Raw genomic sequence first — 72089 nt, 5'->3', positions numbered from 1 at the left:
TCAAAATTCTATTTTTAAAAACCAGCCAAAACTTTGGATAAACATAGCATTTGATACCTAGGCTACAGACAAGAAGAATAAAACAGATTTGGAGGTTTTTCCTAAATCCCAGTTACATTTTTAGCCTTTTAGGTCTATTCTGTGTAAGAATTAGCCTGCTTGACACATTTTATAGTTTTAATATTATGCTGATTTTTTTGGTAGGTAAGCCTAACAAACAGATCTAAAATTAGGCTATTAACAAATTGCACAATGCAATGCTGCTGTGATTAGTTATGAGACCATTCAACCAATCATCCTTCAAACAACATTTGTAGCTGTAGTAATCCCTGATGTGGGTGGAGCACAGAAGCACAGCAGGTGAGAGTTGGTGTTCACACAGACACTTTATTTTACTTATTTTCATCAGCTTTTCAGCTTCTCTCACTCACACAATCACACATGCAACACACACGTGTTCTGGTCGGGGGGAGACTCTTCTCTACTCTCCCCCTCCTTTTATATTCCATCCCTGCAACAAACAAACACACACACATTAATTGACACCAGGTGTAATGACTTAGCCACTTACCTTCCCCGACCCCGCCCTCCATTCACAGACTGCTGCTTGGCCACGCCCCCGCTGCCACATACCCCCACCAGAGCCGTCCGGCCTGAAGCTGACTCCCCCCCGATGGGACAGGAAGTCCGTCACCACCATCTGTGCCCCCGGCCTGTGGATCACCTCGAACTTAAATGGCTGGAGAGTGAGATACCAACGGGTGATCTGCACATTGGCATCCTTCATGCAGTGGAGCCACTGGAGGGGTGCGTGGTCCGAACAGAGAGTGAAAGGGCGCCCCAGCAGGTAGTATCGGAGGGCGAGGACCGCCCACTCGATGGCAAGACACTCCTTTTCAATTGTGCTGTACTTGCTTTCGCACATTGACAGCTTTCGGCTGATGTACAGCACCGGGCGCTCCTCGCCGTCCACCTCCTGGGACAAAACAGCCCCCAGCCCCCAGCCCCCTGTCCGATGCATCAGTCTGCAAAATAAAGGGGAGAGAGAAGTCAGGGGAGTGTAAAAGTGGCCTCCCACACAGTGCAGCTTTTACCTAAGAGAAGGCCTGTTGGCACTGCTCCGTCCACTGGACCGGATCTGGAGCCCCCTTTTTAGTGAGGTCGGTTAGCGGGCTGGTGACGTCCAAATAATTAGGTGGAAACCTATGATAATAGCCAGCCAGCCCCAAGAACCGCCTCACCTCCTTTTTGGTCTTAGGGCCTCAGGCAGGCCGCAATCGCTGCAGTCTTGTTAATTTGGGGACACACCTGCCCATGACCCAAGTGGAACCCCAGATACCGTACTTCCACCCGCCCAATCGCACACTTTTTCGGGTTAGCTGTGGGGCCCACCCGCCTCAGCGACTTAAGAACAGCCCTCAGGTGTTCCAAGTGCCACGGCCAATCATGACTGGAGATTATTATATCATCTAGATAGGCGGCCGTGTAGGCAGCATGAGGGTGGAGGACCCTGTCCATAAGCCGCTGGAACATAGCGGGTGCCCCAAACAACCCAAAAGGGAGTGTGACAAATTGGTGTAAACCAAACGGTGTGGAAAAGGCCGTTTTCTCTCGGGATAGAGGAGTCAAGGGGATCTGCCAATATCCCTTTGTTAGATCCAGTGTCAAATAAAAGCGAGCAGCGCCTAACCGATCAAGCAACTCATCAATGCAAGGCATTGGGTACGCGTCAAATTTAGACACCGTGTTGACCTTTCTATAGTCCACACAGAACCAGACCGACCCATCGGTCTTGGGAACCAGGACCACTGGGCTGCTCCAGTCACTGTGGGACTCCTCGATTATGCCCATTTCGAGCATGGTCTTGAGTTCGTCCCGAACCACCTTCTTGTGTTTGGGCAAGCGGTAAGGGCGGCTACGCACTACCACCCCCGGGGGCGTTTCGATGTGGTGTTCTATGAGGTGGGTACGACCTGGAAGGGGCGAGAACACGTCGGAAAATTCCTTCTGCAACTTGGCTACCTCCATGAGTTGGGTCGGCAAGAGGTGGTCTCCACAAGGGACCGGAGTGGTCCGAGATGTTATCTTTTTTACCTCCGGCCCCAGCTCCGCCTTCTCTGGGACTACCGACGCCAACGCCACAGGGACCCCCTCATTCCAGCGTTTTAAAAGGTTGAGGTGGTAGACTTGCAGTGCCCCACCCCTATCTGTTCGCTTCACCTCATAGTCGATGTCCCTGACTCACTGTGTGACCTCGAAGGGTCCTTGCCACTTGGCGACTAATTTAGAACTCAACATGGGCAATAATACGAGTACTTTGTCTCCCGGCGTGAACTCTCTAAGGCGCGTGACCCTGTCATACAGCCGGCTTTGACGTTCTTGTGCCTGCCGCAAATTCTCCTGGGTTAGGTGCGTGAGGGTGTGGAGTTTTGCGCACAGGTCAAGAACATACTGGATTTCATTTTTACTCAGTGAAGGTCCCTCCTCCCAATTTTCCCACAGCACATCCAGAATGCCACATGGCTTACACCCATATAATAATTAAAAGGGAGAAAACCCTGTGGAGGCTTGCGGGACCTCTCGTACTGCGAATAACAGGGGTTCGAGCCACTTATCCCAATTACGCGCATCTTCACTAACGAATTTCCGGATTATGTTTTTGAGTGTCTGGTTAAATCACTCTACTAATCCATCCGTTTGTGGGTGATAGACACTTGTGCGGATAGACTTAATCCCCAGTAACCCATACAGCTCACGCAGTGTGCATGACATAAACGAGGTGCCTTGGTCTGTCAGGATTTCTTTCGGAATCCCGACCCGGGAGATAAAGTGGAAGAGAGCTTCCGCAATACTGCGTACTGAGATATTGCGGAGAGGCACTGCTTCCGGATATCACGTTGCATAGTCCACTAGAACTAAAATAAAGCGATATCCCCATGCTGACCGATCTAATGGCCTGACGAGATCCATCCCAATTCGCTCAAACGGGGTCTCGATTAGAGGAAGAGGGCGCAACGGTGCTTTTGGAATGGCCGCAGGATTTACTAATTGGCATTCACGGCACGCCGCACACCACCGACGGACATCCCCGCGAATCCCTGGCCAATAGAACCGGGCCATTATTCGGGCTAGTGTTTTGTCTTGCCCCAAGTATCCAGCCATGGGATTAAAGTGAGCCGCATGGAACACGAGTTCCCTACGGCTCTTTGGGATTAACAACTGGGTTACTTGTTCTTTAGTTTGAGTGTCCTGTGTCACTCGGTACAATCTCTCTTTAATAATGGCAAAATAGGGGAAGGTCGGTGCCGCGCTTGGCTGAAGAGTTTGACCATCGATTACTCTCACTCGGTCAAACGCATGCTGCAGAGTCTCGTCTCGCGACTGCTCTAACGGGAAATCCCCAAGGGAATCCCCGAGAGAGGGAGGAGGAGCGGGCTGCTCCTCACTCTGACGCGGTGTTGACGTAGAAGGCTCTGTGACAGCTTCTCCGGCCAATGCCACACCGGGATCTTCCTGTGACCTACTAGGGCAGGACCCACTATGTGTTAAATACTCCATTAGTTCTTTAAATCCCGGCCAATCAGTACCCAAAATCAACGAGTGGGTAAGACGAGGATTAACCGCCGCCTTTATTCTATGCGTTTGGCCCCGGAATAGAATATGGACAGACACTAGCGGGTAATGGTGAACATCCCTGTGCACACACAACACCTTCACCGCTTGTGCTCCCCCCAGTGCCTCACCTTGCACCAGGCGTTGGTGAATTGAGGTCTGATTACAACCGGAATCCACCAAAGCGTGATATGTATCCCCTTGAATACTCACCGGTTTGCGATATGTTCCGGCCCGATCGGGGGTGGTTTCTGGCGTGTTGGGGATCTGGATGACAGCACCCACCTCCCTTGTGAAGCTCTGACTCTGGAGATGCTCCGATTCACCGCCGTGCCAGCACACCGGCCCAGGCTTTCCCTCTGCACTGGTGTTATGGGTGTCACTCACCTGAGGGGGAGACAACAGACACAGAAGAGGGAGATGGGAGGACAGCACAGGTGAGACGGGCCGGCTGGGGAGGAGCCAGCCGCCACCTTCATGGCAGGGGAATGGGGTGGAGAGGGGGACAAGAGACAGGAGAGAGAGAGGGAAAAGAGAAGCGATGGGAGATGCCCTGTCTGCCTGCCGTCGGAGCCGCCTCCAGATGGTCCTCCGCCAGCTTGATGGCTCATTCCAGCGACGCCGGGCGGTGTCACTGGACCCATTCCGCCATTCCTTCTGGAAGTTGAGAGATAAACTGCTCCACTGCCACCAGATCGACGATCTCCTCGGCATCACGGTCTTCCGCCCTCAGCCACCCCCGGCAGGCATCCCAGAGTTCCTGGCCGAATGCAAACGGCCGGCCGACCTCCTCCAGTACCAGCGTCCAGAAGCACTGACGATGTTGCTCCGGGGAGCTGCCGAGCCGCTGCAGAATGGCTTTCTTTAGGTCAGCATACACCAGTCAGCTGTCAGCAGGGAGCTGCTGCGCTGCGAGCTGCGCCTCGCCAGTCAGGAGCGGGAGGAGGCGCGCTGCTCCTGCGGCCACCCCCACGCCTCAGCTGCTTGCTCAAAGAGAGTGAGGAATGCTTCCGGATCGTCCTGCGGTCCCATCTTCATGAGGGTGGCGGCAGCGGTGGCCGACGCCCCTGCTGACATGAGCAGGTGCCGGAACGCCTGGCGATCTTCCTGCTGGGTCAGCATCAAGGCTTCGAAGCGCTGCTGCTGCTCCTTCCGGAGGGTGATCCACCTTTCTCCTTACGTTTTCTGCTTGTCATCTTTCTGTTGACAGACACTAACGTTACTCTTCTTTGTTGGCTTTTAGGCCTATGGAATAATGATTGACGGATAAATCATCATCTTAGCGCCACCTGTTGTTAGTTGATAGACTGAAAATTTTGGTTATTGAACAGGGCCGACGGCCGTAGACCGGACAGCCATTCTGGACTTTTCCAGAATGCACAGATTGCCAGTCCACCCCTGTGTCCAGGGTGTACCCCGCCTCTCACCTATAGTCAGCTGGGATAGGCTCCAGCTTGCCTGCAACCCTGTTGGACACGATAAGCAGCTACAGATGATGGATGGATTTCAGATACCAACTTTTTTTTTTTCCTGTAACATTTAACTTTGTGCTGGAAAAAAACGAAAGTTAAAATGGAACTCTAAAACGTTTTTGTAATGTTTTGACTTGATAATGAATGTAGAAGTCACAAAATAGAACTCTATAACAAAAGTTTTATATGAGGGTGCCTCAGACTTTTGGACAGTACTGTGTATTATTTTTATGTCACACTGTGTACCAGTCAGGACTGACATGGAATCGAACGTCCAAACTCTTTTGTCTTTCAATGTTCCTTTATTTCTACATCAGCACATGTGAATGCTTTTCCTTTTTACTCGATAGTTCATGTCCTTTAGACGTTAAGAAATAAAGGCAGATAAAAAGGTTTGCAATATTTCAAATGACAAAAAGTCTGATGATGATGATGAGATTGTTAAAACAAATAAGATTACATCTGTCTTATTTACAGATATATTCATGTTAAATGTGAAATCATCTTATTCTTTTGCCAAATACACTATCCTGTAGCAGGCTTGTAGTACTCAAGTCCGACTCGTGCCCTAATTCTAAGGACTCATGACTTGACTTGGACTTGAGCACTGATGACTCGGCCTTGGACTCGGACTCGGACTCGTGCATTAACTGCATTCGGACTCGTAAACTGGAGACGAGGACTCGGATGGATTTTTTTCTTTATTTTTTGTAACGTGCCATAATAATTTGGCATAAGATTTATATTTATATCTGCATTAATTTTTGTACTAATTTTGTGTAAGAGAGTCACACCTGCATGCCTTGATGTGTGCATCAGATAGACACTCGGGTGCACTCCGGACAGCGTGTGCGCCAAGCAGACTCTCACACATGCCATAAACGACTCACACCTGCACAGGATTAAGGTGCAATCAGCGTGCCTATATAAAAACTGTGAAAACACTTACTTTGCGAAGTATTGAGTTGCATTGCTGACACATTATCAAGCCTTATTTCCTTGTTTGGTTTCCTGATTTCCTGTTTCTCGTCTTTGATTCTGCCGTGTCTACGATAGCCTGTTTGTGCCTCGCTCGACCTATCGCCTGTTTCACTGTTTTACGATTTTGCCTGCCGTTCTGGATTGTTTACCGTCTTCACTTGTATTAATAAACACACCTTCTGCACTTACATCCGTCTCCCAACCATCTCTGACAGAATACTTCACACTCCCTGCTAAAGAGAAGCACATTCACCTGTTCATACGGCATGTTCAGGAACAAACTCATGTTAATGGCGCTAAAACAGCCACCATCAAATGGTGCAGTTGGAGTCTTGTTCTCAGACATGACTCGAATTTTTCTTTAATGACTTGGAATTGACTCGGACTCGAGGTTTAGTGATTCGACTACAGCACTGTGCTGTAGAGATATAAATGCTTGAAATCGTTCATGTTCATGGTCTTGTACATGTTTGTCTCCATCTAGTGACTAAATGCATCACCTCTCCAGAATTATTGGCACCTTTTATGAAAGTGAACAAATTCAGTGGGCAAACTTATTTTTGAAATTTCAGCTTATTTTTGTAGTCGTGGTCTGCAACTGGTCTTAAACGTCTTAAAGCATAAAAGAACTTAAGTATTAATAATTAGTATTTACTATCTATGCACCAAAACAGGAGGTCTAAAAGCATTAGTCCATAAACATCTTCATAAAATAGAAAAGTAAACGCCAATCTAAAAACAGTTTATATATATATATATATATATATATATATATATATATATACACACACACACACACACACAGGCCACTTTAATAGGAACTTGTTGTTGTTGTTGAGTTTAAGATCGCTGTTCTTGGCTGCAGGACTGGAACCCAATGTGCTCTTCTGTTTTCTGTTGCATGCTGAGATGCTTTTCTGCTCACCACGGTTGTAAAGAGTGATTATATGAGTTACTATATCCTTCCTGGCAAAAAGCCAGTTGAACCAATCTGGCCATTTTCTGATCTCTGACCTCTTTTATCAACAAGGCGTTCATTTCCACCCACAGAACTGTCGCTCACTCACTCACCCAGTGTTTTTTTGTTTTTCTCACCATTTTGTTGTTGTGTGAAAACCCCAGGAGATCAGCCGTTTCTGAAATCCTCAAACCAGCAGTCCATCTGGCTCAAACCAACACCCATGCCACAGTGAAAGAAAGTCACACTTCACTGTGAGATCACAATTTTTCCCATTCTGATCTTTGAACATTGTGAACATTAACTGAAGCTCTTGATTTGTATCTGCATGATTTGATGCATCGTGCTGCTGCTGCTGTCGAGGGATCGGCTGATTAGAGAACTGCATCAAATGGAACAGCAAGTGTTCCTATTAAAGTGGCAAGTGTGTGTATGTTAGCATTACAAACCTCTAATCCAGGGGTTTTCAAAGTGTGGGAGAGTCAGCCCCCCCTCAGAGAGCAAATAAACAATAGCGCCCCCCTCCCTTACAATTTTTGTTGTTGCTATACTTAAATGTTCCATTCGTATTTTTTAGAAAAATGGTTGTTGTACACATTTTTATTTTTTTCTTTGACACATTTTAAACATATGAGCTTTTTTAAAACCTCTTTTTTACACATTTTAAACATCTGTGCTTTTTACAACCTCTTTTTTTTTTACACATTTTAAACATCTGTGCTTTTTAAAACCTCTTTTGTAAACATTTTAAACATCTGGGCTTTTTAAAACCTCTTTTTACACATTTTAAACACCTGTGCTTTTTAAAATCTCTTTTTTACACATTTTAAACATCTGTGCTTTTTAAATTTTTTTTTACACATTTTAAACATCTGTGCTTTTTTAAAACCTCTTTTGTACACATTTTAAACATCTGTGCCTTTTAAAACCTCTTTTTTCACATTTTAAACATCTGTGCTTTTTAAAACCTCTTTTTTACACATTTTAAACATCTGTGCTTTTAAAAGCATCTTTTTTTTACACATTTTAAACATCTGTGCTTTTAAAAGCATCTTTTTTTACACATTTTAAACATCTGTGCTTTTAAAAGCATCTTTTTTTTTACACATTTTAAACATCTGTGCTTTTAAAAGCATCTTTTTTACACATTTTAAACATCTGTGCTTTTTAAAGCCTCTTTTTTACACATTTTAAACATCTGTGCTTTTTTAAAACCTCTTTTGTACACATTTTAAACATCTGTGCCTTTTAAAACCTCTTTTTTACACATTTTAAACATCTGTGCTTTTTAAAACCTCTTTTTTACACATTTTAAACATCTGTGCTTTTTTAAAACCTTTTTTTTTTACACATTTTAAACATCTGTGCTTTTTAAAACCTCTTTTTTACACATTTTAAACATCTGTGCTTTTTAAAACCTCTTTTTTACACATTTTAAACATCTGTGCTTTTTTAAAACCTCTTTTTTACACATTTTAAACATCTGTGCTTTTTTAAAACCTTTTTTTTACACATTTTAAACATCTGTGCCTTTTAAAACCTTTTTTTACACATTTTAAACATCTGTGCTTTTTAAAACCTCTTTTTTACACATTTTAAACATCTGTGCTTTTTAAAACCTCTTTTTTACACATTTTAAACATCTGTGCTTTTTAAAACCTCTTTTTTTACACATTTTAAACATCTGTGCTTTTTTAAAACCTCTTTTTTACACATTTTAAACATCTGTGCTTTTTAAAACGATGGTTACGTATGTAACCGCGGTTCTATGAATTTCGGATGACCACCAGAGGCGGTGCTTTAAGCACCCGGATGTCCATCACATGCGCATGCAGTTCGAGTGTATATACCAACAAAGTCGCTTGCGACAGGGGTGACGTATGTCACTGCACTGGTACTTAAGGTGCGTTTACCCCGGAAGCGTTCTCTTGGCAGTCTTCTTGTCAGCCTTCTGAGTGACGGCCAAGCTCTGGCGGTCATCCGAAATTCATAGAACCGCGGTTACATACGTAACCATCGTTCTATTTCATTTCTCCTGACCGCCAAAGGCGGTGCTTTAAGCACCCGGATGACTAATACCAACAGGGTCACGAGGAAGACCTATTTACCCTACGAATGGCTGAAAAGGGTGGCTGTGGCCAGTGGATTGTGCATGGCCACATTAACCCTATAAAACCTTGCAAACGTGCAAGTTGAGACCCATGAGGCAGCGGAGTGGAACTCCACGTAGAGCCGCCCATGATGCAGCCACATTCCGAGTGAAGTGGCCTCGGATGTGGGGAGGGACCGGGAGGCTGCTGCTAATGGCCTCCACGGTCCAGTTCGACAGTCTGTTTGGACAACGCGTGGCCGCGCCTATGTCCAGTGTGACCCACAAACAGTGCATCCGACTGCCGGAACGCAGCAGTCGCTTCAATGTATGCCCTCAGTGCTCGAACTGGGCAAAGAAGGACGTGACCTTGGCCCTGCTCATTCTCCTCAGGCGGTGGTCTGAAGGCTTCCAGGCTGAGGGGCTGATTGGTGTACGAAGAGGAGAAGTTCTTGGGCATAAACGAAGGATTAGGCCACAATGTTACACCCGTGCCATCGGGGCTCCATTGTAAGCACTCCCGGCCGATAGACAGGGTGTGTAGTTCACCCGCTCTCTTAGCCGACGTCATAGCTAAAAGGAATGCTGTCTTTAAAGATAGCCACTTGAGCTCCGTCCCCTGTAGGGGCTCAAATGGAGGTTTACACAGTGCTCTTAAAACCAGAGGCAAGTCCCAAGCTGGTCTTGGACTGTGTTGAGGGGGTCTTATGCGCTGAGCACCTTTAAGAAAGTGGCTCACCCATGTGTGGGATCCCACAGTCAGCCCGTCTACCCTGTTGTGCATTGCAGATATAGCCGCTACATACACCTTGATGGTGGAGGGTGCAAGGCTCTTGTCCAGACGAGACTGTAAAAAGCTGAGAATCACCAGTATCAGGCAACATGCCGGTTCCTGATGGCGTGCTTGGCACCAACTCACAAAGAGCTTCCACCTATTGGCATAGAGCGCATTGGTGGAAGGTGCGCGGGAACACTGGATGGTCCGCACAACGGTCGACTCACATTCTGCTAGCAGTGGGTCAGGCCCTTCAGAGGCCACACCCACAGCTGCAACCGTGCTGGGTTCGGATGCCAAATTTGACCTCCCATCTGTGAGAGGAGGTCCATCCGTGCAGGGAGACACCAAGGCTCCTTGCAGCAACCCATACAGGGTAGGGAACCAGACTCTCCCCGCCAATAGGGGGCTATCAACAGCACCCTGTGACCCTCCTTGAGGATCCTCTCGAGAGTGGGCAGAATTAGTGGGAGTGGTGGGAAAGCATACAGGAGCTGCTGTGGCCACTCGTGTGCCAGTGCGTCTTGGCCTGAGGGGCTTGACATTTCTTTCAGTGTAAACTACAGGGGGCAATGTGTCGTGGCCTGGGAGGCGACAAGGTCCACCTCTGCCCTGCCGTATCGCAGCCAAATACTCTGCACCACTTCCGGGTGCAGCTTCCACTCCCCCGGATTGGGGTTCTGTTGTGACAGAAGATCCGCAGCAGTGTTCCTCACTCCTGGTGAATGCATTGCCCTCAGGCTCACCAGACGAGGGTAAGCCCATGTCAGTAGGTGCCGAGTGAGCTTTCAGGGAAATTAGTGACCTGGTGCCGCCCTGGTGGTTTATATGATAGACCACAGATGTATTGTCGGTCTTTATAAGGACATGCCGACCCGCTAAAACCGGACGGAAATGTTTCAGGGCGAGGAAAACGGCTCGCAGCTCTAACACATTGATGTGTTGTCCCCGCTGTTGTGGGGCCCATACGCCCTGGGCAGTCCTGCACTGCCGCACTGTGCCCCAGCCGATCAGTGATGCATCGGTGGTGACTACTTCTCTGCGAGAGGGTATGGACCCCATGGGGACCCCCCACGTTAGAAAAAAAGCGCTCTCTCCATGGGCGTAGACATGAGGAGCAACTGGCCGTGATTCTGACTGGCCTGTGCCTGTGATGTTGTGGATGTAACCCAAGGCTGTTCATCCAGATTTGTAGAGGCCTGAGTGTGAGGAGGCCCAACGGAACTACCGACGAGGCCGCGGTGAGTATACCTAGTAGTGTCTGGAAAGACCTGAAGGTCAAGGATCATCCCTTCCTGAAGCGATGTAACCGTTGGACAATATCGCTCACCCGTCGCTAAGAAAGGGTTGCCTTCAACAGCTGAGAATCCAGCTGAAGGCCAAGAAAAACAGTCTTCTGGCTGGGTGTGAGGGAGCTCTTGGCATGGTTCACCCTGAGCCCAGGTTTGGTGATGTGAGAAACCAGCACGGCTGGGTCGTTGAGCGCGTCTACCCTTGACTGAGAACAAATCAACCAGTCGTCCAGGTAGGGGGAGGATACGCATTCCCCTGCTCTGAAGTAGGGACAGTGCTACCGCGACGGATCTCATAAAGATTCTGGGAAGTATGCATCCTTCAGATCGATGGTTGTGAACCAATCGATGCTGTTTAAGGCGTCGGATGTGCACAGCATACGGAATTTGAAGACCTTGAGGTGGTCGTTCAAATGTCTCAGATCCAGTATGGGGTGAAGCCCACCCCCTTTTTTTTTGGGGGGGATGATGAAATAGGTGGAATAAAAAACACTGTTTTGTGAAGGTGGATCTAATGGCTCGATGGCACCCTTTTCCAGGAGGGTCAAGACCTCCTGGCGTACTGCCAGAGCTTTCATTTTGACCCCTTGAACTCTCGGCGGTTGGCATCTGAATTGTATGCTGTAACCCTGAGAGAGGGTGGATATAACCCAGGGGTCCGATGTTACCACTTCCCAGTAGGCAAGTTGTTGACTGGTGAAGTGTCCGACCGCCGGAGTGGAGTAGTCAACGTCTGCCTCCACGCCCCCTACGGGGGGGGAGTGGGAATTGTACCCCGACGTGCCTGTGCGGCGGCACCAAAGAGCTGTCCTGGAATCACTGGGAGAGTGCGGAGGGCCCTCCTGCAGGGATCTGAGAGTGGTGACTGAGCCAACCATACCTGACGCCTGGCGAGAGTTAAAGACAACATTAGTCTGCCCAGCTCCCTGGACATGAAAGCAAATGCCTGCAGCGAGGCCTCGCTTAGGCTTTGCAGTGATGGGTCTGCTCCAGAAGACTGAAGAGCCTGAGACTGGGCCAGGATCAGGTGAGATAATGAATTGCCTATGCGTGCAGCCCGTGCTGCAGCGTCATAGCTCTTCCCGATGAAGTCATCGGTCAAACGACACTGTGGCCGTGGACAGCGAGCGTCGGGTCTCAACGCCTCCATGCTGACCAGAGCCTGACTGGACGCATCCTGTATCTCTACAGCTCCTCAATAAAGGGGGCTGAAGGTGGAACAGTGAAAACAGCAGAGGGGGAGTCTAAAAAAGGCACTCTGCATCCGTACTTCAGATGGTGCCGTGTCCAACCCCAGGCACCATTTTTATCGCGGGCTTGACCATAGTGGAAAGCATGTCCTCCTCTTGAAGCTCTGCGGCCGGGGACAGCACTGGAGGCTGTGGCTCAGGAGGAGTAAATGAAGCAGCAGAGGCGAGAGCATCAGCAGGCTGTGCTTCAAGCGGTTGTAGGTTATAGAGCAAAGCCTTAATCTCAGCAAGCTCTGAAGGACCACAATGGAAATAAGTATTTTTACTTTTGTGTTATCCTCCGTAATATTTATATTATGTTTACATGTTATGTATGTTTTTATTGTGAAATAAATTAATACAATACAAAAAGAGCCAAGATGCCCACTTGTTGCGCCAAGGGGTCCACCTTCTGGTACTTGGCCTACAGGGAGTCTCCCGTGACGGCTGCTTAGGGCGCTTCCTAGACTTAGGAGGCAGAGCGTAGTCGCTCGGTGCTGGGGGCAGTCGAGAGCCCAAACTGCTTTCCAGCTGAGCAAGCCTAGCAGTGCGCCAAGCAAACAAAACGAAATATCTGCGGCAGAGTCAGGCGAACATACTCACCCAAACGCGTTCAGGTAATCAGCAATCAAAGCTGAAATAAACAAGCTACAAGGCAAGAAAATACCCATATGCTCGCGGTGAAACTGAAACTTATAATTAGAGGTTGCTGGCTGCCGAAGTCCGAGTGGACTCACTCATAACCGGTTTAGTTGAAAATACTTTACTTACCTTAAAGCTTTGAGACAATCAGCACATAAACATGACTGCTGTTTATTCTACTTACCTAAATATGGATTAGGTGACGGTAAACAAGCAGTGTCGAAGTACCAATACAGAGCCAAGCAACCAAAATGAAATATCCGCGGCGGAGTCAGGAGCGAACACGCTCACCCAGCCGCGTTTAGGTAATCAGCAGTCAGCTGAAGTAAACAAGCTACAGCGCGAATCAGAAGCGCACACAAGCACCAATTAAGTATCATACTTGCAACAAAACGATACTTATTAGATCGCTACAAGGCGAGAGAACACCGCTATGATCGCGGTGAAACTGAAACTTATAGTTAGAAGTTGCTATCTGCCGAAGTCAGAGCGAACTCACTCAGCTAACAGCTGAAGTAAACAAGCTGCAGTGCGAATAAGAAGCGCACACAAGCACCAATTAGTATCATACTTGCAACAAAACGATACTTATTAGATCACTACAAGGCGAGAAAACACCCCTATGATCGCGGTAAAACTGAAATTTATAATTAGAAGTTGCTAGTTGCCGAAGTCAGAGCGAACTTCACTCAGCAATCAGCTGAAGTAAACAAGCTACAGTGCGAATCAGAAGCGCACACAAGCACCAAATAAGTGTCATACTTGCAACGAAACGATACTTATTAGATCGCTACAAGGCGAGAAAACACCCCTATGATCGCGGTAAAACTGAAATTTATAATTAGAAGTTGCTAGCTGCCAAAGTCAGCGAACTTACTCATAAACGGTTTCTTACCTTAAGCAAATGGCAAATCGCAGTCTTAAGAGGGCGAAAAAAACGCAGCTCCAACCCGTTAAGGGTTTGCAAGACTCCAGCGATTGCTCTTAGAAAATAGTACTACTCGAATAATCTGCTCTGCACGAGAAGATGCAAGAGAACGCTTCCGGGGTAAATGCACCTTAAGTACCGGTGCAGTGACATACGTCACGCCTGTCGCAAGCGACTTTGTTGGTATACACACTCGAACTGCATGCGCATGTGATGGACATCCAGGTGCTTAAAGCACCGCCTCTGGCGGTCAGGAGAAATTAAATAGAACCTCTTTTTTTTTTTACACATTTTAAACATCTGTGCTTTTTAAAACCTCTTTTTTACACATTTTAAACATCTGTGCTTTTTTAAAACCTCTTTTTTTTACACATTTTAAACATCTGTGCTTTTTTAACACCTCTTTTTTTTACACATTTTAAACATCTGTGCTTTTTAAAAACATCTCTTTTTTACACATTTTAAACATCTGTGCTTTTTCAAAACATCTTGTTTTACACATTTTAAACATCTCATAGCATCGTTAGCTAGCACCTCTTGGCAGACAACGCACTGTGGCAGTGGAGCATCTTCAGATCCATGAAAATCCAAACTTTAAATTGTGGTCATACTTCCTTCTTTTTTTGCTTGGCCCAGACTCTGTCTCCTCACTCACTGTAGCTTTAGGTACTAAAAATCAATCCATCTTGTCTCTGGCAAAGGCTAGCTGAAGTTCGCTAAATGTCTGCAATAGTAACTTATTCTGGTTTATTTTTCCTCACGTTGCGCCCCCCCCGAAGAACTCTGGCGCCCCCTAGGGGAGGCGTGCCCCACACTTTGAAAAGCCCTGCTCTATGTATGTCCAGCACTTTAGTGATATATCCTATCCTATCAATGCCTTCCACAAATCAGACGCTGAGCTCTTGATACACACACTCTCATCAAGTTTCATGGTTGATATTCAAGAACAAAAAAAGGTTTTGTGCCTTCTGTCCTGTACAGTGAGGGTTACGGTTTTATGTAAAGGCTTGTGTAAATTGCATTTAGTGTCATTATATAGGATGCTTCCATCAGTTTGCAAAAAGTAACAACCGTGGTCTGTTGTGGAAGTCTGATCTTCAAAAGTAGCCAAAAAAATACACTTAGACAAATGATATTACATTAAAGCTTCCCAATGGCTAAAGCACATACTTCTGCTTGGTTTGAGAATACACAGGCCGCTCATAACCCCCACCAACCGACATCTAAAGCTTTTGGCTAGAGAATAGGAGCCTGTGAAAACCCAATCATAGTGATACACAAGATCCTCTAAATATTTGAACTCATAAATTGTTCCTAGGCTCAGCTAATGGCCTGGTGAGAGAAAAAAAAAACTTAATCAGAGTATCATAAATTCAGGCAAAGGAATACAACATCATTGCTCAATGATCTTCGAAAAATATTTGCAGCAGGCTAATGCAACTTTATGGATAACAAAAATACATTCCACGGTTTGACCTGCTGACCCTGGCTGTAACACAGAGCGCCTGGCTCAAACATATCCGTGGCCACAGAAACAGGACTCTAAATCCATTTTGAAGCGCAACAGCAAACTAAACAGCAATCTTAAGGTATAAAACAATCCTTCAGGTCAAGGGAAAGGAGCTTCCGAAAGTGGTCAGGTGGAAAAAAGCTGCAGAGGAAGAGTAAAGAGCGGATTACTACAATCGGTTTGATAATATCCAGGTGAAATGTTAGAACCGCACACACTAATCGTCCCAGGAGAGGTGAGCCACGCAAGATTTCACAACACACTCTCAGGATAATGATAAGGAAGGTAAGAGAAACGGATGACAGCAGTCACATGAAAAGAGTTGCAGGACGACCTGAAAGCAGCAGGAACAACAGTTACACAGAGACAGCAATCATCTCCGCTCCTACACCTCACGCAAAACACAAAGGAAGTACAAAGATGCACATCTAAAAGCACACGCAACAATACATACATCCCAAGACAAACACACAGGGACAATTAAAACAAACACACTCCCAAGACAAGCGCATACACCTACAAGGCAATTAACACACACACAGGGATGGTGCATGTTGACGATATGGGATAACAGAACAGCACTGTGTGTGGAAACTACTTCAACAATTGTCTGTAAACTGTTGTGAAGCGTGGCAACAATATTAAAGGGGCTGGCTCACTTTTCCCAGAAGCCTCTGCACCAAGTCGTGATATTGCACAGTTTTATAAACTATGGGGTGCCAAGTGTCACCGGGCCCATTTCGTCATCACAAAATGCATTTCGTCGGATGAAATGCATTTCGTCCATCACAGAATGCATATCGTCATCACAAAATGCATTTTGTCCGACGAAATGCATTTCGTGATGGACGAAATGCATTTCGTGATGGACGAAATGCATTTTGTGATGACGAAATGCATTCTGTGATTGACGAAATTCATTTCGTGATCTACCATACTGCATTCCGTGGACAAAATGCATTCCGTCCGACGAAATGCATTTTGTGATGGACGAAATGCATTTTGTGATCTACCATACTGCATTCTGCGGATGAAATGCATTTCGTGATGGACGAAATTCATTTCATGATGGACGAAATGCATTTCGTGATGGACGAAATGCATTCTGTGATGGACGAAATGCATTCTGTGATGGACGAAATGCATTTCGTGGGACGAAATGCATTTCGTGATGGACGAAATGCATTTCGTCCAACAAAATGCATTTTGTGATGACGAAATGCATTCTGTGATGGACGAAATGCATTTCGTCCACGAAATGGAACCGGTGACACTTGGCACCCCATAATAAACAACCCACAACAATCCGAAACTACAGATCATAAACTGTAACAAGAAATTGAAGATATTTAGTCAAATTAATTATATTTTAAATTCTCTCGACTGATCCATTCCATTTCTGTTTGGTTATTCCCTTGTAACGGACCGGAACTGGCCTCGTCCATCTCTCAGGCAATGTGAAGGAAATTTAGTGAATGAACATTCCTATTCTCTGTGTTTCTGTGTGTTGAGCTCAAGTGGCCTAGTGTACTGAGAAAAATTGTTTTCCCACAAGCTGTAATCGCCTTTCTGTATCCTTGGCTCAAAGGCTGGTGATAAGCAGGCTGCCTGGTTTCTGTTTCATGTTATGTTATGCCTAACCACACATCCGCTGCGCATCTCAGAGCACACCAGGCGCATGGTCTAACAAAGCTTCAAGGGAAAGCCTCAAGCCAATCACGTGCAGACGCGAGCAGTAAGCGAATGCCTTTAAAGTATAATAGATAACCGCCACTAAGACACAAATCAGGGTGCGCACTCTTGGCATCACCTAGGGTGGTGTCTTCTTCGTTTCCTGTTTTATATTTCTGTTTTATAAGACCTACTATAATAAATAACTGAAAAGACAACTGCTAAGCGTTCTGAAGTGTTTATTAGAAGTTTCCATTACAGTAGCTACGAAGAAAAGAAAACATCAGGCATATTCTATTCACAGCTTCCACATACACCATGTAGATGATGCGCGAGATGGATTTTGAAGGGATCAGTAACAGTGGATTTGAAGAGGTTTTGCTGCACAGAGAGCGAACAGAATAGCAGCGACATGCTTTCAAAACAAAAATAATGAACTGGATTCTGGGAAGGGAGAGTTGGCCCCTTTAAAATTAGAATTAAGCTGCTGTAGTTGGTAGGAATAATCGATTATATTGTAGTGCATTTTATTTTAAATGTGCAGTTCCTACTGTAAAAAATAATAAAGTTCATGATTTTACAAGAGGGCGGTACGGTGGTGTAGTGGTTAGCGCTGTCGCCTCACAGCAAGAAGGTCCGGGTTCGAGCCCCGTGGCCAGCAAGGGCCTTTCTGTGCGAAGTTTGCATGTTCTCCCCGTGTCCGCGTGGGTTTCCTCCGGGTGCTCCGGTTTCCCCCACAGTCCAAAGACATGCAGGTTAGGTTAACTGGTGACTCTAAATTGACTGTAGGTGTGAATGTGAGTGTGAATGGTTGTCTGTGTCTATGTGTCAGCCCTGTGATGACCTGGCGACTTGTCCAGGGTGTACCCCGCCTTTCGCCTGTAGTCAGCTGGGATAGGCTCCAGCTTGCCTGCGACCCTGTAGAACAGGATAAAGCGGCTAGAGATAATGAGATGAGATGAGATTTTACAAGAGACTTTTTCTTTTTTATTTTAAAGTTTCAAATCATTCACGTTTCCCAAAACACTCATTTAAAATCTAGAAATTGTAGTTTGTTTGTTTGTTTGTTTGCATGTGTACCCCATATTATTTACCACATATTGATGATTTTTGGGCGGCACAGTGGTGTAGTGGTTAGCGCTGTCGCCTCACAGCAAGAAGGTCCTGGGTTCGAGCCCCGGGGCCGGCGAGGGCCTTTCTGTGTGGAGTTTGCATGTTCTCCCCGTGTCCGCGTGGGTTTCCTCCGGGTGCTCCGGTTTCCCCCACAGTCCAAAGACATGCAGGTTAGGTTAACTGGTGACTCTAAATTGACCGTAGGTGTGAGTGTGAATGGTTGTCTGTGTCTATGTGTCAGCCCTGTGATGACCTGGTGACTTGTCCAGGGTGTACCCCGCCTTTCGCCCGTAGTCAGCTGGGATAGGCTCCAGCTTGCCTGCGACCCTGTAGAAGGATAAAGCGGCTAGAGATAATGAATGAATGAATGATGATTTTTGTTGTTTGCTGTTTTTGTTGTTGTTTGGTAAAAAAAAAATTATTTCAAGAAAACAAAGAACAATGTGCTGTACTGTAGTCATTAGTAACGAGACGGTCAATGATGGCATAGCGCACTCCGTCCCTGTCTACTCCAGAATGAACGATCTAAAGTGGGCCACCTTGTGCAATAAATGTTGCAAGCTACAGTGGTGCTTGAAAGTTTGTGAACCCTTTAGAATTTTCTATATTTCTGCATAAATATGACCAAAAACATCATCAGATTTTCACACAAGTCCTAAAAGTAGATAAAGTGACCCCAGTTAATCAGGTGTGAGTGGGCACCCTGTTTTACTTAAAGAACAGGGATCTATCAAAGTCTGAGCTTCACAACACGTTTGTGGAAGTGTATCATGGCACGAACAAAGGAGATTTCTGAGGACCTCAGAAAAAGTGTTGTTGATGCTCATCAGACTGGAAAAGGTTACAAAACCATCTCTAAAGAGTTTGGACTCCACCAATCCACAGTCAGACAGATCGTGTACAAATGGAGGAAATTCAAGACCATTGTTACCCTCCCCACTCTTTGTTGGAGTGGTCGACCAACAAAGATCACTCCAAGAGCAAGGCGTGTAATAGTCGGCAAGGTCACAAAGGACCCCAGGGTAACTTCTAAGCAATTGAAGGCATCTCTCACATTGGCTAATGTTAATGTTCAAGAGTCCACCATCAGGAGAACACTGAACAACAATGGTGTGCATGGTAGGGTTGCAAGGAGAAAGCCACTGCTCTCCAAAAAGAACATTGCTGCTCATCTGCAGTTTGCAAAAGATCACGTGGACAAGCCAGAAGGCTATTGGAAAAATGTTTTGTGGACGGATGAGACCAAAATAGAACTTTTTGGTTTAAATGAGAAGCGTTATGTTTGAAGAAAGGAAAACACTGCATTCCAGCAATAAGAACCTTATCCCATCTGTGAAACATGGTGGTGGTAGTATCATAGTTTAGGCCTGTTTTGCTGCATCTGGGCCAGGACGGCTTGCCATCATTGATGGAACAATGAATTCTGAATTATACCAGCAAATTCTAAAGGAAAATGTCAGGACATCTGTCCATGAACTGAATCTCAAGAGAAGGTGGGTCATGCAGCAAGACAACGACCCTAAGCACACAAGTCGTTCTACCAAAGAATGGTTAAAGAAGAATAAAGTTAATGTTTTGGAATGGCCAAGTCAAAGTCCTGACCTTAATCCAATCGAAATGTTGTGGAAGGACCTGAAGTGAGCAGTTCATGTGAGGAAACCCACCAACATCCCAGAGTTGAAGCTGTTCTGTACGGAGGAACGGGCTAAAATTCCTCCAAGCCGGTGTGCAGGACTGATCAACAGTTACCGGAAACGTTTAGTTGCAGTTATTGCTGCACAAGGGGGTCACACCAGATACTGAAAGCAAAGGTTCACATACTTTTGCCACTCACAGATATGTAATACTGGATCATTTTCCTCAATAAATAAATGACCAAGTATCATATTTTTGTCTCATTTGTTTAACTGTGTTCTCTTTATCTACTTTTAGGACTTGTGTGAAAATCTGATGATGTTTTAGGTCATATTTATGCAGAAATATAGAAAATTCTAAAGGGTTCACAAACTTTCAAGCACCACTGTATGTGCAAGTACAAGTAGTTCTCAAATGTGTATATATTTAATATTCATTGAAGAAACTGAGCCAAGCCAAACAAAAGTGTACATGTGGGTATGTGTGAGTGTATAATATATACTGTAACAGTCAGAGGTCAAAGCGGGAAAATATAGTGGACAGAAGAGTTTATTAACTTCAGGAAAAGTGTTTATAGCAATAAACCAAAGGACTGTCAGCAAAAATATAAGGTATAAATGGATGCAGATACAAAAGACACACATATCGTAGTACCGTATCGGTATAAAACCTGGTTTGGTTGCTTCTACCAGGAGGTTAAGACTTTCACCACTCCCAAACTACGGGTGTAACGATTGCACTATTAGGATTGATGCGTCAATTCATTTTTAAGTAAAATGGCCAAGACAGTCATAAATCAATTATCACTGATTACCAGTTCATTTTATCTCATTATCTGTAGCTGCTTTATCCTGTTCTACAGGATCGCGGGTGAGCTGGAGCCTATCCCAGCTGACTACGGGTGAGAGGCAGGGTACACCCTGGACAAGTCGCCAGGTCATCACAGGGCTGACACAGAGACAAACAACCATTTGTACTCACGGTCAATTTAGAGTCACCAGTTAACCTAACCTGCATGTCTTTGGAGGAAACCCACACAAACACAGAAAGGCCTTCGCCACCGGCCACTGGGCTCGAACCCAGAACCTTCTTGCTGTGAGGCGACAGTGCTAACCACTACACCACCGTAATAATAATCATAGCATGCTTTATTTTTATATGTGCAGATTCTACAGCAAAAAGCATGTTAAATGTTGCTGTTGCAAAAGGTTATTTTTGATTTAATGACTTTAAATTTAAAATTAAAATCAAGTTGCTGCAGTTATTAGGTAGTTTAAACTGAATGTAAGGCATTTTTTGCAGGGGGTTAAGCAGTCTATGGTAAAAAGAAACATTACTACGACAAGAAAAGATTCCAAAAGTAGTTTTTAAACAGAAATTAAGTAGTACATTATTAAAAATAATAAATACTCGGGGCTTTAAGTGTTGTTTACTGGGATAGTTTGGCTCTCTTGGAGTGAGAAACACTCGACTTTTAGACGAAACGCTATACTTTATATAGACATAACTTTCAACTGATATGAAGTATATAAATTTTAAAAACACGGTGGTGTTATTTTTATTGTTATTGTCAGTGTTTTCTTGCAGGGAGCAACAGCATTCATTTTTCGTCATTCTTCCTCATTTTTCTTCTTCTACGCCAGGAGCCACACAGCTGCATTGTTCGTTACTGCCACCTGGTGGTCGGGTCACACTGTCGCTGCCTGAGCTGTACCACGCATGCGCAGTCAAAATAGACATCAATGGAGACCTATGAAACTGAGATTTAATCCTCCACGCATGCGCAAACAACAGCACACGTTCATGCACAAACTTTTATCATAAAAATATTTTAATTATACACCAGGCATTATGATTAAAAGTCTGCTAGTATGGTACAGTGTAATAAAGTAGAGTATGTCAGTCACTAATATTTTTTGTTGCATAGGCTAATTAAAAAAGAAATCTACCTTCCAGCATTGGTTTGATAATAATATTTTATTAATTTCTCTGCTGTGTGATGCAAAATACCACAAATATGTACAGATTTTATTATTCAGAGTCTCTAAATTAACCTCCTAGGGCTTAGCGGTCACATACGTGGACAGCACTTTTTAGAAATTCGGAACAAGAATCCACATATGTGGACATACTTTTTCTCTAAAAGTACATCTTATCAAAGATGATGCTTAGTTTTTATTCTAATCAGGTTCTAATAAGCCCAAATAGCAAAGAGAAATAAAAAAAATGCATGTAAAAAAACAGCTTGGGCCTTAGGAGGTTAAATGAATAAGACATTCCAGTTAAATGATAATTTGGTTTGAGTAAAGTATAGGGATTGACACGAAAGTTCCACTTTGAACGTTTGTCTACGTGGTTCCTAATTAATGCAGTAAATAAGCCATAAGTAGCTAGTTATATTTTTCAAACTTGGCGCGTACATTTCAATCAATTGCCTGGTGCACAACACCAATAAACGAGCTAGCTAGACTTAGCAACAATCAGGGTATGTGCAGAGGGTCAAGGTGCGATGAAATCTGTCGCTGAGGGCCACCGCAGTGATTGTGAGCCGTATTTGGTGCCGTTGTTCACTCTCTCGCTGAAAGTTTTGAAAAGCTACTTATACTTCTGCATTCACAGACGCAGAAGTGTGAGAAAGTGTTTATACTTAACTGTAACAAAATGCACTGTAATGACAGGAAATGGCATGCTAAAGATCAGGCAGCGTCGTGTTTCTGATAAGTTTGAATAACGCGACTTAGCAGTCAATGTGAATGAGTGTGCGTCGTTTAAAGCGGATCCCTAGAGGGATCTACCATATACATTTGGTGGTGAGAGCTCAGTGATACACCAACTCAGTCTTATAACTGTTTGAGTGCATTTAGCTGATTTGTGCTGACTGATTGGCATGTTGCAGACATATTGTTTACAAATCTCATTGGGGTTTTTTTTCTATAATTATTGATGCTCAGAATTTGCTGAGTAATCTGACACCAGCTGTGTGTCAATCAGGCAAAAATCCTAGGACTAGTTTGCAAAAGACAGTTTCGAATATTAAACAAATGATCATAAATCGGAATGGGAGTGGGTGGAGCTAAAATCATGAGTTTGAGTGAATTGCATGACAGACGCTCTTATCCAGAGAGACATATAACATACCCAAAGCAGCCTGGAGAGCATTTGGGGGTTAGGTGCCTTGCTCAAGTGCACTTCAGCCATTCCTGCTGATCCAGAGAATTGAACCAGCAACCTTTTGGTCTCAAAACTGCTTCTTTAACTATTAGGCCATGTCTTCCCAGGACAAAGACTCCGCCTCACAAGAATTGACTGGCGTGTGATGTGACAAGGATATTGTTTACAAAATGTTAATGTTTTTGATAATTATTGAGCGTCACTCTCTCCTGTGTAGCTGGACACCAAACTACATTTCTGAAGATCCTCGCCAAAAATCCTAGGACTGGCTTGAAATGTAGGTTTTTGCATATTATGCAGATTAAGTCAGAATCTATAGTAAGTAGGCAGAGCTAAATAAATGCTTCTTGAGGCTTTTTTGTTTGGCAGAATCCAAGGAGTAATGGGGACAAAGAACAGTCATGTCGTAAAAGCTGCTACAGTCCAGCTGATCATTAGTGAAAAGATTTGTTCTGTTTTGGACGAACCATAAACTACCAATGTTTATAGCTAATCTCAAAGAGGAATATTTATTCCAATGTAAACACTGCATTTAACTGAGTTTAATCTAGTTTAATGAGTTTATCGTGACTGTTCTATTTATTTATACACACAAGCACATGAACTCAGGCGTGCATGTGATCCGAATGGTCAGCCATAATTGCCCAATTCATGCTGATGGAGTCCCTTTATAAAAGTAAGGAAACAAATAAATAATTCAAGTGTTGCTGGTCCATCATGTTCGCAAGATATTTCTCCTGTCCTGTGCACACAACTTGCTAATAACTTGGTAATATCCTTGTTCCTACAAAATAATAACTTCACCTCTATGAACTTTAAGGGCTCCATAGTATAGGTTTCTGTTTTTATTCTTTATAGCTATGCTGTCAGAAATAAGAGTGCAGTAGGAGTCCATTTCTGTGACCCCTAGGGGTCATTATTGGACCTCAAGGTAACTATGTGTACCTTTTCAGAGCCAAACAGGTACTTACATGTTCCCAAACAGTGCATAAAGGGTACAAATAAGTACCAGTGCCCCATTGACAACCCTTTGTACCTCTAAAGGTCCATCCATCTATCCATCCATCCATCATCTATAGCCGCTTATGTCCTGTCCTACAGGGTCGCAGGCAAGCTGGAGCCTATCCCAGCTGGCTACGGGCGAAAGGCGGGGTACACCCTGGACAAGTCGCCAGGTCATCACAGGGCTGACACACAACCATTCACACTCACATTCACACCTACGGTCAATTTAGAGTCACCAGTTAACCTAACCTGCATGTCTTTGGACTGTGGGGGAAACCGGAGCACCCGGAGGAAACTCACGCGGACATGGCGAGAACATGCAAACTCCGCACAGAAAGGCCCTCGCCGGCCACGGGGCTCGAACCCAGGACCGTCTTGCTGTGAGGCGACAGCGCTAACCACTCCACCACCGTGCTACCACCTAAAGGTACAGTAATGTAGCTTATTTTCTGACAAGGTATGAAATGTTACTGTTTTTAACTCCAGTTGATTTCTGTTCCACTATGTGAATAAAACAGGAGGAAAAAATAGATCCATGTTTATTTAAGTGCCAAGCAAATAGCATTACAGCAACCCGAGATATCACTGTAAGTGTAAATAAAATGATGTACTCTAGTGACAAATGTAAAGAAAAAGATTTATTTGTGGAAATCAGGGCTCGTGGACACACACACACACACACACACACACACACACACACACACACACACAAACCCAAGGACATAACTAATAATAATAATGAGGTGGTTATGAGATTAAATCCAGATCATTATTAAAACTTCAACACTACTGGTGGAGTGTGTTGTAGCCTCCTGCTGAGTGTGCTAGTACACAGGATCAGTGGGGGGGAAAGAGAGAGAGAGCGAGAGAGAGAGAGAGGTAACCATGTCACCGCTGATGTCACCGGAAATCAGATGCTCTGTTCATGAGTTGGGAAAGCGCGTTCATGCGCCGAGTTTTGACCAACCACAGAGAGACAGAGAGAGAGAGAGAGAGAGGGCGCGAGCGTCAGTGTGAGTGTCAGTGCGCGTGCTTGACTCACGCGAGCCTGCAGTTCCTGATCGCGCGCTGTGGATGTGAGTGAGTGTGTGGATGAGTGCGCGCTGCTGCTGCTGACTTCCTTATTCCAGTAAAAAGCTTAGATTTCGGATTTTGTCGCTTTACATCCGGTGAGTTGAACAAACAAACAACAACAAAAAAAATCATTATTTCTATTTTGTTCTGATCTCAGATGGTGATTTGATGTTGACATGGAGCGCGTGCGTCTTAATGACCGATGCAGTGCTGTTGATCAGATCAGATGTGTGCATGTTCTAGACATGCTGTAGCAATGATTATCAGAATGAACTATTTGTTTTGGGTATTTGAGTGTTTAATTCACTCTGAGGGCTGTTTCTCAATTCTTTATGAATAGCACAGATTAACTCCTGCAACTAGGTCCAGTATATACGGTATAATGTGTGTATGTGTGTGTATATATATTAGTGCTGTAGCACTAATGTCTCTTATAAGTTCTTATAAATATGTTTAAGAGTCAAACACAGGATCAGTTTTGACCTTCATTTTTTAATTCTACTTTCATTATAACACTTGGACACTTTTATTGGTTAAATTCAGAATGTTTCTTTTTTCCTAGCACTAACTCGGTTTTACTTTGGGATGTACACTCATACACTACTTTCATTCATAATAGTGGACATTTGTGGGTTTTTTTTTTTTTTTGTAAACTAAGTTCCTCTGACAGGATCCTTCATCCGTTAGAAATGTCTTCTGACCATATGATGAGGATGTAAATGATTTTTTTAAAAGAAAATATTTCTCTGTCTGTCTCTGTTGAAGCAGAATACTGTATTCTATTGTTGCACGGTTTTAAAAAAAATACAGGACTTGAACCAGATGCGAGACACGTTTGCAGCGGAGCTTCACATGTGGTTGAAATGTGAGTCCTCTCCAGAAAAGTGTCCTCTCTCCGGAAAACCACGAGGATCGTGATCACCATTTCAGTTGTTATTACAGTCACCACTGTGTACACGTATTGCTTCACAGGACGTGAAAATGTCTACTTAACGTATGTCGCGTCACGTCCATTTCAGCAGCTTTTCTCTTTGCATATCTCACGTTTATGGACTGTAAGAAAGGTGGTCAGTTTTAGAAATGCACTCACTATATGCTGTCCATATAAATGCATGTATACGACCTGTAACTCTGAAATTCTGCGCACTTCATTTCCATCTCAAAAGCTCATTTTTGGCAGCAGAGAACCACACACACAAAAAAAAATCTGAGGTTTGATTTTTGGATTATTGTGGACCTGAAAAGTATACGCTGATTGTGAAACAGGGGTTGAGTTTTGGATTTAGGGTTCTTTTGTGCACTGGAGCTGAGCGTCGAGTTGTTGTACAGTCTGTACAGTTCTGTGCAAAAGTCTTATGCACTTGCAAAGAAATGCTATAGCACAGAGATGCCTTTAAATATAATGACATTAAAAATTAGTGTTTCTATTGCAGCAGCAAACAAAAGAAATGAGCTGCAAGTTTTACTGAGACTCTTCCAGAACCAGATGCAGTTCTTCTGGAGCCTTCTGTCAAAACCCAGCAGCCTTGATTATGGTTTTTTTGTTTTGGCACAGTGCTCTATGTGATAGCAAGCTATAATCACTCAATGTGTTGAATCTGGTTTTAAAGTGTTTAATAATCATCATAATCATAATATAAAGCGTGTACTGTGATAGTGTTTGAATCAGTAAATCATAAAACATGGCTCGAGGGATGTTGTTTTGAAAGAACACCGTTTCTGATATAAGGGTGCCAATAATATTGAATTTACACAGCAAGTGATATGATTTGAAATACACACAAATAAAGACATGGCGTAACTCAGCTTTTGCTTGTCCACATTTCCTTGTTTGGATCATCTGGAAAATATCCGTGACATGGTCAGAAGATCGAGGGACTCTTTATCTCTCGTTATAGGGTTCAGTGGGGTTTTTTTTCACTTCCCTCAAGAGAAGCTTTTTATTTTCCAGCTCTGCATGAGTGCTTGCAGTGTTGAATTAACACCTCCGAGGCTGAAGCAGTCAGTGTTTCTATCTGATGATGATTTATGTCGACAGGATTAAGTCAGATGCGTAAGTTTTACAAGTCCAGCTGGACACCAGGGATTTCTTTCCTCTGTGTGGCCACGTTCTGTGCTTTGGGCTTCCTAATCCCTATAAAGCACGCTTGTCTTTTCCACTTGCTGCTGAAGTTTCTAGGAAGTTTGAAGTCCAGTTGCGAAATAGGCGTTAAGTGTGGAACAAATCTGCTGGCAGGTTTGAGGGGTTTCTCTTAAACTCCGTCTTCCTTACACACTTTCATCTTATACCACGGACAAAATACTTCGAATTACGCTACAGGTTTGAAAACGTTTTTTGTTGTTTTTTTTTTAAATTGTGCCTCGCTCTCAACAAACAGACCTTACTGAAAATTTCAAGATAGTCTACATTTGAGTTCATAATTACCGGAAATGTATTTAACACACAACAACTGATTAAGAGGAACTGAAGTCATTTTTAAACTTGCTTTATTTCTTAATTAACGTGTTATTCAATTACATTTTCGGTTTTAGTAACCTTACTGTATATCGTGACTCGTATTGGCAACTAATTGCAGTTAAATATTATACTTATCGGCCTATTCGGTCTTTAGCCGTGTTGAATTTAGTTCGTTTGGTCCACGGCAGGCGTCGCTTATCCGCGCGATCTTCACGAGACTTGTGCGAGACTTCGAAACGTGAGGTGTCAGTGCCGCCATTTTGAAAACTGTTTTCCAAACGAAGTATTGCACAAAAACAAGTTTAAATGACGATTACTGCCGACTTTTTTCAAACTTTCCTGATTGCTATCAAAACAAACAAAACTTCCGGCTTGCTTACGTCAGCGTTCGAAAGAGGGCGCGCGCGTCTTTTGACGACGTCGGCAGATGTCGGTCACTTTGATTCGCGCTGTACGTTTTACTTCCGTCCTACGATGTCTCGCACAGGTCTCGGCGAATCTCGTTTACGGCCATTGCTTTGACATATAGCAGTGACAAAATAGCGATCAAAAATGCATTCCTGTATTTAATAACGAGAGAATTTTGATGATAAAAAATGTGCCTTCAGTTCTCCTTAAAGTTCTATATCATTGATATATTATCATCTGATTGAGCACAGTGCTCCTAAACAGGTCGCATTGTACACGTTCTTTCATTCTCCTTCGACTTGTGACACCTTTATGACTCCATTAACCTGCCATTAAACTTCTCACTGTTTTCTAGATGCTGTAAAATATTTGATTTTTGTGCTTGCGTGCCTGTTTCACAGCATTTTCCGAATCTGGAATGTATGAAGTGTTGGCTGTTTCTTATCTCGCACACTTTAGGTGCGAAGTGGAAAATTGTTTTGAGTTTCATGTCCATGGGTGTTTCCCAAACTGACACAAGTTAAATAAACAGTCCGCACTGACACAGACTTCCTGATTTAAGGGCTGGAGGGGTGAAGCAGCCAGGGGCCAGCCGAGAGAACGAGCGAGAGGGAGGAGGGGAACGAGAGAAGCATCCCATAAACTCCTCCTCAGGCTCTTCAGGAAGGGCAACAGGTTATCATGTTTCGGCTCGTTGTTTTTCCACCAAATGTCCCCATGTCTGTGTCTCCATCCAGTCCTCCATGCCTCTCTCTCTCCCCTCCTTTTTTTAAAAATTTGTCTTAAAATCAATTCCATGCCTATATAACGAGCTTGGAGATGGCAGACAGGACGGAGAAGAATCTCCTTCGCGTGCTTCGTGCTCTTTTCTCCCTTTCTCCAGCGGGGGATCCATCAGTTTTATGGACTCTTTTTTTTTTTCCACTTCTTTGATGGATCTTCTATGGCATTTTAAAAGCTCTGAGAGCTCTTCACCAGATTTCACCATGTTTGGTCTGTAAACAATTTTCTGCAGTGCAGAAAGACAACAACAACAACAACAACAACAGCAGCAGCAAATAAGTCACTAACCCGAGCTTCCTGTTGTGACCCGTAGCGCGCCCAAGGAAATCCCAATATAGATATGTCAAGACTTCCACATCGTTGTTCTGCAATTTCGAGACAATAACAGAATTACCTGAAACTTTTGCCCTGGTTTTCATCACTTCCTTACCGTTTAGGATTCTAAACTAGGAAGAGAGTCGTCATTGTTTCAGAATGACCAACAGCGCCGAGAGGGGATTTCTGCTGTTAATTTATCCGTTAAAGTCCGATGACAGTGTGTTCCTGTGAGATTTTTGTTGCCGAGTATGAAATTGGGATCATTTAATACGAGTAATATACAGAAATGTTGATTACTCAGATCCAGTACCTTGTCGACGGTTAGTTTCAGTGGATTTACCAATCAAAACATCAAAGCAATATTTTATATCACTTGTTAACCTCAAACCGTCATAGCATAAGAAAATTTCCAGCAAATATGTCCAAACCTATCTGTTAAGTAGCCAGAATAAATGTTTTTAAAAAGGATGATTAGCTCAAATTGTAGCTTCGGTTTTATCTCGTAATGTCGCTAAGTTTTAACACGTGGTCCTGATCATCTGATGCTACTTCGTACATTGTTTAGACGTGAAACAAGTTCAGAGATGTAAAAACTCTCTCCAATGTCGGTGCTTTATTTCCACTTATTATACAGCATGAGTTATTCCTGATAAACCGTAGGTGCTAAAGAAGGCACCTGCTTGAAATCCTTGAAGACGTTTCATTTCTCATCCGAAAGGCTTCTTCAGTTCTGTCTGACTAGTGAGGAGTTCCAGGTGTTTATCTTCTAGTGGACCAAAACCAACCCTAAGGAGAGTCGTTGAGCCATCCCTTCCAGAGACCCGAACACCTACAGGATGACTGACAGAGGTGGACAGTAACGAAGTACATTTACTTGAGTACCCTACTTAAGTACACTTTTTGAGTATCTGTACTTTACTTGAGTATTTTTTTTGGAAACTTATGACTTTAGCTTCACTACATTTGAAAGGCAAATATCGTACTTTTCACTCCACTACATTTCTGTCAAGGTCCTCGTTACTCGTTACTATGACGCAGCTTTGAAAGTGGATGTTTTTTGTTTTCTTTTATAAAATGTGATTGTTTTTTCCGCAGGTGACACTGAGAGCCGATCAGTAATCACTAGGGTCACGTCACGTCCATAGACTGGATAAAATCAAGTTCAATTATTTCTCATCAGCATTATTTGAACACGATCAGTTGATGGCAGAATGGAAGGAGGCGGTTCTTCTGGGGAATGAACGCACCCATGGCTTTACCTGGAACCCATGTTTCAGTTTTCAGAAAGGAATAAAGTCATTTCATTTTAAACGTTTGTTTTGTTTGCCTAAAACGAACCACATCACGGCTTACAAAAACTCGCCGTCCATATTGAGGGATATAAACGTTTTATTTCAAGAGAAAGCTTGTAATGAAGTCGTCTGTGCTTTTAGAACTAGTGATAACGTTGCAAACGTAGCTATGCAGTCTGGTTAGTCAAATGACTTTCTATGGATTTGCTCGCCAAGTTGCTACAGCCTTGTCCACGGCTAACGCTAACACATAGCTAGTTAACTTGGACACTGTTAGTTAGCATGTAAAAATGGAGTTCCGCTAACATAACATTAACTTTAGCATAATCTTGCCAAATAAACAGAATGTAGAAATGTTTCTTTTCTAGTAGCATTAGCTACCCAATATGATTTCGAGTTTGAAAAGAGTTTGCTGGCATGTCAGGTGGAGCTTCAGTTCTACAGGTTCTACAAACTAGTCAGAAAATCCAGTCGGTTGCTTCAGAGGCATTAGGTTTCGTAAGCGTTGTGGCAATAATACAACAGTGCGTTGACAGAAAATGTACTTTTAATACTTAAGTATTTTTAAAAGCGAGTACTTCAGTACTTTAAATTAAGTAAAACTTTGACTGGAGAACTTTCGCTTGTATCGGAGTCACATTTAACCAGTGGGATCTGTACTTTGACTTAAGTAATAAACTTGGGTACTTTGTCCACCTCTGATGACTGAGAGTGTCAACGACCCATGTGACCTCAACGACTCTCCTTAGGGTTGGTTTTGGTCCACTAGAGGATAAACATCTGGAACTCCTCACTAGTCAGACCGAACTGAAGAAACCTTTCGGATGAGAAATCAAACGTCTTCAAGGATTTCAAGCAAGTCCAGTTGCCTTCTTTAGCACCTACGGTTTACGATGACCTGGATGACTGAGAACCTTCACAGACATACTTCCGATAAAATTGTGCGCTCTGATTGGTTCCTTGGTGGGCAGAATTTTCCCATAATGCCCGTGCGTGATTACGGACTTTCTTTCCAAGGCGGCAAGTTTCAATGTTGCATGCAAAAAGCGATGAATTGGGAATCAAAAACTGGCCGAAACACAAAAGACAAACGTGTCTCTGAGTTATTCAAGAAATGAGCAGTGAAGAGCATTCAGAAAGTGCTAACCGCTAACAGAAATTCAGTTTTGAAACTGCTAGCTGTTTATTCCACATGCGTGACTCAACTACGTTACAGATATGACAAGACTGAAACGTCAGCAGCGTTATGCCTCGTTATAACGACCGTCGATTTTAATCTTAGAAATAACAAAAGCCAGATAATAAACCTCGCAAAATATCAGACCGAGGTCTGTACTGTCAAGACCTCAGTCTGATATTTTCCCATAAAGACCTTGCACTCAGTTAATAAGGAGTTAATATTAGCTGCAGACACGCTGGTATAAACTCAGACGATAGTACGGGATATATTTCATTTCCATTCCACGTTTCATTTGCCTTCGAGTAAACAAAATATTAAATTCTGATTTTCTTTTCAGCACGTGTCTTATACTTGCTCACTGTTTATCTTGTAACACATGCGGATAGTCATGTATCTGATACGTCAGGAATTAAACGCCCTGATGACGGGGCGTGATGAAGCAGAGTCACTGTGAACACCCTGAAGTTGATCATTGGTTCCAATGACAGCGCGTCCAGAACTGTTTTGCCTGTTAGTGTTGTGGAACGGCAGGTATACACAGTCACTCCCTCGCCAGTCTTAATAAATACACCTCGTCATGTCGCAAAGGAATCACAAAGCACAGAGCACTTTGTTTGTTGTTACTATAGAAACGATAACGTAGACAGAAGTGTAGTCCGGATTATCGTTGTCAAATCCAAGACCAGGACTAGCCGTCAAATCCTTTCAGAGCCCAAGAGTCGTCTTCATTCCTGAATTGACAGTTTCCTAGAAGAAGGGAAGAAGGAATTCTTTTTGTCAAACGTTGTGCATGCGGAAAGGAATGACAATGTTCATTTTTTTCTCAGTTGAGAATATGATATGATACTATAGTGAGACCAATTAGGAAGTCTGTGAGAATGCTGTAATGGTTAGAGAAGCAGCTTTGGGACCAAAAGGTTGCTGGTTCAATTCCCTGGACTAGCAGGAATGGCTGATGTGCCCTGGAGCAAGGCACCGGCTGCTCTGGGTATATTATATGTCACTCTGGATAAGAGCACCTGTAATGAGATACTCAAGTCTGAGAACATTAACCTGTGATTTGGAGCAGAACTGCTGTTTTAAAGATGAATCAATAACTCCTGACCAATCAGAATCCAGAATTCAGCAGCACTGTGGTACCAATTAAGATCTTCAACAAAAATTTAAGCAATGGTGTTACTTTAAAGTGCATATCCTGGACCAATTTCGTTTTTTTTATACAAAAGTATGTCCCTTTACACACTCATCCAGAAGGGTAATTTTGCACAAGGCCATCTGTCTACAGCAGAAAAAAAATCTCATCTCATCATCTGTAGCTGCTTTATCCTGTTCTACAGGGTCGCAGGCAAGCTGGAGCCTATCCCAGCTGACTACGAGCGAAAGGCGGGGTACACCCTGGACAAGTCGCCAGGTCATCACAGGGCTGACACATAGACACAGACAACCATTCACACTCACATTCACACCTACGCTCAATTTAGAGTCACCAGTTAACCTAACCTGCATGTCTTTGGACTGTGGGGAAAACCGGAGCACCCGGAGGAAACCCACACGGACACAGGGAGAACATGCAAACCCCGCACAGAAAGGCCCTCGCCGGCCACGGGGCTCGAACCCGGACCTTCTTGCTGTGAGGCAACAGCACTAACCACTACACCACCATGCCGCCCCCAAAAAAAAAAAACGTGTCTGGAAAAATCCTAAGGGAGTCTGGAGCCAGATTCGTGACGTCACCTGCGGAAGCGCCAGCAGGCTGCGTGAGCTTTGCACGGTTTCAGTGCACAGCCTGTGTAGACCAAGTTTAGCAGCTAGCGATTTTACATTGAAATATGGAATTGTCACCTGAGCACAATTTTACTTCACCTTTGGATGAAGAATATAATGAGATGTCAGAATTATTCCTTACCCTGGCAACAGTCAACTTGTGAATTGCCGATTTTCTTGGTCTTTTTCTCGGCTCTGCTTTGGTCCTCGGCTTCCGGGTGCCTCGCACGAAGCGCTCCCATTTCTCTCTCATTGTCCGGTCTTTTGGGAAACAATGAGTACTAATCCCATCAAGATTGGTGTTGCTACACCCTCCTACGATACATCTGTTAACCATTTTAATAATTACGCGATAACGTTGAAGAAATTTGCAGAAAACCACCAGGTCGTTTTCTCATAAACAAACCAGCGCTGACGTAGGATTCAGAAGGAGGCGTCCCACACGCGACGTCACGAAAATCAATGTTTCCCGGGAAATCCAAATGCCAAGTTTTTTCAGAGGCGGACCAATTCACCTCAAATGGCTTGATTTCAACTGAATTTTTCTGGTATTGCGCAAGGTAAAAAAAAATGGCGCAAAATGCAAAATGTGACAGATATTTGACCAAAGTTTAATATAAAATAGGAGAATTACATTGATCTTGCTCCTGAATTTACCCGTGATATGCACTTTAAAGCTAGACGACCTTTCAGATTTCAGTGTAGGTCATAAAAAGAAGAATTTTCCCTGACACCGAATAATTTTTGTTTAGTGGACCGAAAGCTACTGAATTCGAATCACAGACTTCCAATTTTATTCGGGTTTTTTTTTAGATAGAGCAATTAATGAATTTAGAGCCACATGGCCCTAAATTCTCTGCTATTTTTTCCTGCTTCACCATGACCCAATTCAAGATACTACATCATGCATCACATCACGTGGTGGGCTTTCCCGTTCGCGCAAGACATTGTGGGATACAAATTTGAAACAGGAGAGGAAAATGGAGGACGTGAGTGTGTGAATGAAACGTGAAAGAGCGACTACAGTAATGGAAAGAAAGCGAGAAGAAAAGATGTTATGTTCTAGGCGAAGGAAAGGAAACGCAGGACCAAACTAATAAATATGGGCGCTCAGCGAGCACCTCGGTGTGATCAGCTGTTCGTTTAGCGACAGAATGATGGAACTGTCAGTGCACGCTCAAAGGGAAACCTGCGCATGCGCACACACACGGACTTCCTCTGTCTGCTTGACTGCGCAAAGCGAGTGATTTCATGCACATTATTTGCTTTAATCACCTCAAATTAAATAACTTCCCAGCCACAGAACAAAATGGCCTGATATTTTGTGACATATGACAGGAATAAACATATATCACAATCACCACATTTCAGACGGAACTAAATTTCACCGATTTAATTTTATTTTACTGTATGAATGAATGAACAAACGAACGAATAAATGAATGAAAAGCCAAGGCAATCTCCATCCTTCTGTTCAACAACACGGTGGACAAAACTCCACAGTTACTAAGGAAGAAGTTGAGTAAGGCCCTGTCCACACGGCAACGGATTCAGGTGAATCTGATAAAATTGTTTATCGTTTCGGCCTGGCGTCCACAGGGCACCGGCGTTTTGGGTGCCCCAAAACAAAATTTTTTGAGAACGGGTTCCAGAGTGGAAAAATCTGGCAACGGCGCCGTTGCGAAGTCGTCTGGATGAGTAGAACGGATTTGTTTACGATGACGTCACAACCACATGACTAGAACAAGCAGCACTCTCGCTGTTTTGTATGAACCACTGCATTGCATTCACTTTTGTATACAGCTTTTCTTTTAAATAAACAAGTAACTGAACTATTTCTTGAATTTCTTTTTTTTTTATTGGATAAGACTGCTTTTCAAAATGTTCACACACAATATAAAAAGTTATATAAATTATATAAAAATGCTTTTCAAAATGTTCACACACAATAAGAAAATTAAGTTATATAAAACTATGCACACTAATAAAACTAATTTGTACACACAGAAGGCACGATTTCCTCGCGTAGTCGCAGCCATCTTCTTCTTGTTGTTGTGTGTTTGTTCCTGTGAGTGCTTCATGCCGGGTAGAAGAAGGGGTTTATGCGCATGCGTCCTACTTCTTCTATTGTTCTGGTGTCTCCGATGGGACCGTCTTACAGCGCACATAGAGGTGTGGCATGTGTATTGCATCGTTTTCAGCAAGCGTTGCGTTGCCATATGGACCCGATATTTTACTGATCCGTTGCCCATGTGGACGCGATATTTTTTTAAATAAAATCTCGTTGCCGTTGTCATGTGGATGGAGCCTACAACTGCCAGTTAAATCTGGCTTGCTTTTCAAAATAAATAAAGGCACCTACTTCAGGTTGGGCCCAAAATTAGATTTTGCTTCAGACTTTTACTCGTTCTTTCCAATTTTGGGAGGCAAACTACCAGACAGACACACGTCCTGCTCTCCTATTGGCTCGTAGAGAGAATCAAAATCCAGCGCAAGCCGTTTTTCATGGCATCTTCACGTTAGTTTTCTTTCTGAGAGCGATTGTTTGTTAGGAAAACTGTTAGAACGTGTACTGATGTGTCAGTAAACACAGCTCCTTTCACGTGACGGTTTGAATCGACGTCGTCTGAGTAGGCGATAAAGAAGATAAAGAAAGGCATTTTCAAGGACTTCAGTCCTGAAGGTTAACATTATCATAAACATTATTTAGCATTCTTGTCGCTAAAGTATCAGAGCGAGTCAGTAAAGTTCATCGGGTTAGACCATGCGCCGTTCTGTTTTGTTAGTACGGATGCCCCTGTCCTGCTGTCAGCGAGAGATTCTGAGAACGAGGGAAGGAAAGCAGGAAGGAAGGTTTAACAGGACGGACACCACATATGGTTTTCAGCACCATTTATTATTAGCCTGCACAAAATCATACGCCACATTGTATTTAAAAAAAACAAACAAACAAAAAAAAATGTCTACGTGATTTAATTTAATGCTACAGTTGTTTTTTCACCGCAAGAGGAATCTCCGACAAATCCAATAACATTCAAGTTCATCCAACACAGGTGTATTTACTTTGTGAAACACGAGAAAAACCAGTGCCATTTCTTAATAAAACCACTTTCAATTCAGAATGGATGTTAATGGAAGATAAAACACACTGTTATTAAATCAGTCTGGCTGACTGGACTTCTTGGAAGCGTGTTTCTTACCATTCCACAAAGGCAAGGGGAAAAAAAACTGGATAGTTTTCCACATATGAGCCGAATCATGTGGCTTTGTTCCCCCGTTCTGTGCAGGAAATGTTTGGAGGTCGAACAAAAGAATCACATGGCGTCTCGTGCCCCTTGGCCACGGATGGGCAGACGGGTCTTGATTGAAAAAGGAAAACAACAACAGAGCCGTGAACATGTTTGAGATGCTTGGCAGCGGTGGTTAGCATTGGAAGTTTGGAGAAAGAGCTTCGGGTTTCCTTAAAACATCAGAGACATGAGAGATTGATCAGAAGCCAGAAATTTTCCAGAGCTGGTGTAGTTTGCACATTAAATGACCATTACAGGGAAGAAAATTCATTGAAGCTTTGAACTTGTAAACGTTTGCACCCAATCAGATCGTTCTTTCAGTGGAGCGTCTTCACGCTTTACCAATACTTAGGGTAAGATTACTCTCCGCCGCCGGCATTGGCCTGTTACCCAGACACCTTTCACCTAATGGTAAATGATGCTCAGTATGAGCTAAGGTCATCACCGTGCGTAACAATCAAACAGCCAAAATGTGCAGAAATGAGTCTTCTAGTGTAGGTCTGAGGATATTCACGCTTCCCTCGTGTTGTATTCAGGGGTCCCTTGAGAGACTGGACTGTTATGTCAAGAAGATTTGGATTCTTTCCACTTGCCTTTGGCCTTATAACAGCTCTATTGCTACAGTCCTGGCTTGGAGAGTGGGTCCGTCGATCCCCGGCTGTTTGCTTGCTTGGGGAAAATTGAAGTTTACTAAAACTGAGCCAAGACAATCAACCACCGGATTGTCATCGGAGAGAAAGTGTTGTGAAATTCTGTTTCTGCTTTGCAGCGATGTTTCTAGACCATTTCAACAGAGGGGGCCAGGTTGGGGTCTGCTGTTCTGTTACGGGGCCATTCTCAGACCCTTTTGTTCTCCAAATCATGCAATATTTTCAATAAAGATGTCGCATGATTGTGGTAGAAAGACACAACTAAGGTAGACAGGGCAGTTTAAAACATGCTGTCTTGCTTTTTTCTCCATTTTCTCCCTTGCCAGTTCCCACGCACTTGCTCGCTAACTCTCCGTCATCATGCCAACCAAGAAGGATGAAGCAAAAAACACGCTTCCTCCAACATATGTAAAGCAACTCTGCATTCTTTTTGAACTGCTGCTCATGTAAACACAACATGTACGAGTTCATGGATGCTTGTGATTGGCTAGTGGCACAGGGAAGAAATTATGCCCCTCCCATTGAGAAAACAGAGCCAGTTTTGTCCTCGAGGCGATGGGGTGACTTGGCATCATTGAGACTTGCAATCTCTTGAACATATTTCCATCTTACTTGGTATACGAGTATTTCTAGTGCCAGTCGTGCCCTGTTCCACGTCATTACCACTTTCTTAAGAGGAAAAATGATCCACATGTGAGACTTGGACATTTTGTTAAGCTAGTTGTTTTTTTTTTGGGGGGGGGGGGGGGGGGGGGGGGGGTTTAGTGCCATTTTGACAACCAATAAAAATGAATCACATGATATATATTTAACAGTTATTCCACAAAATCGAGTCATATATGAGCTGATAGCCGGCTATAAGCCATGTATGACAAGATTGAGTGGAATAATTGTTTTATTCTATCCACATTCACTGGATTTTGAGAAACTGAGCATTTTTATTAAAATTTTTTGCAAATTCGATAAATAAAAACTTTATACAAAATGTCCAACAAAATCATTTCCACTTAGAATGGAAACAAACCGGTGAAATGACAGAAGCAATTTGTGAAAAATGCTATAATAATAATAATAATTCTTGAAAAAAAAGATACGCTCTTACCATCAAATACTTTCATTCCATATTTTGTTGCCTTTTCTTTTTGTATTTTTAGGGTTTTGTTTTCGAGTAGAGTTTTTATTTCGTCCTCGGTTGCTTCAGCAACACGCTCCACCATTTTGTTTTTCTCTACTCACGGTATATGAGCTGATAGCCTAGTGATAGAGTAGCCAATCGCACGATTACTCATATCCAGTGAATGTGAATAGAATATTATTTGTTCCACAGTCCTTACACTCCCCTCACTCGATCGTCCTTTGGTCTTTCTTGTCAATCCGTTACTTGAAAGTGACTGAAGTGCAATGAAGAGTCAAAATTTATGTCTTATTATTGATGTCCTATTGCACTTACAATTCTGTTCTATATTTTCAGGACCATTGTGTTAATTCATAAGAAGAACCATGTTTGGATATTGGATGACCTCGTTTTTGTTCCTGTCCACGTTATTTGAGGTAAATCGACGTCCGGTCACCATTACAGCGCAGTCTGTCTGTCCCAGCATACAGTATTTACTTTAGTTATTACGCCTTCTAACATGATTATCATCATCAGCCATGTTTTCTTGAAAGTATATTATTGTGTATTCTGGATCGTGCCCTAAACCGATTATTGCGTTCCTGAAGTTGTTCGCAGTGGCCAACTCGTCCAAGAATGACATGCAGCAGAAATCTAAGAACGGCACTCACAGCTTCGACGACACGCGCAACAAGATTTTGATGGCCCAGTTTGAGTGCTACCAAAAGATCACAACGGACACCAATCACGATCGAAGAGGTAAGAAATCCAAATTCACATTTTAATGCTGTTAGTTAAGTTAAAAATGTGAGCGTGTGTTGAAATCTTACACGATTAGAAAGAAGATCTCAGAAAAAAAGAAAATTTCAGGCACGATTACAAATTAACATACGTCGTGACATGAAACGTGACAATGGTTAAGTTTAATGTCTGAAACACCTTTTCTTACAATTCCTTACCTTCGTAGCAAAACAAAATAAATTCATAACACCCACATCATCAATCATCAATGTGGCCTCAACCGAGGCGGCCCGGTCATCACGATTGTTGATGCACGATGTTAGTTCAGAGAGACTCTGAGCCCCAGTGTCCCTCATTAGTGTGTCCAGAAAGGTGGCTGGAGGGCGGCCCCTCTTCAGATGATCATGGGTTGGGCACCACAATGCCAGCTGACTTGCGGGAAAGTCAGGATGGCGATAGCAATGACCAACATGGCTAAACCTCCTGTAGCCAATCTTGTCTGAGATATGAGGGATGTCACCATACAGCTCCGATTTCGTGATATGGTCTCTCCAGTTGATGTTAAATCCCCTACGGAGCATGCGCGTGTCATTTACAGTTGTGGTCAGAAGTTTACATACAGTGACATGAATGTCATCTTGGATATGAATGTCAATATTTGGGCTTTCAGTAATTTCTTTGGACTGTTCTTTTTCTGTGGCAGAATGATTGTACAGCATGCATCTTTAATAAATTTTTAAAAAACACGAATTTGGTGCACAAATTTTAATTTTCTTTGGGTTTTCTGAAATCGACATAGCTTCAAAATTATACACACAGGGTCAAAAATTTGCATATGTTCACTTAGATTATTAATTCAGAGGTGCTGAAACTTCCAAAATGTCTCTTATCTTGCCAAGGCCGAGGTCTCTTAACTTCCTGTTAGTGATCATGACTGACTACAGCTGGTAGCTTCTCTGTGCTTTCATAAAAGGGCTTTGTTTACAGCACTCATTGGATCGACCAACACACAGTAAAATGGGAAAGTCCAAGGAGCTCAGTGCAGATCTGAGAAAGAGGATCGCAGATATACACAACTCCGGAATGTCTCTTGGAGCCATTTCTAAACAACTGCAAATTCCAAGATCAGTTCAAACAATTGTATGCAAGTTATTGTGAAGTGTAGTCACTTTGCCAAGCCACTTTGCTTCAAGAAAACCCAAACTGTCACCCTCAGCTGAAAGAAAATTGGTTCGGATGGTCAGGAACAGCCTGAGAACCACCATGGCACAGCCCTGCCATGAACTGGAAGCTGATGGATCACTGTCTACAGTTCAAATCACCATGGACTAAGAGGCTGCTGTCCAAGAAATAACCCCCCTTAACTAAAGTTTGAAGTTGACCACACGGACAAAGAAAAAGCCTTCTGGAGGAAAGCTGTGGTCAGATGAGACAAAGATTGAGTTGTTTGGCCACAATGACCACTATGTACAGAGGGACACTGTACCAGCTGGTGGTGGTGGTAGGATCATCATGCCCTGGGGCTGTTTTGCTGCCAGTGGAACTGGTTCATTGCACAAAGTGGATGGAATAACGAAGAAGGAGGACTACCTCAGAATTCTTCAGCATAAACCATCAGAAACTTGAAGACGACTTGGGACTTGGGAGTTACAACAGGACAATGAACCCAAACACACATCAGAGCTGGTTGTGGAGGATAAAGCAGGCTGACATTAAGCTTAAAACAAGTCCTGACTTCAACCCTATTGAAAATATATGGACCGTGCTTGTAAGTCGAGTCCATGCCAAGAAAAAAAAACAAATTTAATTGAACTCTACCAATTCTACCTTGAAGAGTCATGAAATATCCAACCAGAATTCTGCCAGAAGCTTGTTCATGGTGAACAAAAAAATTTGGTCAAGGTGAATCTTGCGAAGAGACATTTTACCCAAATATTAGGTATAGGAACCTGTATGTATAATTTTGACCCTGTGTTGATTTCAGAAAACCCAAAGAAAATTAAAACTTGTGCACCAAATTCTAGTGTTTTTTTAATGAAAGCTGTATGCTGTACAATCATTCTGCCACAGAAAAAGAACAGTTCAAAGAAATTACTGAAAGCCCAAATATTGCCATGACATTCATATCCAAGATGGCATTCATGTCACTGTATGTAAACTTCTGACCAAAACTGTAGGTGCCATTTAGGGATTTCTCCAGTGCAGTTGTAAGGGTCCAGCCCTCACAACCATAAGGCCCCAGTCCTACAACACCGATAACTATAACTATACCGATAACTCCAACTCTGACTGTACCTCTGCCTGGATTTAGTTCCAGTCTGGAGCAGAAACACCACAACTATAATCCCAGTTGGTCCTGACACTCAGGGAAATAAACGCATTCTACTTAGGAATAGTCAGGGAAGCTTTTTCCAAGTAGTAGCACATTATTCCGGGTCGTACTGTACAGCCTGGACTTCAAAACAACCCATGTACACACTCCGGCGGTTGATAAAATATGGATAGGTCACGGGCTACAGAAATATACAAAATACGGAGTGTTTACAGATTTTAAAACGGATGCATCACGGATCCTAATAATTTCCAGATCGGTCACGGACGTTTCGTTATATTACAGATTGGTTACCGATTTCAAACGGATGATGCGTCACGGATAAAACATTAAGAAGTCTAAAACAATTAAACGTTCGGACTGCCGAAGTTCATAATTAAAATATCTTACCTGCATTTATATGTTTACTTTATTAATTTACTTCATGGTAAATCGCATATCCATGAATAAAAGATCCGTGATTTGTATTATTTTTTTTATTTTCTGTGAATCCGTGTTACGTGATTTCATGATGCGACAAGGATGTACAAAGATGCCCAGGGAAAATAGCACATGCTCAGATAACGTCACATGTAAACAGTTAGCTGATTGGTCAGATGTTTTATCGGATCAGGTCCAGGCCTGGAAAAAAAAAATTGCTCCAGAAGCAATCTCAGCGATACGGGTAAACCCAGGCCTGGGCTACAGGGATCGTTATCGGACCAGTGTGAGCACCAACCACATCAACTACAGGGGACCGATTTATTTATAGTTATAGTTATTGGTATTGTGGGACCAGGCCTTAAAGCAAAACAGATTCGACGGTAGCTGAGAAGAAAAAGTAGCTGAGTTTAAAAAAAAGTCTTCTCAAAGACTCGCTGTGCACACCTGATGAGTTGTTACATCCTAGATACTATAGATTTGATTGGATGTAAGAACTTCTTGTCCATTCAATGCTGTGAAACATCCACAACGACATTTAGCAGGTGCTCTTATCCAGAGTACTGGCGAGTAGCCTAGTGGTTAGCGTGTCCGTCTCTTGATTGCGAGTTCTACTTATGGTTGGGTCATACCAAAGACCATCATAAAAATGGTGCCTACTGCAGTGAGTGGGGAGTCAAACTCTCACGGTTACCAGAAGACGAGCCCCCCACTGTAACCCTAGCTACGGTATGTAATATAGGCGAGGGATGCAAAATGGAGATCAGCACTGCCAAACACACCATGAATGGTGCAGGAAGGACTTTGCCATTATCCAGAGTAATATACAACAGGGGTTCAGTGCCTTGCTCAAGGGCATATCAGCCATTTTTGCTGGTCCAGGGAATCAAACCAGCAACCTTTTGAGCCCAAAGCTGCTTCTCTAACCTTTAGGCCATGGGGTCCCCCACAAGTGCCCTCACCAACCTTCATGTTTTTTTCTCTTCCTTGAAGTTAATCAGTTAAAAAAACCAACAGCTCGTCATGTTACTGAGAAACCTCAAAGCGTAAACTTGTCTGTCTTAAAGATGTCAGAAAACTTAGTTACAGCTGTACCATACTTCTGACACTGGAGACTCCTTCCTCATAGAAAACGTCACCGTCAACATTTCACATGTCACATCCCTACTATAGAAACGATAAAGCGTTACACTACCGTCTGAGCCGCTGGTATAGAAAATAAACCAACACCTCCTGGCCAATCCGGATCCAGGATTCACCGGCGCCATGGTGTCAGTACAGCGAATAAATAATATTCAGATGCACTGAAATATGACTGATTGATTCAGTGCTTAACCCGAACTTACCTAAATGGTCTGAATACAGATATAATGAGCATAAAGTGTTTTTTTTTAATTTGTAGAAATATTCCTGAGGATATTAAATTTTCTTTTCTTCTTTGAGCGAATAAAAACTGACTCACTGGAATGCCATTGTGTTTTGAGTGTCAGGCGTGTCCGTCTCTACGCATTGTTCATCTGCAAGCACTCAACATATCCCCGTCATGTGGCACAGCTCCAGCTGTTTCCAGGCCAGATGTTTTGTTTGACAACCCAGTTCCGTGTTGAATATATCAGAGTAATCAGAGTCAGTAAATATCTCTGAAGCACAGTGTATAAGCATCTCGAGAGGTTCAGGGAAGCAGCTTGGACTTTAACAAGACAGATTTTGTTTAACGAAATTAGATTAGATTTGGAAGCAGTGTGTTTAGAGTACAGCTGTCTAATTAGCGGTTTGTCATCAGAGGACTGATTCAGTCCTGAACCATTAAGCACATTAAACGTTCTTTCGTGTACTGTTATTTTTTTCTCTAATGTTATTTCACTTCAGCGAAATAACACTACTACTACTAATTATTATTATTATTATTATTATTATTATTATTATTATTATCATCTTCTGATAGAGTCATGCTTTTGCGAAACTGTTCACATTATTCTTATAATTTGTGTTTTTCAAATCTTTCGCAAACTAACGAAGTGTAGGCCATAAAAAGAATTTTCCCGACACCCAGTTATTTTTGTTTAGTGACCAAAAGCTACTGAATTTGAATCACAGACTTCCAATTTTATTCGATTTATTGTTTACATAGAACAATTAATGAATTTAAGGCCACATGGCCCTAAATTCTCCGCTATTTTTTCCTGCTTCACCATGACCCAATTCAAGATACTACATCATGCATCACATCACGTGGTGGGCTTTCTACGTTTGCACAAGGCATTGTGGGATACAAATTTGAAACAGAAGAGAAAACTGGAGGTGCGAATGAAACGTGAAAGACCCACTACAGTAACGGAAAGAAAGCGAGAAGAAAAGACGTTATGTTCTATACGAAGGAAAGGAAACGCAGGACCAAACTAATAAATATCGGCGCTCAGCGAGCACCTCGGTGTGATCAGCTGTTCGTTTAGCGACAGAATGATGGAACTGTCAGTGCACGCTCAAAGGGAAACCTGCGCATGCGCACACACACACGGACTTCCTCTGTCTGCTTGACTGCGCGAAGCGAGTGATTTCATGCACATTATTTGCTTTAATCCCCTCAAATTTTTGGATGTTAAGGATCTTGGAGACCGGCTAGTGGCCTAGTGGTAGCATGTCCACCTCTCGATTGGGAGATCAGGAGTTCTATTCATGTTTGGGTCATACCAAAGACCATCATAAAAATGGTACCTACTACCATCTGGCAAGGCATGCTGCAATACAGATGCAAGTGGGGAGTTAAACTCTTGTGGTTACTAGAGGACTAGCCCCCCACTGTAACCCTAGCTATGTAATAGACGAGAGGCCGAAGGCTATGGAGATTGGTGCCGCCTGATGTGCCACACGGCATGGGAAGGACTTGGAAGGATCTTGGAACAAAGATCCAAGAGTGGCCATCTGGGAAAACCCATCGGATGTCGCTACAACTGAATTCTGTCAAAAGAAATTTTTTAAAAAATCCAAATCAGGCCAAAATCTTTCTGCTTAAACCTCAACATAGAACAGATGTAGAAAATATTTTTTAATTTACTTTCTAATCATTATATTCACATAACGGTGTACGGATATTGGCACGGTGGCCAATCGAGTGCACTGAACTGCTGCTCCTGCTGCATCACATGGCAGTGGAATACACTCTCGATCCGCTATCATCCCTATTCCGAGCTCTCAGGCTGTCATGCACATCTATAACACATATCTCATGTACCTTTACAGGACGTTGCAAATGTTTTAATCAACTGTAATCTGTTTAATCAACTAATATGCAAAACTTATATAAACGAACGAGAGTTGAGGTGAAACGCTTTCGTCTTTGCTGTTACAGCATCGATTTTATCCATTAGCCTAGCAGCAAAGAGCACTATGGTTCAGCATGATTTCCAGTTAGTTAGTCATTTTGCTCGTTGCTGTCTGGGACTCAACGAAATGCGTTCACACTCCTGTTAGAAATCTGATGTATAGCGTCCCAGACCAAGCAAGTGATCACAGTGATCGGATCACAGAGAGTCTTCGAAATGCCAGGACGTATGTTAAAGGAAGGTTTTAATGGGTGTTACCGTACAGACACGTGTGATTGGCTAGTGTCTCTGTGATTGACAGGGAAGAGAGAGTATGCTCCTCCCACCTAGAAATGGCTGCACCCGATTTTAATTTTATTTTTTGTGATTTGTCTCTTATTTATTTGGGATAATTAGTGTTCTCGGCAGTCTTTTATAAAATGTTGTTCTGCTGTAAGTTATGTATACTGTGTGTGTGTGTCTGTGTAGTCCAGTGTTCCCTAGTGTAAACATTGTTGTGTGGTTTCCAGTTATGTAGTTCTTCATGCCAAAGCAGATTTGTATTCATATATTCAGATTCTGATTGTACTTTTTGTGTGTGTGTGTGTGTGTGCGCGCGCGCGCTGTGCAGCTGGGCTGATGTGTAACCGCACATGGGACGGCTGGCTGTGTTGGGAAGATGCAGAGGTTGGAACCACTGTAGCACAACACTGTCCTGATTACTACACGGACTTTGACACTTCAGGTAAAAAAAAAAACTTTTCCATCGCAATTCAGTTCAGTTCTGCTGTATTCGTGCAGCACTTTATAACAGTAAACACTGATATGCAGGTTTTTTGAAACACTTCAGGATTTGCTGTTACTGTTATAGGATTAGCTTCACTTCTTCATCGTAACATCTTCTCATCTCATTATCTCTAGCCGCTTTATCCTGTTCTACAGGGTCGCAGGCAAGCTGGAGCCTATCCCAGCTGACTACGAGCGAAAGGCGGGGTACACCCTGGACAAGTCGCCAGGTCATCACAGGGCTGACACATGCCCCTTTTCCACCAAAGCAGTCCCAAGGCTGGTTCGGGGCCAGTGCTTAGTTTGGAACCGGGTTTTCTGTTTCCACTGACAAAGAACTGGCTCTGGGGCCAGAAAAACTGGTTCCAGGCTAGCACCAACTCTCTGCTGGGCCAGAGGAAAGAACCACTTACGTCAGCGGGGGCGGAGTTGTTAAGACCAACAACGATAACAAGACCGCGAAAGATCGCCATTTTTAAGCGACGAGAAGCGGCAGCTGTACAAGCGCGAAGTCATCCATTATTATTATTGTTGTTGTTGCTGCTGCTTCTTCCGTGTTGTTTTTGCTTCGATATTCGTGCCAAGGTTTATGCAAACGTAGCGACGTAACTGACGTATACAGCGACGTAATGACATATATAGTGACGTAATGACGTGTCTCCCCTTAGCACCGCGAGCTATGGAAAAGCAAACTGGTTCTCAGCTGGCTCGCAAGTTGAACGAGTTGTGAACCAGCACCGGCTCCGAACCATGCCTGGAACTGATTTGGTGGAAAAAGGGTATCATAGACAACCATTCACACCTACGGTCAATTTAGAGTCACCAGTTAACCTAACCTGCATGTCTTTGGACTGTGGGGGAAACCAGAGCACCCGGAGGAAACCCACAGGGACAACATGCAAACTCCACACAGAAAGGCCCTCGCCGGCCACGGGGCTCGAACCCGGACCTTCTTGCTGTGAGGCAACAGCACTAACCACTACACCACCGTAACAGCTTGTCTTTGATTATTTTCCTGCAACAGCATCAACCAAGAAAAATCATAATCAAAATGGAGAAAACACAGAGAGCTAGAAAACGAAATGAAACGAAACATCGTATAAAATTCATTAAAAATGCTCCCTGATCTATGTATCTATCTAATACACAGCACTTGCCACAATGTTGTATTTTTGCGTACGAAAGATGCACATGGATGGAGGCGTCCCATTTGTTTGTTTGTTCCCACTTTGTAAATGTCGTGATTCCAAGTTGTGACTTCGACTGGACAAAGATTCAACAAGGTATGAAGAGACAAACGAGACGCTCAAGAGCTGGACAGTGAACAGTCAGGAATTATATTTGGAAAGTACACCAGTGATAAGGGTACCAAGAATTAAAGTGACAAGACCAGAATTAGAAAAAGCGCACACGGCAAGAAAGGTTTACCAAAACCTTAAAGCAGATTTGCGCAATTTGTGAATGTTAACTTCCTCTTCGTCCAGCACGTCCATATAGACCCTACTGATCCACATGTCATATTAATTAAAGCACAGTTTTACACCGGATGCCCTTCCTGTCACAACCCTTCCATTTCCAGGTTTGGGAAACAACCATTCACACACACACACATGGTCCATTTAGACTAGCCAGTTCACCTAACCGCATGTCTTTGGACTGTGGAGGAAACCAGAGCACCCAGAGGAAACCCACTCAGACACGGGGAGAACATGCAAACTCCACACAGAAAGGCTCAAACCCAGAACCTTCTTGCTGTGATGTGACAGTGCTAACCACTACACCACCGTGCCGCCTACATTTATAAATGTTAACGACTGCTGTAATTAACAGTACTTTAAAGAACCTCAGTGTAACCTCAGTGTTCCTGTTTTTCAGAGCTGGCCACGAAAATCTGCACCAAATCTGGCAAGTGGTTTGTCCACCCTGACAGCAACAGAACCTGGACCAATTACACGACCTGTAGACAGATCACTACTGTGGTGGGTTTGCAATGAAAAACTGAAGTAGACTTGTTTTGATCTGGATATATATAAGATATTCATTTGTCGTTTGGAGTGTCGCTTGTTCACATCCTCAGAAATGAACTCTACTGATGCAATACCAACGTTAAAAGCAGAGGCAGTATAGCACCATGTAACACCGTATCCATGACTGACGAAACAAACCAGCACTGTGTGTCAAATCACATAATAATCTACTAAGAATGAACATGAATCAGTCTTCCTGTTCCGGTTAGTCTTTAAATCGTAAAAAAAAAACCTCATGTCGCCTTCAACCGAAAGAAATGAAATGTCTCTTTTGCGTTCCAGACATCTGGATTTTTTTATATCCGTAATTATTCTATACACATTCACTGGATATGAGCAATCGTGCGCTCTGATTGGCTATTCTACTACTAGGATATCAGCTCATATACCGTGACTAGAGAAAAACAAAATGGCAGAGCGTGTTGCTGAACCAACCGAGGACGAAATAAAAACTCTACTCGAAAACAAAACCCTAAAAATTGTTATCAAGTATTTAAAAGAAACAGAAATTGCTTTAAAAAATATATATATATATATATATATATATATATATATATATATATAGTTTTTTCCCAGAATATCGCCTGTTCCACACTCCAGCCCAGTTGGTGGCAGTAATGCACCTTTATGTTAAACCACCAAAAAAAAAAACTAAAGAAAACTCCAAAAATACAAAACAAAACAAAAGCAACAAAATATGAAATGAAAGTATTTGATGGTAAGAACGTATCTTTTTTATTTTTCAAGAATTATTATTATTATTATTATTATTATTATTATTATTATAGTGTTTTTCACAAATTGCTCCTGTCATTTCACTGGTTTGTCATTCTAAGTGGAAATGATTTTGTTGGACGTAAAAGAAACAGAAATAGCTAAAAAAAAAAGTAGATACCCCCCTTCAACCGAGGATGAAATAAAAACTACTCAAAAACAAAACAGCAAAAATTGTTATCAAGTATTTAAAAGAAACAGAAATAGCTAAAAAAAAAAAAAGTATATTCGTCCTTCCGTCCCCCACTCCACACTCCAGCCCAGTTGGTGGCAGTTATGCACCTTTAAGTTGGTTTGCCAATTGCCAAAAATCCTAAAGACGAAGAAAAAGAAGATGAAACTCCCCCCCCCCAAAAAAACCCCCCAAAAAGCAACAAAATATGGAATTAAAGTATTTGATGGTATTAACATATCTTTTTAATTTTTCAAGAATTATTATTATTATCGCATTTTTCACAAATTACTCCTGTCATTTCGCCGGTTTGTTTACATTCTAAGCAGCAATGATTTTGTCGGACTTTTTGTATAAAGTTTTTATTGATCGAATTTGCAAAAAGAAAAATGCTCTGTTTCTCAAAATCCAGTGAATGTGGATAGAATAAAACAGTTATTCCACTCAATCTCATCATACATGAGATTGACTTGGTGCTACGCGCCTCGTCGGCTCATGTACGACTTGATTTTGTGGAATAACTGCTAAATACGTTTGAATGTAAAGTCAGAGTTTTAGATTTGAGACACGACTCATGACGACAATCACGACGACTGCGAAAATTTTAAAGACAGACCAAGTTACAGTTCGACTGGGAAACCTGATTGACAGAAACTTTTTAGTTGATACTGTATGAGCCATCTAGTTGATGTTGCTTTTATCCTCCAGATGGGTATAAAGTTTGCATGCTAGCACGTGGGGAAGAAATGCTAAACCGAAATTTAAACCTTGCACTGGAATTCTTCCTGGACGGCTGGTCAGCATGTAGAAGCACATTCTATCTTACATCTACACGGCATGTTTTAATCTCTTTGAATACCTGAGTATATGTTTGTGCATTACATGATTGATTTTTTTTCTCTAGGAGTTAACGATTAACCTCTGGTACTTGGCCCTGATCGGTCATGGAGTGTCGTTGGTCTCTTTGCTTGCTTCTTTGGGAATATTCTTCCATTTCAAGTAAGTGTGATGAGGGTAATTCCGCCCCAAATCACCAGATTTAGAAAAATGTTCGCCACTGACCAGCTCAGATTTGCTTCATACTTTCTGGAAATATTGTCAGTGTGCCCATTAAATAGTGTACAAAATTTTAGGCTTGTACCTTCATTAGTTTCTGAGATATAGGGGCTTTAAAAAAGGGGCGTGGCCCCAATTTCACTGTTGAAACACGTGCTACAGAAAACAGACCTAACTTCCGTAAGTCATTACTTTTAAACTATTCTTGCAAGATACATGGAATTTTCAAGGATTGTTCTTCAATGCCAGACGCCTTTAAATACTAAAATAGAAAGTTCACAGTTCAATATTTGCCAAGTTATGGCTTGCTGAAAATCATAAAAAGATGTGCTTTGGACCAACTTTGACGCCCCGTATCTCCACATTAAAGCACACCAGATCTTTCAAATTTTCTTATTTATTACTCATGTTATAGCACTCTTTAGGCAACTAGGTATATGTTCAAAAGAAATCAAACTTTCTGATTTATTAGGCTTTAAAAATAAAAAAAAAACATTTTGCGCCTATAATTCAAATGCATATTACAAATGTATGACAAGGTCTACCATAAAAACAATTATACCACTGGAAAGAGCTTGTTTTGATTTGCCACGCCCCTTTTCTTAAGCCCCTATATCACAGAAACTAATGAAGGTACAACCCTAAAATTTTGTACACTTTATTGGGCACACTGACAATATTTCCAGAAAGTATGAAGCAAATCTGAGATGGTCAGTGGCGAGGCCTCTGGTGATTTCACATGGATTGACCCATGATATTTTCGTACAGAAGTGGCGACAGTGACAGTTCAGTACTCGCACTGATTCTTTCGCTCTTCCCTCAGGAGCCTGAGTTGCCAGAGGATTACGCTTCATAAAAACCTTTTCTTCTCCTTTGTCCTGAATTCAGTCATAACGATCATCTGGTTTATGGCTGTTGTGAAAAACCAGGAGTTAGTGCAGTCCAACCCGGTGAGTCGGCTTTACGTTGTTTTGCGTGCTTTAATTCCAGTGCGAAAAAAAAAATCTGCGTTCTCTGTTTGGACAAAATAAAGAAGACAAGAAAGGAAAATAATCAATGATGGTAAATAGGAGTCAGTATTATATCATGTCATACATTTTAACTTTAAACAAGCTCTCGCTTGCATTACATTCACCGGCCACTTTAATAGGAACTTGTTGTTGTTGACTCTAAGATTCCTGTTCTTGGCTGCGGGACTGGAACCCAATGTGTTCTTCTGTTTTTGGTTGCATGCTGAGATGCTTTTCTGCTCACCACGGTTGTAAAGAGTTGCTATGAGTTACTATATCCTTTCTGGTGTCTGTTTCCACCCACAGAACTGTCACTCACTCACTCAACTCAATGTTTTTTGTTTTTCGCACCATTTTGTGTAAACTCTAGAGACTGTTGTTTGTGTATGAAAACCCCAAAAGAACTTTCTGAAATCCTCAAACCAGCAGTCCATCTGGCTCAAACCAACACCCATGCTACAGTGAAAGAAAGTCACACTTCACTGCGAGATCACAATTTTTCCCATTCTGATGTTTGAACATCGTGAACATTAACCGAAGCGCTTGATTTGTATCCGCTTGATTTTATGCATCAAGGGCTCGGCTGATTAGAGAACTGCGTCAAACAGAACAGTAGGTGAATGTAGAGGTGTTCCTAATAAAGCGACCGGTGCTCTCATTCCCTCACTAACTTCTGTTCCCCCCCCCCCCCCCCCCTCAGTTTTGTAATAAGACAAAAAAAGAAAAAATTTAGAGCTCGTCCATCCTGAAGACTTTCCCATTTCAGGAAAACTTAAAGCTCACATCACATTTCTATTCGATGCTTTCTTTGTTAAATAACAACACGTTATTGATTAAGCTGCTGTTTTTGGAAAACGAATCCATCGGACCAATCAGAATTGAGAACTCAGCAGCGCTGTGGTATAAATTTAGAAGTCATTTAGTGTGTAAAATTCCACAGGTATTACTTCGGTCATATTGTGTTATTTTTTATTTTTTATTTTTTAAATGTTATCTTCATTTTTCACTCTACCTTTATATTTTGCATTCCATATGCACTTTATATTTTATATTTCATATTTTATATATATATATATATATATATATATATATATATATATATATATATATATATATATATATATATATATTTCTTTTTATTTTGGTAAGCGTAGTTTGGTCGGGCAGTTGCAAAATAAGAATTTCATTACCCAATAATAAACCGCTGTGTCTGTTATTGTGTATATGACAAATAAAAATCTTGAATCTTGAATAAAGTGCATGTTAAAATAGTAAGAGTGCAAAAAAAACAAAAGTGTTTCGTATCCCATGAGTATAAGTCGCTTTTAAATTTTTTTTTTTATATTAATTTTTTCAAACCAGTCCCGGACACTGAGTCAACTTTCACATCACTCAGTTACATTTTGCTTCATATTTCGGCTTGTTTTCATTTCCTCACCCACTCGGATGTATTTTTTTGGATATAAATTGCACAGTAGAAGCTTTTTTGGGGTTGTTGGTTTTTTTAATCCTTTTTTTAAAACTCAGAAACCATGGGGGATGCAAACCTTTGCACTCGGCTGTATGGTAACTCAACACTCGTGTCATTTCATTATCGGTCCATCCTTTGAAAAGAGCATATTTTTATCTTGAATTTCCATGATATCATAGTTGTTTAGATGTGTCTGTGCCTTGTGTGTATGTTTTTGCCCCCAGGTGAGCTGTAAGGTGTGTATGTTTATCCACCTGTACATTATGGGCTGTATGTACTTTTGGATGCTGTGTGAGGGAATCTATCTCCACACACTCATCGTCGTGGCTGTGTTTGCCGAGAAGCAACGCCTCATGTGGTATTATCTGCTGGGTTGGGGTGAGTTTATCATCTCTTATGATTGATTTTACTCTAGTATTTGTCTTTCTAGGACAAATGGATGGAATGAATCATTATTATTATTGTTATTAAAAATTGTAATGGAGAACTTTTCTGTTTCATATTTTTCAGGATTTCCAATTATCCCAGCTGTAATACATGCTGTAGCCAGAAACTATTACTATAATGACAAGTAAGTGCACGATTAAGAAACTCAGAGCAGAATATAACCTTCAAAGCCGTTAAAGTTCGCTAAAATGTGCGTCGATAAAACTCATCTGATGGCAGAAGAAGGTGCAGCACTTATACCCTCATCAACAAATCAAGACTGAATGAATATGCAAATTTGGACACGCTCTAAACTGTAAACTCCTTCACCACTTAAACTGGTGTTGCATCTCCCTCTATCACTCTATTTGCATATTGCCCCATGATTGGCTCTTTTATTTTGTGATGTAATAACTATTGTCTGTCACATATTCAACAATAACTCTGGCTTTCTAATGAAATTTCCGATCAGTTCACTTGATTTCTTTAAAGTAAACTGCTGCGTTGGCCTTTCTGTTCCCTCACGTTAAAGGTTTTCACATTTTTGAAGTTTAACGCACTGTTTAAATGCATTGTTGTATGTTATTGTGCTGAAAAAGATGGTGTAACATTATGAAAATCTGCATCTTGTTTTCTGCAGTTGTTGGATCAGTTCAAATACAGCTCTGCTTTATATTATCCACGGGCCCATTTGTGCTGCTTTACTGGTGAGTGCTGTTCTCTCTCTCTCTCTCTCTCTCTCTCGCGTCCCACCTTTTCAACATCACAAGACAACTTAGTAATATACTACTGATATTCTGATAGATTTTGTCACAGTATAAATAGTTATCCTGATATCTTGTTCAAAAAGGTTTTGTAATTTTTTTCCAAAAATAATTACAAACTGATTTAAAGTAGATGATTTGATAAAAAAAAAATTTTATTGGAGTTTGATTTGACACAATACAATTTGCATTAAATGTCAAATACAAATTTGATACAATTAGATCAAATACAAATGTATCATGTACACAAAATTGATTCAAAATTGATTCAAAAATTATCAAAATTGTATCAACATTTATTCAGAATTGATTAAAAATTGTACCAAAAATTGATTCAAAATGTATCAAAATTGATTGAAAATTCATTAAAAATGTATCAAACTTGTATCAAAATTGATACAAATTGATCAAATACAATTTGGTAGAATGATTTGGTATAATTTTTACTGGAGCTTTAACCTTATCGTTTTTTTTAACAGGACATTTTATTTTCCCTCTTTTTCAGTGCTAAATAATTAATTTAAATAAATCCTTAACCATTTTTGGCAGAGTTTCGTTTAATTTCTTTAAATTCTCTGCAGTTATTTGAGGTTTTCTGATCCTAGTGTCATGTTGAATTATAATCAGTGACCATTGGATGAGCTTGCGTAAATTGCATTGCCATTCATCTTTCATTGCTCACAAAATCCAAACTGTACATCAGCAACATCAGCAAAGATCTTATTTTCAAGCTGCACATCAGTTATGATTCTCTTTAATTGTACATCTCATGTTTCTCTCTCTCTCTCTCCCAGGTGAACCTGTTCTTCCTCCTGAACATTGTACGGGTGTTGATCACCAAGCTTAGAGTGACCCACCAGGCCGAGAGCAGCCTCTACATGAAGACGGTGAGAGCCACGCTGATCCTCGTGCCCCTCCTGGGCATCCAGATCGTCCTGATGGAATACAAACCCGATGGCCAACACCACAACGAGATCTATGAGTACATAATGGCCATCCTGATGAATTACCAGGTAAGAAATTACATTATAATCTCAGAAAGGTGGTTTCTATAAGAGAGAAGGGTTGACGCGGTGAGACAGGAGCACTGTTCCTCCGAGCTAAACCGTCTGTTCATTTTTTTACACACTTAAAGAAAAAGCATTCACTTCCTAATGCGGAAGCAAATCCGTTGGTGTTGATTACCTGTTCATCTCCTTCTTGTTCCATTCTCTAGGGTCTACTGGTGGCCACAGTCTTTTGCTTCTTCAATGGAGAGGTGAGAAATTAAAATTCAAGGCAACATATCAAACATTTTGAAATTTCTTTACACCATAATATAACAATAATAATAATAATAATAACAATGTACCGCTTGGAGTTGCATCAGTATTTTGCTGATTAGAATAATAATAACTTTCTAGTACATCCTTTAATTTTTGTATTTAGGCCCGCAAACTGAAAACAAACTTAAAATAAACAATTTTTAAAGAATCAGATCAAAATCCAGATTCACATTTTCACTACAAGCAAATCATTCAAGCCCTTTCACACTTTGAGAAACACTTTGAGAAAAAGGGATAAACACTAACCCCGCCCCAAATCCTAACTAACTTCATAACTGTTCGTACAACTTGAGTGATTCCGTACACATCCGGCCACTTTAATAGGAACTTGTTGTTGTTGATTCTAAGGTTCTTGTTCTTGGCTGCAGGAGTGGAACCCAATGTGGTCTTCTGTTCTGCTGTTGCATGCTGAGATGCTTTTCTGCTCACCACAGTTGTAAAGACTGATGATATGAGTTATTACAATGGTGCTTGAAAGTTTGTGAACCCTTTAGAATTTTCTATATTTCTGCATCAATATGACCTAAAACATCATCAGATTTTCACACAAGTCCTAAAAGTAGATAAAGAGAACCCAGTTAAACAAATGAGACAAAATATTATACTTGGTCATTTATTTATTGAGGAGAATGATCCAATATTACATATCTGTGAGTGGCAAAAGTATGTGAACCTCTAGGATTAGCAGTTAATTTGAAGGTGAAATTAGAGTCAGGTGTTTTCAATCAATGGGATGACAATCAGGTGTGAGTGGGCACCCTGTTTTATTTAAAGAACAGGGATCTATCAAAGTCTGGTCTTCACAACGCATGTTTGTGGAAGTGTATCATGGCACGAACAAAGGAGATTTCTGAGGACCTCAGAAAAAGCGTTGTTGATGCTCATCAGGCTGGAAAAGGTTACAAAACCGTCTCTAAAGAGTTTGGACTCCACCAATCCACAGTCAGACAGATTGTGTACAAATGGAGGAAATTCAAGACCATTGTTACCCTCCCCAGGAGTGGTCGACCAACAAAGATCACTCCAAGAGCAAGGCGTGTAATAGTCGGCGAGGTCACAAAGGACCCCAGGGTAACTTCTAAGCAACTGAAGGCCTCTCTCACATTAGCCAATGTTAATGTTCATGAGTCCACCATCAGGAGAACACTGAACAACAATGGTGTGCATGGCAGGGTTGCAAGGAGAAAGCCACTGGTCTCCAAAAAGAACATTGCTGCTCATCTGCAGTTTGCTAAAGATCACGTGGACAAGCCAGAAGGCTATTGGAAAAATGTTTTGTGAACAGATGAGACCAAAATAGAACTTTTTGGTTTAAATGAGAAGCGTTATGTTTGGAGAAAGGAAAACACTGCATTCCAGCATAAGAACCTTATCCCATCTGTGAAACATGGTGGTGGTAGTATCATGGTTTGGGCCTGTTTTGCTGCATCTGGGCCAGGACGGCTTGCCATCATTGATGGAACAATGAATTCTGAATTGTACCAGCGAATTCTAAAGGAAAATGTCAGGACATCTGTCCATGAACTGAATCTCAAGAGAAGGTGGGTCATGCAGCAAGACAACGACCCTAAGCACACAAGTCGTTCTACCAAAGAATGGTTAAAGAAGAATAAAGTTAATGTTTTGGAATGGCCAAGTCAAAGGTCTGACCTGAATCCAATCGAAATGTTGTGGAAGGACCTGAAGCAAGCAGTTCATGTGAGGAAACCCACCAACATCCCAGAGTTGAAGCTGTTCTGTACGGAGGAACGGGCTAAAATTCCTCCAAGCCGGTGTGCAGGACTGATCAACAGTTACCGGAAACGTTTAGTTGCAGTTATTGCTGCACAAGGGGGTCACACCAGATACTGAAAGCAAAGGTTCACATACTTTTGCCACTCACAGATATGTAATATTGGATCATTTTCCTCAATAAATAAATGACCAAGTGTAATATTTTTGTCTCATTTGTTTAACTGGGTTCTCTTTATCTACTTTTAGGACTTGTGTGAAAATCTGATGATGTTTTAGGTCATATTTATGCAGAAATATAGAAAATTCTAAAGGGTTCACAAACTTTCAAGCACCACTGTATGTGCAAGTACAAGACTGTTAGTAGTTCTCAAATGTGTATATATTTAATATTCATTGAATAAACTGAGCCAAGCCAGGTTGTGCTCTTGCAGCAGAAATCACACATTGTGAAAGAATTCTTTGGTGGTGAATTGAGATTGGCGATCTTTGAACGTGTAACATGAGTCCAGTTGAATGCCACTGGGACCAAAGACAAAAGTTTGGAGACAAAGTTTTTTTGAATGATTAAAATCTCAGATTGTGAGCTCTGCTAAGACGTCAGTAGAAGAACGGCAAACTTTCAGGACAGCCACAAATATATACATAATATAAAACATAAATAAAATATGCCAATGGACGGAAAACGTATCGTTAATACCTCAAGCTTAACATGGTCGTGTTTTCTGCATCATCTCATATCTTTATTTTATGGTCCAAAAGCCCTGTATTGTGTCTTCATCCTGCAGGTCCAGGGGGTGTTACGGCGTCACTGGAACCAGTACCGCATCCAGTTTGGCAGCACGTTTGCCAACACGGAGGCGCTGCGCTCGACATCCTACACCACCTCGTCCATGACCGATGTGCACCACTGCTACAGCATCGACAGCCACATGGACACACTGAACGGCAAGAGTTTCCACAACATGGAGACCACCATCCTCCACTCAGATAACATCTACATGTGAGGACCGTTGTCTTTACGCACGCAAAGACAACAAACAGAGACAACCGTGAGCCTCCAGCCGCCTTCAAGCATCCCCATTGGGGACTATCAAAAAGTACTTTGGCACTGAAAGCGCCTTTCGCTACGAAGCCAGATAACATCTTCCGTGATTTCTTAACAAGAATGGGATTCTTAGTGTGAGCTGGGACCTGACACAGACCGCAGAGGGAGGCTAGAACCCACATGACTAATGAACATGAACGCTGATGAAAGCACCGCCCGTTGGCCGTGCTCACAATCTTAAACAGGACGGCATGTGGGATTAGCAACACACAAGAGACTTTCCAAGAGGTCTGGATTACATTCCCTCTGGCTCCGAAAGGACGTTCTGTGAGATTCGGGATTTTAAAAAAATTGTTTCTATACTGGGTGTATTGATTGTGAAACTCCATCTGTTCTTTGTTGTGTTTCTGCACTTGATGGGTTGAAAAGTTTCTGGAAAAGGGGGACTTTATAAAAAGACGAACACAGACTACAGTAACGAGACGCGCATATCCTATACGCCATTATTTATGGAAAAGTAGTTGTGTCTTAAATTCTTTATAAGAGCTTGGGGAATTCGACTCCTCGTGTGTTTAGACGTTTTTAACAGTGATAATCTTGAACATGGATAACGATATATATATATATATATATATATATATATATATATATATATATATATATATATATATATATATATATATATATACACACACAGTATACACAGTGCTGTACAAAAGTCTTAGGCACATGTAAAGAAATGCTGGAGACCAAAAATGGCTTAAACAGTAAGCAGTGAGCCATAATAAATGAAACAAAGTCAATATTTGGTGAGACGACCCTTTGCTTCAAAAAAAAAAGTCGTCTCAGGTCCAGTGAGTGCAGTTTTATGCGGAAATGAGCTGTAGGTTTTACTGAGCATCTTACAGAACCAGCCACGGTTCTTCTGGACACTTTGACTGTCACACTCGTTTCGTAATTTTGCACCAAAACTCAGTAGCCTTCATTATGTTTTCTTTTCTTTTTTTTTAATCTGAAAAGTTCTCTCTTATGGATGGAATATGCTGCTCAGATACAAGCATTTTTTGTTACTGTAACATTTAATTTTGTGCTGGAAAAAAAAACAAAAGTTTGGAACTCTAAAATGTTTTTGTCATGTTTTGACTCAATAATGAATGTAGAAGTCATAAAATAGAAATCTTTAACACATTTGTATGAAAAAAAATAGGGTGCCGAAGACTTTTGCACAGTACTGTGTATATTTATTTATTTATTTATTCTATCCACATTCACTGGATATGGAGCAATCGCACGCTCTGACTACTACTAGGATATCAGCTCATATACCGTGAGTAGAGAAAAACAAAATGGCAGAGCGTGTTGCTGAAGCAACCGAGGATGAAATAAAAACTCTACTCGAAAACAAAACAACAAAAATTGTTATCAAGTGTTTAAAAGAAATAGAAATAGCTTATAAAAAGTATATAGTCTCTCCCCCCCCCCCCCCCCATATCTCCTGTTCCACACTCCAGCCCAGTCGGTGGCAGTAATGCACCTTTTAAGTTGGTTTGCCAACCATCAAAAAACCCGAAAGAAGAAGAAGAAAATAAAAAAAATACAAAAAAAGCAACAAATTATGAAATGAAAGTATTTGATGGTAAGAACGTATCTTTTTTTTCAATAATTATTATTGTTATCACATTTTTCACAAATTTCTCCTGTCATTTCGCTGCCGGTTTGTTTACATTCTAAGCGGAAATGATTTTGTCGGACGTTTTTGTATAAAGTTTTTATTTATTGAATTTGCAAAAAACAAAAATAAAAATGTTCTGTTTCTCAAAATCCAGTGAATGTGGACAGAATAAAACAGTTATTCCACTCAGTCTTGTCGTACACGGCTTATAGCCGCTGTCAGCTCATGTACAACTTGATTTCGTGGAATAACTTTTATATATATATATATATATATATATATATATATATATATATATATATATATGAGCCTTTTGTACTGTATTAACTCCATTTAATGCAGTTTACTGTCAGCAAATCTTGTTAAATAGCTTACTCTAAAGGGAAGTCTTTTTCTTTTTGTTCTTCCATTTCATTACTTACAGTCAGCATAGACACGTTTACAATTTTCTAAGTTTTCCAAAAATAAATGAATAAATAAGCACAGGAGGCCTTATTCAGCATGTCTTTATGTCTGGAACATATAGGTGCTTTTAATATTCTCGCATATTCCTTATTCTTAGGGCATTTCAACTTCATATGCTGGAAAAATAAATTGTGCTCACACTTGGAAAAATGTAAATAGACTCATCTAAACAGTGTGTAACAGATGTCCATGTGAGTGTACTTCCTGTATATTTATAAATGCATAACATGCTCACAATCAGTATGCAGCAATTACGAGCCATATTGACATCTTTTGTATATCTATTGATTATTCTCTATTAATGGACCAAAAATCTTTCATCCTTCATTTTGAAATGTTCGTCTTTATCACTTTGCATATGAGTCGGGTTTACAGATGTGGGAAATGTCCCATGGGGCTGTGAGATGGGAAGGTTCAGAATTCAGTTGTCGTTTTTCCCGCATGCTAAGCTGCATGTTGGAAACACCGTCAGTGTTGCAGTTTTCTTATAACTTATTTGTATTCCAAAGAAAATGTTTTGTAGAGCTTAATCATATTGTGGGATCTTCTTCAGTATTTTTATTTTTTATTTTTTTTTGCTTTCACAACATTAGTGTACTTGTTCTTAAGAATACAATTGCAAACATATAAAATCGTTTATTGAACCAGCAGACTTGGTAAAGTGTAGTCTCTTTCAGTCAGTAAAAATGCTTGTGGTCCATTCCATTTGATTCCATTTCCAGAAAGAAAAAAAGGTATTCCCAAACCAGGAACATTCCAGAAGCAAGTGTGTCCCAAAACCAGGAATATTCCAGAAATTAACATTATATAACCGAGAACATTCCAAAAAACAAGAGGGTTCCAAAACCAGGAACATTTCAGAAATAAAGGGTTCTAGAACCAAGAATATTTCAGAAACCAGAACATTCCAGAATCCAGAGTTTATGAACCAGGAACATTCCAGAAACAAGATTATTCTAGAACTGGGAACATTCCAGAAACAGGAGTGTCCCAGAACCAGGAATATTCCAGAAATGAGCATTACAGACCTGGGAACATTCCTAAAACAAGACAGTCCCAAAACCAGGAACATTCCAGAAATAAAGGATTCTAGAACCAGGAATATTCCAGCAATTGGAACATTCCAGAATCCAGAGTGTAAGAACCAAGAACATTCTAGAAATGAGCATTACATAACTGAGAACATTCCAAAAAACAAGAGGGTTCCAAAACCAGGTACATTCCAGAAATAAAGAGTTCTAGAACCAGGAATATTTCAGAAACCAGAGCATTCCAGAATCCAGAGTGTAAGAACCAGGAGCATTCCAGAACTAAAACTATTCTAGAACTGGGAACATTCCAGAAACTGGAGTGCCCCAAAACCAGGAATATTCCAGAAATTAGCATTACAGACCTGGGAACATTCCTAAAAGAAGAGGGTCCCAAAACCAGGAACATTCCAGAAACAAGAGGGTTTTTGAACCAGGAATATTCCAGCAACTGGAACATTCCAGAATCCAGAGACTAAGAAGCAAGATCATTCCTGAAACAAGAGGGTTCCAAAAGCAGGAATATTCCAGAGACAGGAGTGTTGCGGAACCTGAAACATTCCAGGAACAAGAGTGATTAGGAACTCGAAAAATTCCAGAAACAAGAGTATTACAAAACAAGGAATATTCTGGAAACTAAAGTCTAACAAAACTGGACACATACTAGTAACAAAAGCATTACAGAACCAGTAAGAAGAGCGTAACAGAACTGAGAATGTTCTAGAAACAAGAGGACTCCAGAACCAGCAATGTTTTGTGTGTGTGTGTGTGTGTGTGTGTGTCCATCACCTGACATGTTAAAAGTGGTCTGTGTCCTGAAAGCTCTTTGTTTTTTTTCCCCCCATGCTGATGGATCACATCTGTGTAACATTTGCTCAAAGGCAACAAATGCGGTTCTGGAGACTCGGAACATTTAAACAAAAAGATGACAGTTCAGAATGATTCTTTACGAGTGTCGACGAATGTGGCGCATTGTATTACAGAGAGAAAGTGCACTTATTTAAACCGGAGGTTCTTGCGAGAAGGTGACGAGTTGCAAAATTTTACGCAGTCATTTTTGCACACCCTTAAGTGATGCCAATATTTCTGGAGCTGACTGTGCGACTGGTCCGCCTCCAGGAGGATCTTGTCTTCTGGAGTGTGCTTCGTCCACACTGCCAGGTTGCTAAAGATATAGTTGAAGGTCACAACGTTAAGTGATATGTGGCTGCCGGTGGTAGCTTTAGTCCAACAGGATGTGTTGCTTCCTCACACACACACACACACACAAATGCAAGAATACACATGATGGAAAAATGGAGAGGCAGGAGTAAACAGCACACAGCTGACATGTGTTTCTGCCTGTGGGAACAGCACAGGAAGGAGGCTCAGATTTCGTGCTGCCACACACTCTCGCTGACAACAGAATTCAACTCGATGTGTGTGTGTGGTTGTGTGTGGTTGTCTATCCAGGCATTTGCCTTTGCTTGTTTGCAAATATTTTTGTTAAAATTTTGGGAATTGTAATCAGTTTCAGAGCTTGCTGCAAGCTGCGCATCTGGTTGCTGTGATGCTCCATATTGGTTCCATATGCGCTAATGACAAAGCCACAGTGAAAGACTCCCTCCCCTCCCTTTTCACCAGCTTCACTCACCGCCAGATGAGTTACACATGGGAGGAAAATGGAAATCTGGGCACCGAGAACCTCAGATCTCCTTTTAAGTTCGAATCTTACTTTTGAAACAAATAGCTCAGGACATGTGTAATTAATCTTCCAGCTCATGGTGAGGAAAAAAAAAAATTAATGACACTGATGTTCCTTTACTTCGAAGCAAATCGCAAACACGTTGCTTACGGCATGTTCGGCATTAACACATCGTTGCACAATTCCGCTGTTTTCTTTAATCACGTCAGGCCGTTTTGCTCTTCGCTTGAACTATCGCCCCCTCGCAGCTTGTTCAACAGCGTGATATGAGAACATTTAAAATGCAGAAGGCAGAAGGTACCACCTTGACTCATAGCTGACTCCAGGATTTGTCATCCTCCGGACGCATCAGGATCCCGCACAGGATGCAACACATGCATTCCACAACGAATACCCAGAATCTACAGGGGTGATGATTTTTAAAAAAAAAAGGACAATAGGCATATTTTTGGTGCATTATAATGACATATGCTTCTAGGAGCAATTCTGAGAATCCAGTCAATCACAGTCTCACAATTCCAGCCACGGAATACAACCAAATTTTTCACTAGACACAAAATAAATCACATTAATCAGATTTATACCACCTTGTTCTAAGACATTATCGTTTCGATAGCAACAATGTACGCAGATGCTTATCTACAATGTCTTGCAAAAGTATTCATCCCCCTTGCACTGTAAAAAAAAATAGTTGAGAATACTTGAAATTTCAAGGCAACCATCTGCATTAAGAATTTTATGTTTTGCCAATGATGTGCCCATGATAATCCAAACTATGATAAAACTGTTATCTTTATTAAGAATTCTTAATTAAGTCAATTTTCACTTCCTCATTCTGCCAACATAGATTTCTCTTTTTGCTGAACAGTGGCATTCACAGTAGTGCAAAAAGGCAATTGAGGTTATCACAATTTTTGGGGGGCTTTTTTCACCTCTATTTGGATAGGACAGCGTAGAGACAGGAAATGAGTGGGAGAGAGGGGGAAATGACCTCGGGTCGGAACCAAACCCGGGTCCCCGGATTTATGGTATGGTGCCTTATCCACCTGAGCCACGACGCCCCTGAGGTTATTGCAATTTATCATTAAACTATACATGCTTTTTTTCATTGCTCTACACAATTACAAAACTTCAATATTGAAATAAAGTTTTTAAACCCCACATCGTGGCTGTGGCTCAGGTGGATAAGGCGCCATACCATAAATCCGGGGACCCGGGTTTGATTCCGACCCGAGGTCATTTCCTGATCCCTCCCCGTCCCTCTCTCCCGCTCATTTCCTGTCTCTACACTGTCCTATCCAAATAAAGGTGAAAAAAGCCCCCCAAAAAAGTCTGATAACCTCAGTTGCCTTTTTGTACTACTGTGAATGCCACTGTTCAGCAAAAAGAGAAATCTATGTTGGCAGAATGAGGAATTGAAAATTGACTTAATTAAGAATTCTTAATAAAGATAACAGTTTTATCATAGTTTGGATTATCATGGGCACATCATTGGCAAAACATAAAATTCTTAATGCACTGTTGCCTTGAAATTTCAAGTATTCTCAACTATTCTTTTTTTACAGTGTGGTGTTTGTCATATTTTGTCGCATTACAAGCTGGAATTAAAATGGATTTTGGGGGGGTTAGAACCATTTGATTTACACAGCCTACCACTTTAAAGGTGCACACTGTATTTTTATTGTGACACAAACAATAATTAAGATGAAAAAAAACAGAAATCTGGAGTGTACATAGGTATTCACCCCCTTTCATATGAAACCCCTAAATAAGAGCTGGTCCAACCAACTCACTTCATAAGTCACATGATTACTTGATTAAGATCCACCTGTGTGCAGTCAAAGTGTCACATGATCTGTCACATGATGTCTGTATAAATCACCCTGTTCTGGAAGGACCCTGACTCTGCAACACTACTAAGCAAGCAACATGAGAACCAAGGAGCCTCCAAACAGGTCCGAGACAAAGTTGTGGAGAAGTATAGATCAGGGTTGGGTGATTAAAAAAAAATCCCAAACTTTGAATATCCCACAGAGCTCCATTAAATCCATTATAGCAAAATGGAAAGAATATGGCACCACTACAAACCTGACAAGAGAAGGCCCCGCCCACCAAAACTCACAGACCGGGCAAGGAGGGCATTAATCAGAGATGCAACAAAGACACCAAAGATAACGCTGAAGGAGCTGCAAAGATCCACAGCGGAGATGGGAGTATCTGTCCATAGGACCACTTTAAGCCGTACACTCCACAGAGTGGGTGGAGCTTTATGGAAGAGTGGCCAGAAAAAAATCATTGCTTAAGAAAGTACGTTTGGAGGTTTTTTAAAAGATTTTTTTGGGGGGGGGGCTTTTTTCACCTTTATTGGATAGGACAGTGTAGAGACAGGAAATGAGCTGGAGAGAGAGACGGGGAGGGATTAGGAAATGACCTCGGGTCGGAATCTAACCCGGGTCCCCGGATTTATGGTATGGGGCCTTAGTCGACTGAGCCACGGTGCCCCCCATGTTTGGAGTTTGCCCAACAGCATGTGGCAGACTCCCCAAACACATGGAAGAAGATTCTCTGGTCAAGTGTGACAAAAATTGATCTTTTTGGCCATCATGGGAAATGCCATGTATGGTGAAAACCCAACACTCTGAGAACACCGTTCCTATAGTGAAGCATGGTGGTGGCAGCATCATGCTGTGGGGATATTTTTCATCCGCAGGGACAGGAAAGCTGGTCAGGACTGAAGGAAAGATGGATGGCACTAAATACAGGGCAATTCTGGAGGAAAACCTGTTTGAGTCAGCCAGAGGTTTGAGACTGGGACGAAGGTTCACATTCCAGTAGGACAATGACCCTAAACATACTGCTAAAGCTACACTGGTGTGGTTTAAAGGGAAACATTGACATGTCTTGGAATGGCCTAGTCAAAGCCCAGACTTCAATCCAGTTGAAAATCTGTGGCATAACTTGAAGATTGCTGAACACCAACACAACCCATCTAACTTGAAGGAGTTGGAGCAGTTTTGCCTTGAGGAATGGGCAAAAATCCCAGTGGCTAGATGTGCTAAGCTAATAGAGACATACCCTAAGAGACTTGCAGCTGTAATTGCAGCAAAAGGTGGCTCTACAAAGTATTGACTTTGCAATTCTGGAGGAAAACCTGCTTGAGTCGGCCAGAGGTTTGAGACTAGAACAAAGGTTCATGTTCCAGCAGGACAATGACCCTAAACATACTGCTAAAGCTACACTGGAGTGATTTAAAATTAACTACACCTAATAATTTCCTTAGTTTAAAGCATTTCAAGGTTTTTGTTACTAATGTGTACAAGGATCAGTTAATTAATGTTTTTGATACTGACAGGCCTCACTCGTGGAGCCTCTGTCGTAATTGTGGTTGCCACTGGCAACAATAGGTTTTACTTGTGTTTTTCTTTTCCTTGAAGATTTAGTCGGGAGGTGCCTTGCATGGGACTCTAGGTCCTGTTCACACCTACCCTTTTGGACCTTCCTTTTTTGCTTTTTTTAATGGTTTTGTTGCATTTGCATGTCTTGTAAATTTGTAGTTTTGTTGTTTGAAGGCCAATAAAGCTATTAAAAAATAATAAATAACTATAAATGGATAAAAAGTACTGAAAGTAAATTGTAATCATGGGCAACTGCTATAGGGCACTTAACAGTTATTCCACTCAATCTCATCGGACATGAGTTGATAGCTGACGAGGCACATAGCACCGACTCGAGTCGGCTATAAGCCATATACAATGAGATTGAGTGGAATAAATGTTTTATTCTATCCACATTCACTGGATTTTGATAAACAGAGCATTTTCATTTTTAGCAAATTCGATAAATAAAAACTTGATACAAAACGTCAGACAAAATCATTTCTGCTTAGAATGTAAACAAACTGGTGAAATGACAGGAGCAATTTGTGAAAAATACGATAATAATAATTCTTGAAAAATAAAAAAGTTACGTTCTTACCAAGAAATACTTTAATTCCATATTTCATTGCTTTTTGGGGGGGTGGGTTCCTTCTTCTTCTTTAGGATTTTTTTGGTGGTTGGCAAACCAACTTAAAGGTGCATTACTGCCACCAGCATTTTTTGGGGTTTTGTTTTTGAGTAGAGTTTTTATTTTGTCCTCAGTTGGCTCAGCAACATGCTCCGCCATTGTGTTTTTCTCTGTTCAAGGTATATGAGCTGATATCCTAGTAGTAGAGTAGCCAATCAGAGTGTGCGATTGCTCATACTAGTGAATGTGGATAGAATAATTCAGGATATACTATGCGTACCTGTCACTGATTATTTTCCTATGACATTACACCAGTGTGTTTTATTCTTTACACGTTAATAGAACAGCTATACTACTGCATATGTAAACCTGTATGATTTGATAAAAATATTTGTCTGGCATGCTTGAAACTGGAACAGGCAGTCCTGATTCCTACTTGTTCTTGAAACTGGATCAGGTGGTCCTGATTGCTACTTGTTCTTGAAACTGGTACAGGCGGTCCTGATTGCTACTTGTTCTTGAAACTGGAACAGGTGGTCCTGATTGCTACTTGTTCTTGAAACTGGTACAGGCGGTCCTGATTGCTGCTTGTTCTTGGAACAGGTGGTCCTGATTCCTACTTGTTTTGGTTAGTTAACTTCTTCAGATTTATCTTCTGTTGTATATTCTGCACTCTGCTTAATGACGGTGATGTTGACCGGTAATGCTCTTGGGGCCCGTAAATTCTTTCTTCTTTTCATAAGACTATGATCCTGATGGGTGATGTAGTGTCATCTAAACCAGTGATGTAATGCTTCATCGTACATTGACACTATACTGAGATAACTTAGCTTCGTCAATTAAATCATCATCATCCAATCACAGAGCTACAACACACTCTTGAATGTGAATATATCCTCATGTTTGTCCTACAATAAACAGAAACGTCTCTGAGCAGCTGTGTCAGTGACTGTTTGCTCCCGGATCGATCCGTGAGGCAGAATCTCTACATTCCTAGATCATACTTTATCAATTCCTTCGATACAGACAGATCAAAACCTAATACTATTGAAACAGAGGACGTGTCCAGCTTCATAGCGACACTATACTATATGTATCACAGCTATAAACATTCATACAGTTAATCTTTAGGATTAATAGATGTCTATTTTCACGGATCACTGCAGGGATGACCAACTGGCCCTCCGTGTGCTTTATTTCATTGTCAGGACACGTAAGCATGGAAATTACCAGGCAGCACTTTAATCATGTTTCAAGCAAAGTCTATTTTGAACATCAGAGAAGATAAACTGTGTGAAAGGGCAAAGGTATTAGTTTTTATCGGAGAAGGAAAGCTCCAGCACATCTAGTTGAAAAGAAATTTTCCTCTGATTGTACATTCTTACTGGCAGCCTGCTCTGTATTTAGAAAGGACACTGATTACCAAGCGCTCACTCATTGTTTGGTCAACAGCCAGCATCTAACTTTAATGAAACATCTCCAGCGAACCATCGGTATTCTGGATCACTGACAGCATCGTGTTGTGAATGATTTCTAGGCACACTAATCATACAATATCCAGTCGTACACAATTACATCCTGGATATAAACCTCACTGAATTAAAATATCACCATTGCTCCATGTTTGCGTGTGTCAAACCATATATTTAGACGTATTCAGCTGTGGAACAAGACATCTGGAAAAATGCAGACATGGAGAAGGATTCCTCCACTCCAGAGAACAATGAACCAACTTGGCAAACTGTGGAAAGGGCGTAAAGTGGGTTACAGGAGACGCCCATTCAGCCGAGGAGGCTCAAGATGACCGAAGATCATTATGGGCTGGTCCGATTCTGACTGAAATTCCTCATCCCTGTTTAATGGAATCATCCAGGATGGAGTGGCAAAAAAAACACAATGTTACTAAGGTGATGTTTCCATTACCAAGCTGAAGTGGCACACATCCAATGATATCTGATTTTTTCAGAAGACAAAAATCTGATCTGCGCCACGCCACGTTCCAATGAGATCAGATACATATCTGATTAAACTGGCCATGAGACATGAATGAGGTGCACACGTCACTGTTGTCGTCATCATTTAGTGACTGTACTCAGTGGAAGGATGGAGAAACTGCTGATTTATTCTCTTGATATTAGTGGAATCGATTCACACAAAACTCAACCTAAGAACATACCGGAACCTAGTCAAGTTCAAAACACTTGCCTAAGAAATGGATGTGTGCATGTGACATTTCATAGCAGTACCGCATTCATGTTAAAAACAGATCACTTACTGTTACGTGAGCAAAAAATCAGAAGCTTGGAATGCAAACGCAGCCTTCGAACACTTTTCCACTGGACGCTTTCATCGAAATACCATAAAACCTCAAATCCAACATTTCGCCATTATTTCCACCACTAAATGAGCCGCACCTTCAGTATGTAATCAAGATAAATTCGGCAAGGGCCTTGATCTAACACTATCATCACAGAATCGTCCTCGCACAACTACAGTAGAGAAGTGTTTCTACTAGAAAATATTCCACAATGATCTTTGGTTGGGGCGGCACGGTGGTGTAGTGGTTAGCGCTGTCACCTCACAGCAAGAAGGTCCTGGGTTCGAGCCCCGTGGCCGGCGAGGGCCTTTCTGTGTAGAGTTTGCATGTTCTCCCCGTGTCTGCGTGGGTTTCCTCCGGGTGCTCCGGTTTCCCCACAGTCCAAAAACATGCAGGTTAGGTTAACTGGTGACTCTAAATTGAGCGTAGGTGTGAATGTGAGTGTGAATGGTTGTCTGTGTCTATGTGTCAACCCTGTGATGACCTGGCGACTTGTCCAGGGTGTACCCCGCCTTTCGCCCGTAGTCAGCTGGGATAGGCTCCAGCTTGCCTGCGACCCTGTGGAACAGGATAAAGCGGCTAGAGATAATGAGATGAGATGAATTCCTTTCTTTCCTTTTTATCCTTTCAAATGTTTTTTTAACAACAATAATACACTCGCCGGCCACTTTAATAGGAACAACTTCTTCCTGTTCTTGGCTGCAGGAGTGGAACCCAGTGTGCTCTTCTGTTTTCTGTTGCATGCTGAGATGCTTTTCTGCTCACCACGGTTGTAACGAGTGATTTATATGAGTTACTATCCTTCCTGGCAAAAAAGAATCTCGAACCAATCTGGCAATTTTCTGACCTATGACCTCTCTTATCAACAAGGCGTTTGTTTCCGTCCACAGAACTGTCGCTCGCTCACTCACTCAGTGTTTTTCGCACCATTCTGTGTAAACTCTAGAGACCGTTGTTTGTGTGTGAAAACCCCAGGAGATCAGCAGTTTCTGAAATCCTCAAACCAACAGTCCATGTGGCTCAAACCAACATCCATGCCACAGTGAAAGAAAGTCACACTTCACTGTGAGATCACAGTTTTTCCCGTTCTGATGTTTGAACATTGTGAACATTAACCGAAGCTCTTGATTTGGATCTGTGTGATTTTATTTGATGCATCGTGCTGCTGTCGAGGGATCGGCTGATTAGAGAACTGCACAAATTAAAACAGCAGGTGGATGTACAGTAGGGGTGTTTCTAATAAAGCAGCTGGTGAGTGTATATTCAGATGAATAGATGGCAGTATGACCAAAAATATATAAAACTATCATGGTACAAGCTTTAAATTCTCATGGTATTGAACAATATTACTGTATATGGTTTTCTTTGCTTTCGTATCAAAAGGAATATGAAAATCAATCGAACGTTCACATTTGTATTGTCTTTTAAAGATTTAATGATAAAACATTCAAGCGAGACGGCCTTTCAATTTCATAAAATCAGTGAAATTTAGTTTCGTCTGAAATGTGGTGATTGTGATATATGTTTATTTCTGTAATATCTCACAAAATATCAGGCCATTCTGTTCTGTGGCTGGGAAGTTATTTAATTTGAGAGGATTAAAGCAAATAATGTGCATGAAATCGCTCGCTTCGTGCAGTCAAGCAGACAGAGGAAGTCCGTGTGTGTGTGTGCGCATGCGCAGGTTTACCTTTGAGCGTGCACTGACAGTTCCATCATTCTGTCACTAAACGAACAGCTGATCACACCGAGGTGCTCGCTGAGCGCCGATATTTATTAGTTCGGTCCTGCGTTTCCTTTCCTTCGTATAGAACATAACGTCTTTTCTTCTCGCTTTCTTTCCGTTACTGTAGTCGCTCTTTCACGTTTCATTCGCACACTCGCGTCCTCCATTTTTCTCTCCTGTTTCAAATGTGTATCCCATAATGCCTTGCGTGAACGGGGAAAGCCCACCACGTGACACATGACGTAGTATCCTGAATTGGGTCATGGTGAAGCAGGAAAAAATAGCAGAGAATTTAGGGCCATGTGGCTCTAAATTCATTAATTGATCTATTTTTAAAAAACAACTAATAAAACTGGAAGTCTGTGATTTGAATTCAATAGCTTTCGGTCCATTAAACAAAAATAATTGGGCGTTGGCAAAATTCTTCTTTTTATAACCGACACTTGAAAAATCTGAAAGGCCGTCTACCTTTAAATTGGATGATTTATTTTTTAAATGAAATGCAAACGGGTTTACAGATTTTTTTTGTCATATCCGCTAAATACAATGCATAGAGGCAAAGAATACGTTCGTTATACTGTACATACGATAGAATGCAACCTATTGTGAAAGAAAGTAAAGTTTTAGCACCCTTGGCTTTATTTGAATCTGGGTTTCCACCACTATCCAGAGACAGGCGGTTAGTTTAATTGGCTTCTCGAAATTTCCCATGTGTGTGAATGGTTGAGTACGAATTGCTCTACGTCCTTGACACTTGACCCCTGACCCTGGGTAGCTCTCCTGAGCAAGCTAACAAATCTACAGTAAACAGTCAACTATGACGGATATATGAGAAGAAGAAGAACCATGTTCATCAATCACACCTCACAACCTTCTTCTACTTTTATAAGGAACAGACACTAGACATCAGTTCTGTAGTAACTGCTCCATACTGTACTGCGCTTTCTGGTGGAAACGTGTCACTGGACCAACACAACATACAGTGGTGCTTGAAAATTTGTGAACCTTTTAGAATTTTCTATATTTCTGCATAAATATGACCTAAACATCATCAGATTTTCACACAAGTCCTAAAAGTAGATAAAGAGAACCCAGTTAAACAAATGAGACAAAAATATTGTACTTGGTCATTTATTTATTGAGGAAAATGATCCAATATTACATATCTGTGAGTGGCAAAAGTATGTGAACCTTTGCTTTCAGTATCTGGTGTGACCCCCTTGTGCAGCAATAACTGCAACTAAACGTTTGCGGTAACTGTTGATCAGTCCTGCACACCGGCTTGGAGGAATTTTAGCCCGTTCCTCCGTACAGAACAGCTTCAACTCTGGGATGTTGGTGGGTTTCCTCACATTAACTGCTTGCTTCAGATCCTTCCACAACATTTTGATTG

At 41.8% G+C, this 72089-nt stretch overlaps 1 protein-coding gene across 1 annotated transcript; it reads left to right on the top strand.

Annotated features, from left to right (window-relative positions):
- The first annotated feature begins 25063 nt into the window (after positions 1 to 25063).
- calcrlb (calcitonin receptor-like b) lies at positions 25064 to 60586 on the top strand. The gene is made up of 13 exons (XM_060918695.1): positions 25064 to 25252; positions 38772 to 38851; positions 39023 to 39173; positions 45841 to 45954; positions 47871 to 47974; positions 49873 to 49967; positions 50848 to 50974; positions 52730 to 52883; positions 53016 to 53076; positions 53572 to 53638; positions 54490 to 54708; positions 54912 to 54953; positions 57540 to 60586. The coding sequence occupies exons 2-13, from the start codon at positions 38801 to 38803 to the stop codon at positions 57756 to 57758; spliced, it is 1404 nt and encodes a 467-aa protein (XP_060774678.1). The 5' UTR covers positions 25064 to 25252; positions 38772 to 38800; the 3' UTR covers positions 57759 to 60586.
- Positions 60587 to 72089: the final 11503 nt, after the last annotated feature.

This window comes from Neoarius graeffei, chromosome 4 (genome assembly GCF_027579695.1).
Source record: "Neoarius graeffei isolate fNeoGra1 chromosome 4, fNeoGra1.pri, whole genome shotgun sequence".
NCBI classification, from domain to species: Eukaryota; Metazoa; Chordata; class Actinopteri; order Siluriformes; family Ariidae; genus Neoarius; species Neoarius graeffei.
Note: the sequence above shows the minus strand (reverse complement) of the source record. Positions and strands in the feature narration are given on the sequence as shown.

Bases quoted from the DNA above. Each gene is read 5' to 3' on its own strand.
- calcrlb (XM_060918695.1), top strand. From the start codon at position 38,801: ATGTTTGGATATTGGATGACCTCGTTTTTGTTCCTGTCCACGTTATTT. The intron at 39,174-45,840 runs GTAAGAAATCCA...CGCGCTGTGCAG, and splicing joins CACCAATCACGATCGAAGAG to CTGGGCTGATGTGTAACCGC. The intron at 50,975-52,729 runs GTGAGTCGGCTT...TTTTGCCCCCAG, and splicing joins AGTTAGTGCAGTCCAACCCG to GTGAGCTGTAAGGTGTGTAT.